Source organism: Theropithecus gelada, chromosome 11 (assembly GCF_003255815.1).
Source record: "Theropithecus gelada isolate Dixy chromosome 11, Tgel_1.0, whole genome shotgun sequence".
In the NCBI taxonomy this organism is placed as follows: Eukaryota; Metazoa; Chordata; class Mammalia; order Primates; family Cercopithecidae; genus Theropithecus; species Theropithecus gelada.
The window spans coordinates 105,208,532-105,280,620 of NC_037679.1; the positions used below are offsets into that span (position 1 = coordinate 105,208,532).

At 39.5% G+C, this 72,089-nt stretch overlaps 1 protein-coding gene and 1 pseudogene across 2 annotated transcripts; both read right to left on the bottom strand.

Annotated features, from left to right (window-relative positions):
• Positions 1-13,331: 13,331 nt before the first annotated feature.
• On the bottom strand, positions 13,332-16,684 carry LOC112635115 (basic salivary proline-rich protein 3-like). 2 transcript variants are annotated; one of them, XM_025403019.1, is made up of 5 exons: positions 16,589-16,683; positions 15,603-15,638; positions 14,880-15,113; positions 14,588-14,804; positions 13,332-13,446 (listed from the first exon to the last, which is right to left on the bottom strand). In XM_025403019.1, exons 1-4 carry the CDS (start codon positions 16,650-16,652, stop codon positions 14,605-14,607), a joined length of 534 nt encoding a protein of 177 aa, XP_025258804.1. In that variant the 5' UTR covers positions 16,653-16,683; the 3' UTR covers positions 13,332-13,446; positions 14,588-14,604. The 2 variants fall into 2 exon arrangements, with proteins under 2 accessions (XP_025258804.1, XP_025258805.1); XM_025403020.1 differs by having other exon boundaries at positions 13,342-13,446; positions 14,588-14,834; positions 14,958-15,113; positions 16,589-16,684.
• Positions 16,685-55,580: 38,896 nt separating this feature from the next.
• LOC112635020 lies at positions 55,581-57,543 on the bottom strand (annotated as a pseudogene).
• Positions 57,544-72,089: the final 14,546 nt, after the last annotated feature.

Genomic DNA, 72,089 nt, shown 5'->3' on the forward strand with positions numbered 1-72,089 from the left:
ATTTTCTTAATCCAGTCTGTCACTGATGGACATTTGGGTTGATTCCAAGTCTTTGCTATTGTGAATAGTGCCGCAATAAACATACGTGTGCATATGTCTTTATAGCAGCATGACTTATAATCCTTTGGGTATATACCCAGTAACGGGATGGCTGGGTCAAACGGTATTTCTAGTTCTAGATCCTTGAGGAATCGTCACACTGTTTTCCACAATGGTTGAACTAGTTTACAGTCCCACCAACAGTGTAAAAGTGTTCCTATTTCTCCACATCCTCTCCAGCACTTGTATTTTCCTGATTTTTTAATGATTGCCATTCTAACTGGTGTGAGATGGTACCTCATTGTGGTTTTGATTTGCCTTTCTCTGATGGCGAGTGACGATGAGCATTTTTTCATGTGTCTGTTGGCTGTATGAATGTCTTCTTTTGAGAGTGTCTGTTCATATCCTTTGCCCACTTTTTGATGGTTTTTTTTTTCTTGTAAATTTGTTTGAGTTCTTTATAGGTTCTGGATATTAGCCCTTTGTCAGATGAGTAGATTGCAAAAATTTTCTCCCATTCTGTAGGTTGCCTGTTCACTCTGATGGTAGTTTATTTTGCTGTGCAGAAGCTCTTTAGTTTAATTAGATCCCATTTGTCAATTTTGGCTTTTGTTGCTGTTGCTTTTGGTGTTTTTGACATGAAGTCCTTGCCCATGCCTATGTCCTGAATGGTATTACCTAGGTTTTCTTCTAGGGTTTTTATGGTTTTTAGGTCTAACATTTAAGTCTCTAATCCATCTTGAATTAATTTTCGTGTAAGGAGTAAGAAAAGGATCCAGTTTCAGCTTTCTACTTATGGCTAGCCAATTTTTCCAGCACCATTTATTAAATAGGGAATCCTTTCTCCATTTCTTGTTTTTCTCAGGTTTGTCAAAGATCACATGGCTGTAGATGTGTGGTATTATTTCTGAGGGCTCTGTTCTGTTCCATTGGTTTATATCTCTGTTTTGGTACCAGTACCATGCTGTTTTGGTTAATGTAGCCTTGTAGTATAGTTTGAAGTCAGGTAGCAGGATGCTTCCAGCTTTGTTCTTTTGGCTTAGGATTGTCTTGGCAATGCGGGGTCTTTTTTGGTTCCATATGAACTTTAAAGCAGTTTTTTTCCAATTCTGTGAAGAAAGTCATTGGTAGCTTAATGGGGATGGTATTGAATCTATAAATTACTTTGGGCAGTGTGGCCATTTTCACAATGTTGATTCTTCCTATCCATGAGCATGGCACGTTCTTCCATTTATTTGTGTCCTCTTTTATTCCACTGAGCAGTGGTTTGTAGTTCTCCTTGAAGAGGTCCTTTACATCCCTTGTAAGTTGGATTCCTAGGTATTTTATTCTCTTTGAAGCTATTGTGAATGGGAGTTCATTCATGATTTGGCTCTCTGTTTGTCTGTTACTGGTATATAAGAATGCTTGTGATTTTTGCACATTGATTTTGTATGATCAGACTTAGCTGATGTTGCTTATCAGCTTAAGGAGATTTTGGGCTGAGACAATGGGGTTTTCTAAATATACAATCATGTCATCTGCAAACAGGGACAATTTGACTTCTTCTTTACCTAACTGAATACCCTTTACTTTCAAATTCAAGCAGTGCAGATACTGCTCAAGGCTCAGGTGAATCAACACCTGAATTTTATGTCTTCCCAATGACCTGTAACAACTTTGGGGGATCTTTAATCCTTTCTTGTTATCTGTGGAAGAGAGTCAAAATTAAAGTCTCATTTGGGAAGTGTGTTTTAATTCTAACACCTGATACTCAGGTTTCAACCATTTCCCAATCCTAATCATTAATGAGCAATGTAAGGAGAGAATATTGAGACTATTTATTGACCAATTGTCGTACATTTTAGTCAGCATGGCAGCTATTGATATGTCTTTTTTACATTATTAACTGAAGAATAATAGATGCCCTTTGCAGACATTATGACATTATGAAACCAAAAGAAACCCAAAGGAATCAAATTAGGATTGTAATGTGGATGCCTTATGATTTTCCATCAGAGCTCTCACGCAACAGTCCTGTTTGATGAGAGAAATGAGCAGGAGCACTGTTGTGGTGGAGGACTCTGCTGAAGCACCTCCAGGCATTTTTCTACTAAAGCTTTGGCTTTCTCACAATATTCTTAGAATAAGCAGATATTGTCATGCTTTTGCCCTCCAGAAAGTCAGCAAGCAAAATGCCTTGAGCCTGCCAATAAACTCTTGCCATGGCATTTGCATTTTCCTTATCTACTTTACTTGACTGGACTTTTCCACCTCTTGGTAGCTATTGCTTTGACTGTATTTGTTTTCAGGATTGTACTGATAAAGCCAGGTTGCATCTCCCATTACAATTCCTTGAAGAAATGCTTCAAGATCTTCATCCCCTTTATTTAAAAATTCATGGAAAGTTCTCCTCCTGTCTGTAACTTATCTTTTGCTACATTTTTGGCATCCATTGAGGACAAATTTCACTCAACATTAATTATTCAATTAGAATCAGGTGAGGGGAACCAGTGGAGAATTTTGTAGTGTTGGCTGTTGTTTGTATTGTTAACCATTGGTTGTCTTCTAATAGGGTATAAGCAAGATGAATTTTATCCATGCAATTTGATATGAATCCTCTGCCTCTATGGGCTGTAGGTTCAATGTCATCTCATCCCTTCTTGAAATGAGTTATTTACTTGTAAACTGCCAATTTTTTGGCACATTATCCCCATCAGTGTTTCAGAAAGCATCGTTGATTTCACCTTCTACCCAAGTTTTACCATGAATTTAATGTTTGTACTCTCTTTAATTTTAGAAGAATTCATGTATCTCTTATAGGGGATCTTTTGAACCTGCTCTCATTTTTCTTGATGCCTCAAGTAGCTCCTATTCAGACACGTTAGAGCATGTCAGTCTGAGTTTATTTTGGTGTAAAAGAAAATTGGAATCCATTCATGTTATTTTTTAATATAACATACATTTTCCTTGAACATTTTAAAGTCCCATTGCATTACAGGGACTCAGGATGGAGTCAAAGCAAGGAGCAAGACTGTAGCAGGAGATTAGGCACCTGTACATGCATCAAAGACCTCAGCCATCCACTTTCCATCTAAAATGGTTGTAAATTTATCATGCACCAAGTAGGCATCTTAATTCCAATCTTCCTAATCCAGTGAGGTTTGCTACAGTTAACTTTGACTTTTCCTACTGATTAGGCAAATTGTTTTCTTATTTCTCCTGGCATAAATAGAGATGTTTGTTGAAGGAGGAATGTAATACCAGTGATGAAATATTCTCCAGCTATGTGGTAAGTCAAATGGCTTTAACGAGGCTTCACATGCTTTAAGGGAGGCACAGGGTAACTCCTTGGGCCTAGCAGATGCCCTGATGTTATATGATTATCTCTGGTTTCACCAAACATTATTTCAAAAAAGAAACAACATGAAAAGTCCCTCCTATGTAGCTTATGGTAGCCCTTCAGGTAGTAAAGGGAGGTCAGAGAGAAGGAGCAGAGGGGAGTGCCAGGCAGATGTGTGTATGGCTGAGGAAGCTGTAGTCCTGGTTGGAAGCAGGATTCTGCTTGTCTGCAGAGTCCAGGAAGAGAACTGGTGATGCTTCCAAATATCACTTAGCTTATGCTCTATTCCTGACCTTCTCCAGTGTCAGCAATGAGTGAAAGAGATTAGTGTATCAGGAAGAATAAATATCAGGTATGAACCTGCCAGACACAACCAAAACAGAGGTGACCAAAGAGCTGAGAGAGAGACTGTCAGTGACTTAAGATGGAGTCAAAGCAAGGAGCAAGACTGTAGCAGGAGATTAGGCACCTGTACATGCATCAAATACCTCAGCCATCCATCTTCCATCTAAAATGGTTGTAAATTTATCATGTACCAAGTAGGCATCTTAATTCCAATCTCCTAAAACCTACTATCATATGAATTTCTTTGTTATAGCGGCCCAAACAAAATATCATGAACTGAGTGTCTTAAACAACAGAAATTATTTTTTTCACAGTTCTGGATGCACAAGTTCATGATGAACGTGTCAGCAGGTTCAGTTCTTCTGGGGCTTGTCTGCTTATCATCTAGATATCTGTCTTCTTGCTGTGTCCTTCCCTGGGGCTGAGTCTGTGCCTACATACTTCTTGTGTCTCTTTGTGTGCAAATTTCCAGTTCTAAGATATTTCCACTTCTTATAAGGGCACCAATCTTATTGGATTTAGTTCCACTGAAACTCCCTCATTTTAGCTTGATCACCTATTCTTAGGGCTGTGTTCTAAACACAATCATATTCTAAGGAACAAGAGGTTGGCTGTGGATTTTTGTATACCTATGCCTACCATATTTTGCTAAATGTTTGATTATATGGAGATTATTTCTTTGGAACTTTGAGCTGTGGGAAGACAACACAAACGTGGCCATTCACGGCTGACAGAAGGTTGGCCCTCAGCCTGGTCAGACCCACGCAGATTGTCTAATGTTCTTTGGATCTGGCTCTAGCCAGAAAAGTCTTGGTGTTGTAGGATACAGGTGTCTTAATGTGTTCTATTATTAATATTCATGGAGAGGTTAAAACAAAGTTGGCCACAAAAGCTACCAAGGGTTTCTAGAAATGAACAGAATGAATACACAGTTCTTAAATGAAATATCCTGTTTCATATCTTTAAAATTTTTTCCTTGCTCTACCCCTTTGTTAGAATGTTTATCAGATTCAGTTTGGGCTTTACATCTTTTAGGAAATTTTTTTTTATACAGACTCTGTCACCCAGGCTGGAGTGTGGTGTCGTGATCATGGCTTACAGCATCCTTGAATGCCTGTGCTCAGGGGAATCCCCCAGCTTCAGCCTCTGGAGTTGCTTGAATTACAGGTTCATGACACCATGCCCATTTATTTCTTTTTTATTTATTTTAAAATTTTCTTGAAGACATGGAGCCTCACTTTGTTGCTCAAGCTGGTCTTGAACTCCTGGCCTCAAGGGATCCTCCCGCCTCACTTTTCCAAAGTCCTGGGATAACAGGCATGAGTCGTCATGTTCAGTCATTCTTCTAGGAAAAATTTTTAATCACTCCCGCTTATAATGAGTGGCCATAATTGTACTCAAATAAGATAGTCTGGTATCCACATAAAAGCCTCAGGCATATTGCATTGATCAATTTCTTAGTGCCTGTGATATCTGTCTCCCAGATTGTTCTTTCACACAGAAATTTTTTTCATTTTTGCAAAATTCTGAAATGAAATTCTCCTCACTCTCTTTCCCACATGTATTTGTTGACATTTTGTGTTCTAAATCAATCTTCCCTGTGTTCATTTTTCCTTTTCTGGCTTCTTTTTAAATAAAATTTGAGACAATTTTTAAATCTAATCTTCTAAGTAAGTGTCTATAATTATTCTTACTCCTTTCTTTTTCTTTTTGTTTTTAAAATTTGCATCAATATACTGTGTTTTCAAGGTCTTTTTGCTGAGTTTGTGTTGGTAGCTTTCTTTTCATCTGCTGACTTTTCTGCTATATCAAGTAGCTTCTGCTCACCCTTTCACCCTTTTCATGGAAAGTGTAGGTGTGTCAGTATCAACAGCTGCCACTTATTTCTGGCCTTGAATAAGTCTTGTGCTGTCATTCAGTTTTTGTTCATGGATAGTGATAACTTCAGGATGACCTTGTTTGAGGTATTGTGTGTGGCGATGTGACTGGAAATCCTAAAGACAGGCCACTTGATCATTTGGATAAGAGGATCCTGTGTTGTACACATAAGAATCTATTCCTGGCTGGGCACGGTTGCTCACGCCTGTAATCCCAGCACTTTGGGAAACCGAGGCAGGCGGATCACGAGGTCAGGAGACCGAGACCATTCTGGTTAATGCGGTGAAACCCCGTCTCTACTAAAAAACACAAAAACAATTAGCCGGGCGTGGTGGTGGGCGCCTGTAGTCCCAGCTACTCGGGAGGCTGAGGCAGGAGAATGGCGTGAACCCGGAAGGCGGAGCTTGCAGTGAGCCGAGATCCGGCCGCTGCACTCCAGCCTGGGTGACAGAGAAAGAATCGTCTCAAAAAACAAAAATAAAAATAAAAATCTGTTCCTGCCCTTCCAGAAGGGTTTGAGAATACAAGGGGATTTCAAAAACTTTGTGGAAGAAAGTAACTACAATATGAAACTAGACATTATATAAACTTTGTTTCTTAACATAAGCTCCATCACGTTCAAGAAGTTTGGCAAGTAATGATACAAGTAATTTAGCCTATCTATAAAGAATTGAAGGTTCTGGGAATTTCACCATATAAATGCAGTCTTTTCACATTATTAACTGAAGAAAACAGAGTACACTTTAAAGATATTTTAATATTAGAAAAAAACAGAAGTCCAAAGATACTGCATCAGAACTGTAAGTTGGGTGCCTAGGGATTTTCTTTTTCTTTCTTTTTTTCTTTCTTTCTTTTTTCTTTTCTTTTTTACTTCCATAGGTTGGGGAACAGGTGGTGTTTAGTTATGTGAATAAGTTCTTTAGTGGTGATTTGTAAGATTTTGGTGCACCCATCATCCGGGCAGTATACACTGCACCCAATTTGTAGTCTTTTACACCTCAACCCTTTCCCACTCTTTCCTCCTGTTTTTTCCTGACTTTTTAATGATCACCATTGCAACGGGTGTGAGATGGTATCTCACTGTGGTTTTGATTTGCATTTCTCTGATGGCCAGTGATGATGAGCATTTTTTCATGTGTCTGTTGGCTGTATGAATGTCTTCTTTTGAGAAGTGTCTGTTCATATCATTTGCCCACTTTTTGATGGGATTGTTTTTTTCTTGTAAATTTGTTTGAGTCCTTTGTAGGTTCTGGATATTAGCCCTTTGTCAGATGAGTAGATTACAAAAATTCTCTCCCATTCTGTAGGTTGCCTGTTCACTCTGATGGTAGTTTATTTTGCTGTGCAGAAGCTCTTTAGTTTAATTAGATCCCATTTGTCAATTTTGGCTTTTGTTGCCATTGCTTTTGGTGTTTTTGACATGAAGTCCTTGCCCATGCCTATGTCCTGAATGGTATTACCTAGGTTTTCTTCTAGGGTTTTTATGGTTTTAGGTCTAACATTTAAGTCTCTAATCCATCTTGAATTAATTTTCATATATGGAGTAAGGGAAGGATCCAGTTTCAGCTTTCTACTTATGGCTAACCAATTTTCCCAGAATCATTTATTAAAAAGGAATCCTTTCCCCATTTCTTGGTTTTCTCAGGTTTGTCAAAGATCAGATGGCTGTAGATGTGTGGTATTACTTCTGAGGGCTCTGTTCTGTTTCATTGGTCTATATCTCTGTTTTGGTACCAGTACCATGCTGTTTTGGTTACTGTAGCCTTGTAGTATAGTGTGAAGTCAGGTAGTGTGATGCCTCCAGCTTTGTTCTTTTGGGTTAGGATTGTCTTGGCAATGTGGGGTTTTTTTTTTTTTTGGTTCCGTATGAACTTTAAAGCAGTTTTTTCCAATTCTGTGAAGAAAGTCATTGGTAGCTTGATGGGGATGGCATTTAATCTATAAATTAACTTGGGCAGTATGGCCATTTTCACGATATTGATTTCTTCCTATCCATGAGTATGGTATGTTCTTCCATTTGTTTGTGTCCTCTTTTATTTCACTGAGCAGTGGTTTGTAGTTCTCCTTGAAGAGGTCCTTCACATCCCTTGTAAGTTGGATTTCTAGGTATTTTATTCTCTTTGAAGCAATTGTGAATGGAAGTTCATTCATGATTTGGCTCTCTATTTGTCTGTTATTGGTGTATAAGAATGCTTGTGATTTTTGCACATTGATTTTGTATCCTGAGACTTTGCTGAAGTTGCTTATCAGCTTAAGGAGATTTTGGGCTGAGACGATGGGGTTTTCTAAATATACAATCATGTCATCTGCAAACAGGGACAATTTGACTTCTACTTTTCCTAACTGAATATCCTTTATTTCCTTCTCTTTCCTGATTGCCCTAGCCAGAACTTCCAACACTATGTTGAATAGAAGTGGTGAGAGAGGGCATCCCTCCCTGTCTTGTGCCGATTTTCAAAGGGAATGCTTCCAGTTTTTGTCCATTCAGTATGATATTGGCTGTGGGTTTGTCATAAATAGCTCTTACTATTTTGAGATACGTTCCATCAATACCGAATTTATTGAGAGTTTTTAGCATGAAGGGCTGTTGAATTTTGTCAAAGGCCTTTTCTGCATCTATTGAGATAATCATGTGGTTTTATCTTTGGTTCTGTTTATATGTTGGATTACGTTTATTGATTTGCATATGTTGACCCAGCCTTGCATCCCAGGGCTGAAGCCCACTTGATCATGGTGGATAAGCTTTTTGTTGTGCTGCTGGATTCAGTTTGCCAGTATTTTATTGAGAATTTTTGCATCTATGTTCATCAGGGATATTGATCTAAAATTCTCTTTTTTTGTTGTATCTCTGCCAGGCTTTGGTATCAGGATGATGTTGGCCTCATAAAATGAGTTAGGGAGGATTCCCTCTTTTTCTATTGATGGGAATCGTTTCAGAAGGAATAGTACCAGCTCCTCCTTGTACCTCTGGTAGAATTTGGCTGTGAATCTATTGGGTCCTGGACTTTTTTTTTCATTGGTAGGCTATTAATTATTGCCTCAATTTCAGAGCCTGCTATTGGTCTATTCAGAGATTCACCTTCTTCCTGGTTTAGTCTTGGGAGAGTGTATGTGCCCAGGAATTTGTCCATTTCTTCTAGGTTTTCTAGTTTATTTGCCTAGAGGAGTTTATAGTATTCTCTGATGGTAGTTTGTATTTCTGTGGGGTCAGTGGTGATATCCCCTTTATCATTTTTTATTGCATCTATTTGATTCTTCTCTCTCTTCTTCTTTATTAGTCTTGCTAATGGTCTATCAATTTTGTTGATCTTTTCAAAAAAACAGCTCGTGGATTCATTGATTTTTTTAAGGGTTTTTTTGTGTCTCTATCTCCTTCAGTTCTTCTCTGATCTTAGTTATTTCTTGCCTTCTGCTAGCTTTTGAATGTGTTTGCTCTTGCTTCTCTAGCTCTTTTAATTGTGATGTTACAGTGTCAATTTTAGATCTTTCCTGCTTTCTCTTGTGGGCATTTAGTGCTATAAATTTCCCTCTACACACTGCTTTAAATGTGTCCCTGAGATTCTGGTATGTTGTATCTTTGTTTTCATTGGTTTCAAAGAACATCTTTATTTCTGCCTTTATTGTGTTATGTACCCAGTAGTCATTCAGAAGCACGTTGATCAGTTTCCCTGTAGTTGAGCGATTTTGATTGTGTTTCTCAGTCCTGAGTTCTAGTTTGATTGCACTGTGGTCTGAGAGACAGTTTGTTATAATTTCTGTTCTTTTACATTTGCTGAGGAGTGCTTTACTTCCAACTATGTAGTCGATTTTGGAATAAGTGCGATGTGGTGCTGAGAAGAATGTATATTCTGTTGATCCGGGGAGGAGAGTTCTGTAGATGTTTATTAGGTGCACTTGGTGCAGAGTTGCGTTCAATCCCTGGATATCCTTGTTAACTTTCTGTCTCGTTGATCTGTCTAATGTTGACAGTGTGGTGTTCAAGTCTCCCATTATTGTTGTGTGGGAGTCTAAGTCTCTTTGTAAGTCTCTAAGGACTTGCTTTATATATCTGGGTGCTCCTGTATTGGATGCATATATATTTAGGATAGTTAGCTCTTCTCGTTGAATTGATCCCTTTACCATAATGTAATGGCCGTCTTTGTCTCTTTTGATCTTTGTTGGTATAAAATCTGTTTTATCAGAGACTAGGATTGCAACCCCTGTCTTTTTCTGTTTTCCATTTCCTTGGTAGATCTTCCTCCATTCCTTTATTTTGAGCCTATATGTGTCTCTGCACGTGAGATGGGTCTCCTAAATACAGCATACTGATGGGTCTTGACTCTTTATCCAATTTGCCAGTCTATGTCTTTTAATTGGACCATTTAGCCCATTTACATTTAAGGTTAATATAGTTATGTGTGCACTTGATGCTGTCATTATGATGTTAGCTGGTTATTTTGCCCATTAGTTGATGCAGTTTCTTCCTAGCATTGATAGTCTTTACATTTTGGCATGTTTTTGCAGTGGCTGGTACCAGTTGTTCCTTTCCATGTTTAGTGCTTCCTTCAGGAGTCTTGTAGGGCAGGCCTGGTGGTGTCAAAATCTCTCAATATTTACTTGTCTGTAAAGGATTTTATTTCTCCTTCACTTATGAAACTTAGTTTGGCTGGATATGAAATTCTGGGTTTAAAATTCTTTCCTTTAAGAATGTTGAATATTGGCCCCCACTCTCTTCTGGCTTGTAGAGTTTCTGCTGAGAGATCTGCTGTTAGTCTGATGGGCTTCCCTTTGTGGGTAACCCCACCTTTCTCTCTGGCTACCCTTAACATTTTCTTTCCTTCATTTCAACTTTGATGAATCTGACAATTATGTGTCTTGGAGTTGCTCTTCTCAAGGAGTATCTTTGTGGCGTTCTCTGTATTTCCTGAATTTGAATGTTGGCCTGCTAGGTTAGGGAAGTTCTCCTGGATAATAGCCTGCAGAGTGTTTTCCAACTTGGTTCCATTCTCCCCGTCACTTTCAGGTACACCAATCAGACGTAGATTTGATCTTTTCCCATAATCCCATATTTCTTGGAGATTTTGTTCATTTCTTTTTAGTCTTTTTTCTCTAAACTTCTCTTCTTGCTTCATTTCATTCATTTGATCTTCAGTCACTGATACTCTTTCTTCCAGTTGATCGAGTCAGTTACTGAAGCTTGTGGATTGTCACATAGTTCTCGTGTCATGGTTTTTATCTCTATCAGGTCATTTATGAACTTCTCTGCATTGGTTATTCTAGTTATCCATTCGTCAAATCTTTTTTCGAGGTTTTTAGTTTCTTTGCACTGGGTTCGTAGTTCCTCCTTTAGCTCTGCAAAGTTTGATTGACTGATGGCTTCTTCTCTCGACTTGTCAAAGTCATTCTCCATCCAGCTTTGTTCCGTTGCTGGTGAGGAGCTGCGTTCCTTTGGAGGAGGAGACGCGCTCTGATTTTTTGAATTTTCAGTTTTTCTGCACGCTTTTTCCCCATCTTTGTGGTTTTATCTACCTTTTTGGTCTTTGATGATGGTGACGTACAGATGGGATTTTGATGTGGATGTCCTTTCAGTTTGTTAGTTTTCCTTCTAACACTCAGAACCCTCAGCTGCAGGTCTGTTGGAGTTTGCTTGAGGTCCACTCCAGACCCTTTTTGCCTGGGTATCAACAGTGGAGGCTCAATTAAAAATGCAGAAATCACCCGTCTTCTGTGTCGCTCACACTGGGAGCTGGAGGCTGGAGCTGTTCCTGTTCAGCCCTCTTGGTGCCCAATCTCAAGTAAAATAATTTTTAAACGACCAAGGTGGATAACTGACTGTTCGGAAATAAATAGAACTATTTGGTGTAAACTGCAGATGAGGCTTGCTTAGATGGGCTGACAGAGATGAAAATGATGAAACTCGTTGCAGCAGGAAATTATTTTGAAGCTTGAACATCACAATGATAACATAGCTTATTTGACTAGATATTATGTGATGTAAGGGGAAAACAGAAGAGTCAAGAATAAATCCTTGTTTTATTAATTAGATGAATAATTTACCAAGACCAAATAGAGTTGGAAGAGGAGTAAATTTGTAGTTCTAGGGGGGAAGAGGCAGAGGTAGGAGAAACCCGAGGAGAGAGCTAGAGGTTCCTGGAAAGACTGATAGAGTGTTCCCAAAAGAACAGTAAACTGCCAAGGGGTCGCGGGAGATGCAGGACTGAGAATTGATTCCTGAAATGAGTGGAATGGAGGCAGTAGACCACCCTGACAGACTTGGAGTGGAAAGAACAAAAGCATTTTTAATGTGTGTTTTAAAAAATGGAAGTGAGAGGATTGGGAAAGAATCACATACATACGTTTCAAGAACTTTTGCAATAAAAATGGCAGACAAATAATATGGTAGGAAAGAAACACTAAGAGTCATAGGAGACCTCTGTAGAAATGGGTGATGTTTCAGCAGGCTTTTGCTGATTGAAGTAATCCCATAGAGCATAGATGTAAGAATCAGGAGACAAGGGGTCACATGCAGAAGCAAAATCCTTGATTGGGTAATGTGGTTCAGAATCAAGAGGGAAGGTAAGAGATAGAGGTAGGGAGGCTTCATCTAAGATAATAGGAGAGAAGCCAGAGAACTGTGATTAAACTGAATGTGGGTGCTCAACTTGGTGGTGCACACAGCAAGATCCTTCTATTCTGATTTTTCTGAACTTCTTAGTGAATTATCTGAGGCTATCAGAGGGCACAGGAGCAGTTTTCTAATATTGAACCTTCCTTGCTTGAGAAGCAGACATGCCAATCTCTGCAAGGTTTTTGGTATGTATGTTACCTCATTAATCTCCATATTCTAAGGTAGCTGTTATGATTCTTCTCATTTTAGATGAGGAAATTCAAGCTCTGAGAGACCAAGTAGCTTTTTAAGAGTCCAGAGCTAGCAAGAAAAAGATTTATGTCTTAACTAAAACCTGAGAGCTTCCCAATTCTTCGCTCCTTAAAGTCATGCTGCCTCCTTAGTGAAATCCATTCAGGTTTCATTAAAGAAAGGTGAGGAACATAGGGAGGGAGGAAAGTAATCACTGTTAAAATAGGGTAAATGGGATAGAGAGGATTCTGTGGATAAGAAGCATAGAGCCATATTCATTCCCTTGAAACCAAACTCAGTTTCTTAGAAATGATAAGGATTTCTTTTCGCTTCTGTGACTTATTTTCCATTTGTTGTATTTTTGTCCTTAAGATTACTGGAATATCAGTAAACAATCTGATAATAATTTTAAAATTTCAATTGGTACTATAGAAGTCAGGGAAGGGCCAGGTGTGATGGCTCACGCCTGTAATCCCAAGATATTGGGAGGCTGAGGCAAGCAGATCACCTGAAGTCAGAAGTTCTAGCCTAGCCTGGCCAACAGGGTGAAACCCCATCTCAACTAAAATTACATAAATTACCCAGGCATGATGGTGGGAACCTGTAATCCCAGCTACTGTGAAGGGTGAGGCAGGAGAATAGCTTCAACCCAGGATATGCAGGTTGTGGTAAGCCAAGATCACGCCACTGCACTCCAACCTAGGTGATAGAGCAAGACTCCATCTCAGAAAAAGAAAAAAAAATAGAAGCCAGGGAAGGAGATAAACAGTAAAACATTGTTCATGGCAGCTGGCTAAATTAGAATTAAAGAGGAGGGAAGCTCCCTGGAAGCAACAGAGAGAAGGGGTCCTAGATGTTCTTGGTCCTCACATTCCACATTCACAAACACTGAGAAAGAGACGCCACAATCAGAAATTGCAAGCTGATTATTTTATTGGTATATTGAATTTAGAGCTATGACCACCTTCTTCCAATGTCGTGGCATTTGAATCATTTGAATCACTGTCATCTTCTTATTCAGTTTCTGAAACAAACAAACAAGGAAGTTCATAAACCAGACTTGACATGGCAGGAAATGTCTAATTCCTTACTGGTGTTACTGCAGTAGAGTACATGAGAGCCCATCCTCTCCCCTCCAACCCTTCTACCCCTGTGATTCCTTCCTAATTTTTTCTGTGTTCACTCTTTTGATGCCCTTGGACACAATGTGCTCCAAATTGTTGCTTAGAAGATGAAGAGAAAAGATCATCCTTAGGTTGTTATGACTCATTGCTGTTGAATTTGTTCAAGGATATATTTACACAGATGTTAACTGGCACGTGTTCTATAATAGTGAGAAGCTGAAACCACCCTCAGTGTCCAGTGACAGGGATTGGTTAAGGAAATCATGGCAAAGCCACACAATGGAGTAGCAAAAGCTTGTAAAAGCAAACAGAAAACCACTGAAGAGATGTATTTAGCCCATAAACTGATGAGGAAATTTTCAAAAAGTGTATTTTTAAATGACTCACATATATACCTGCATATAAGTTACATTATTAGTGGTAGGGGAAAAGAATGCTATATGTCTGTGCACACATAAATATTTCAAAGAGAAGATGCCATAAAGTCAACAGTGGTAGCTTTTTGAAGGAAGGAAGGTGGGTGGGATGAGTTATGCCTTTAAAATTAGCTTCATATTTTTCCATTCCATTAGATACCTTTTGTTAGCTTAATCATGTACTTATTGAAAAGGAAGTATCTAAAAAATGAGACACCTTTTAGCTGCTGAATGTTCAGGGACCACTTGGCAGGAATACTGGACTAGAGAGGCTGGTGTGAGGCAGGACTGAGCAAACAATGCTCAGGTGAAAACTTTAAATGGGAGGTCTCTGAGTTTGTGGGCAGAAAACAGTACCAAGAATGAACATGGTACTATTTCCTCATTGCCAGCACAATTTGAGACAGATTATATGGTATGTTGTTTCTCAACATCAGAATTCCTTAAAGAGTTTGTTAGAAATACAGGGTCTTGTTACCCTATTCCAGAGTATCTGGATACAAATCTTTAGAAATGGGTTCCAGGACAATACAATGTCAATGGGCTTTTAGTTGATTCATTGGCACAATAAAGTCGGAGAACTGTAGCACTTAGAGCACTTGGTGAACATAAACAGGAATCATACCTGTCATTGAACCTCAATTACTGGGGAGGCTGTCCCTGGGGAGGCCTGGGTGGTCTGCCACCTTGAGGAGGTGGAGGTGGTCCCTGGGGCTTTCCAGCAGGAGGTGGCGGAGGCTGCTGAGGATTGCCTCCTGGTGGAGGTGGTCCTTGTGGCTTTCCTGGAGGTGGGGGACCTTGAGGTTTGTTGCCTCCTGGTGGGGGTGGTCCTTGTGGCTTTCCTGGAGGTGGGGGACCTTGAGGTTTGTTGCCTCCTTGTGGGGGTGGTCCTTGTGGCTTTCCTGGAGGTGGGGGACCTTGAGACTGGTTGCCTCCTTGATGGGGTGGTCTTTGTGGCTTTCCTGGACGAGGTGGGGGACCTTGGGACTGGTTGCCTCCTTGTGGGGGTGGTCCTTCTGGCCTTCCTGGACGAGGTGGGGGACCTTGGGACTGGTTGCCTCCTTGTGGGGGTGGTCCTTCTGGCCTTCCTGGATGAGGTGGGGGACCTTGGGACTGGTTGCCTCCTTGTGGGGGTGGTCCTTCTGGCTTTCCTGGAGGAGGTGGAAGACACACAGCATTCACTGAATAGCTGCAGCAAATTTTTACTGTAATGCAGCTAAATGGGGAAATGCACAAAAATGAGACCCAGACACTTATTTCTTTGCATTTTCAGTGAAGTAATAAAACTCTGGAGTTGAACGCTGGGAAAGAACGAAGCAGTTGAGGGGATCTCAGTATAAGGAGGAGTCAGAATAAGGACACTGCCCAGTTCTCTGTCATCTCCCAAGCAGGCACTCCTGGCCAGGGGGAAGTCAACCCACTCCTGTTGTCATCTAAGACAAGCATCTCTGCTATTCAATTTGGTGGCCCTGCTTATGGTCCCCAAAATCAAGGTTGCATGAAGATTGCCTATGTTATTAGGGGGACTAACATTAATCAATTCCTGAAAGGAAAATGTTGATGAGAAAACACTGGAGAACTGATCAGTTCATGAGCAGAAGAAGATAGTCAAAAGAGATTGAGAATGAATTGGGTTTTACCTGATTTTAGGGAGGGAGATTCTTCCTGGATCACATCTAGAAGAGAAGCACAGGGTGATGGGAAAAGTTACGTCTCGAATCTGTCAAGACTCACAGGTGTTCTACGGGGAAAAGGGTCTTCTCACCACTCCCCATGCCTCCCCTTGGTTAACTCGTCAGCCACCATCTGTGAAGCTGCTGAAAGGGGAGGAAGGTGTAAGGGGAGGCACGGTTGTTATGACACAGAGCAACAACCACGAACTCAACATAGAAGAGCCCCATTTTTTCCTCCCTAGAATCCCTCAAGACTTAATGCTAATTTAGTTTACACATGCCAGGTACTTCAATGTAATATTTTGGTATTCTTATTATGGATTATGCCCTCCATCTCCTATAAATACATTGCTTATGTAAACAAAATTTCTCAATTTGGGTAACCAGAAGTAATCATTTCAATACAATCTTACCCATACCACTCCCAGCACATTGAAATACTGCATGTAGGGGAGACAAAAATTACAATAATTGGCTCAGATATTTCTATATCTGTAGTTAGGCACAGGCAAGTGTTTTATCCAGTTGTGCCTCCTCTGCAGTATCTCTGATGTGTGTTTATCTCCATTGTTGATGCTGATCCACCAGGTATAGCAAGGCCACCATCATGCCTGTGTACTTACTGAGATCAGTATAGGATGCTCACAGCTGGACTTGCCTGAATCTTCCTTGCATTCTCCACTGCATCCTTCAGAGCACAGTCATATCTCTCTGTAAATGCAAATCTTACCTTCCCATTCCCCTGGTACAAATTCTTTACTGGATTTTTATTGTGCATGAAATAAATTAGAAGCCCTTGGTGTGGAATGAGGGCACAACAGGTCTCCTGATCCTGGGCATGAAAACTCCGCAGCCCCATCTGTGTTTTCATTCTCCTCTCTTCCCCATAATTACCATTATTACCTCCTAAGCCCCAAGCAGAGTCACCGCATCATCTACCCCTTCTGTTTTACCTTCACTGAAGCTCCGAGCTGGACTCAAGGACAGCAGGGCCACTGACAGCAAAATCAGCAGCATCTTGCAGGAGGCTCTGGAGTTGCTCCCAACTCTGTGCTGGGAGAAACGTGGCAACTCCCTTTATAAAGAGAAGCAGAACAATGACACCTTTGAGCTCCACACTGAATGGGCCTTGCCACCTCAGAGATTGGGTTCTGCTTTGCTCACTGCAGGTCAAGTGCATCCCTTATTTCTCTCTGGGACTCTAGCCTAGAGGGATGGGTTGGGTTGGAATTTGTTGGTGACTTATTTCTAGAAGGTACAACTATGACTTGAACGAAGGTTTTAAATGAACTAGGTCCAAGCAATCAGCACTGTGTCATAATTGAACTTCAGACATCAGTAGAGTTTCAATCTTTTTGATAAGACTATTGTCCACTTTCCACTCTGTTATTTATTTCTGGATATGTGTGTGTGGGCAGCAAAGCTACACCCAGCAGTGACAATAATCAATATCTCTGGCTCTTTTTATAGCCTATTTCCATCTCTTGTGATGTATGTACAGATAGTATCACATTTAGCTAAAGTCTTGATGTGATAGAGATGGTTTCTGCCATCTGTGAGATGTGTGAAGACAGCACACTCCTGGGCACACATAGATGATGGAAAGCTGCCCTGCAGCCTTCTCATGCTACAGGTATTGTTCAAGCTTCTCTGGATCTCACTCAGCTCAGGCAAGGCTTGTTCTTGTGCAACACAGGAAGGCCAAAATTGTGTATTTTAAAGTATCTTTAGGAGTTATTAATGCAAAATGGACACGGAAACCACAGGAAATATCTAGACCTGAGAAAACGGAATATATAGTTTCTAGCAGGAGCCATGCGATATCATGTCGTCAAAACTTACTTCATGCTCTTAACTTTCTCTAGAATATTCTATAAAATTCACCCTCTGCTTCATTTGTTTTAAGAATTGTATTGAATTTGGCCGGGCGCGGTGGCTCACGCCTGTAATCCCAGCACTTTGGGAGGCCGAGGCGGGTGGATCACAAGGTCAGGAGATCGAGACCACAGTGAAACCCCGTCTCTACTAAAAATATAAAAAATTAGCCGGGCGCGGTGGCGGGCGCCTGTAGTCCCAGCTACTCAGGAGGCTGAGGCAGGAGAATGGCCTGAACCCAGGAGGCGGAGCTTGCAGTGAGCCGAGATCGCGCCACTGCGCTCCAGCCTGGGCGACAGAGTGAGACTCCGTCTCAAAAAAAAAAAAAAAAAAAAAAGAATTGTATTGAATTCCTACCTTGATAATTAAGTGGCTACAATTCTACATTCAAATAAGGTAATCAGATACGCCCATCAAAGCTTCAGTTGCATTGTGTTGGTTTTCTTGGTTTAGTCAGTATTTGTGTTATCTGTTTTCTCAGATTGTTCTCCCACAAGGAGTGGGTTTTTTTTGTTTGTTTTTTGTTTTTTTTTGTTTGTTTGTTTGTTTTTTTACAATATTCTGATATGCATTCCTCCTTACATTCTGGTACTTCTTTGTTCATATTTTATTTTCTGAGTCAAGCTTATTATGTGTAATTTTCTTTATGTATCTGACTTTTCCCACCATTAATGTGGTGAGATTTCCTTTATTTAATCTTCTAAGTAATAAGCTATAATACTCACCACCTTTGTTTCGTTCTTTTTTGTGTAATTTCACAATAAATGTTGTGTTTCCAAAAAGCCCTATCAGAGATCTGCGTTGTTAGCACTTCTTTCAGCTGCTGATTCTTCTGTTATTTCTAGTAAATCCCTGCTCATCAGTTCATGGAATATACAGGTTAGTCACTATCAACAGCAGTCATTTACCACTTAGATTTTCTGAGTGTCTCATGTTCACATTTTGTGCATGACTGGTGTTAATTTAAGGACAGCTTGGTTGGAGATATGATGGCGGTAGGGAGGGTATGTGACAGTAAATCCTAAAGACAGACCTCTTCAGCACTGGGGAGGAGTGGATTCTGGGCTGTGCAGATGAGGGTCGGGTCTGGCCCTTCTGAGGAGTTGTGGGTAGTAGTAAAGGGAGACTTCCTAATACCAGACACTTTGCTACAGATAACTTGGCCCTTTCAAGGGAACCAGGAAGTTTGGTATTTTCCCTGGAAAAAATATAGACATACTTGAAAGAGAAAGATATTATTAATTGGCAATTTCTTCTGGCTCTACAGAAAGTGGACTGGTTCTAACTAGTCTTCATGAGTTTTATCTCAGGCAGAGAATAGTTGCTTGTGCCCGCAGGTCCCAGAGATTTGTGTCTCTGGTCTCACCAGACACTATTTTCCATAGGAACTGGAGATGAATAATCCTGCCTACATATCTTAAGTTAGACCATCAGGTAGCAAAGGAATGTCAGAGACAAGGAGCAGCAAAGAGGCCAGGCTGACATTGCCTGATTAAGTCACCAACTGAGGTTGCTGCAGGCCTGAGGCAAGACAGACTTGTCTTTGGCAGGAGAGTACAAGAAGAGAATAGAAATGCCCCTAAAAGTCACTCATCTCTGGCCCTTTCCCTGACCTTCTCCAATGTCAGCAGTGAGTAAAGTTTATCAGGAAAGTATAAATATCAGCTATGCACTCACCAGACAAAACAATAACAGAAGTGATTGAATGGTGGAAATTGACACTGTCTGTGAGTGAGGGTGGGTGAAAGGGAGAAGCCAGACTGCTGCAGGAGCTTGGGCATCTAGACATGAGTGGCAACCCTCAGCACTGCACTTGCCTCCATGTTCATATTCTGAGGTCCTGAAGGAACAGTCTGCAGCATATGAAATTTTAGGAAACACAATTCAGCTCTCATAACAGCTCCCATCCTGTTCTAAGTCAAGTGTTCCGTGGTTCAAAAATCCTCACTCCCTTCAGGCACTGCCCTTTAGCAAACCAAGTTGCCTCCACTTTCAACACTCATCCCAAATAGAACCACTTGCATAATCTTTACTAGAAGGTGATAGTTCAGGCCATGATGCTCTCTCCTGAAGGACTTTAATATCCTCAGCTGCTCTTGATAACATTCCTACCAGCACATCCCGTATCTCTTCCCCTCACATCAGTCAGGGTGATCATTGAAAAGTAGGAATTAGATCATAACACTTTTGTGCTTCAAATGCTCTTAGGATTTTCTTCTGCACTTGTAATAAGATCCAAATTTCATGCCTCAGCTCTCTCACACCTACACATCTCCCTCTTTTTGAAGACTGGGAAGTTCTGTGAATAGAACTGAAAGCAGACTCTTCTGTGTTCATTGCATGAAGCAACCATTCTGATAATACAATTGTGTGTGCGAATTCAGCTTTGCTTTGAATTGTCTAAAACCTCTGGTTACACTGATGTAATGGTCATTTTATATTATATGTTATATGATAATATATATATTATATGATGATCACCTTTATATTTTTATTCCATGATGATGCTCTCTAAACATATATTTCACAATTATTTGAGCATATTTATATTCTTTCCATTTATCCTAGCAAAGGCTGATTAAAATAGAAAACATTTCCTCGGCATTTACTATATGATATTCAATCTTCAGAACCATCATATTAAGGAGTTGTGATTATTATTATTATCTTAATTTTGTAGATGAGGTGACTTAGGTGCGTGCCTAGGTTCATATAAATGTAGTAAGTGGAATGGAAGGCAGAGTTCTTGCCTACTCTGCTCCACTGGTTACTTGCTCTTCATGCATTCATTCCTTTACAAGAAAGTGAAAGGAAATGAGATTCAGGGAATGAAAACAAGTTTCCCTTAGAATATTTTCAAGGTTAATTTTCCTGAGACTTTAATAGCTGAGGTGAGAAAAAATATATTTTCCTGAGTAAACATGTTTGTTTGAAATCATAATCATATTTAAAACATCTTCTAGTATTCTGCTTTACTCTTTGGATTTGTATAAAGACACTCAGAGGAATTAATTCATTTTTTTTCTAATTACAAAACCCTGTCAATGTAGATCCTGTATGTACTTCTTTAATCCATGCTACATGCATTTTTCTTGGGTGGCACATTAGCACTGTCAAAATTTGTGTATGCCCTTTTAAACTGACTAAATTTGATCCTTCTAATCACAATGGATCTAACATTCTAGAAATCCAAGAGGGAGTCTGATCAGAGAGATGTCTAAGAAAGGATAAATTGTACACCACTTACACAGCTTTCATCTTCTGCATGAAGATGTCGCCTGTGTCCTGGCCCCAGAGCTGGTGTCCCACCCTCAGTGATTGGGGCCGTAGAAGACATTGGTCTTCAGCCTAAGGTCAAGTGTCTGTAGCCTCAGCTCACCACTGTTATCACAATGTCAGTGTATTCTTCACCTTTCAGTTATACTTCCTATCAGTTCACAGAGAAGTACAATCACAATTTATCTCATAAGTAATACAAAGCAGCCTGTAATCCCAGCACTTTGGGAAGCCGAGACGGGCGGATCATGAGGTCAGGAGATCGAGACCATCCTGGCTAACACGGTGAAACCCCGTCTCTGCTAAAAAATACAAAAAACTAGCCGGGCGAGGTGGCGGGCGCCTGTAGTCCCAGCTACTCGGGAGGCTGAGGCAGGAGAATGGCGTGAACCCGGGAGGCGGAGCTTGCAGTGAGCTGAGATCCGGCCACTGCACTCCAGCCTGGGCGATAGAGTGAGACTCCGTCTCACAAAAAAAAAAAAAAAAAAAAAAAAAAAGAAATACAAAGCAATGTGTATCACCCTCATATTTTTCTGATGATGTACCAACTCGGTAAACTGATACATTTAAAAGAGGAATTTAGTTAAAGTGGTTAATCAATGACTCATTTATTAAACAGATACACCTGTACCTATATCTTATAAAAGATATTGTGTCTTCTTCTTGAGAATCACAGATTATTATTATATTTTATTGATATTGAAATCCACGTTTGTATATTTATCATCTTGAAAATTGGGATGTGTGGTACATTGTGTTTTTATTTTTATTTATTTATTAATTTTTTTTTTGAGACAGAGTCTTGCTCTGTCACCCAGGCTGGAGTGCAGTGGTGTGATCTCAGCTCACTGCAAGTTCCACCTCCCAGGTTCACGCCATTCTTCTGTCTCAGCCTCCCAAGTAGCTGGGACTACAGACACCCGCCACCATGCCTGGCTAATTTTTTATAGTTTTAGTAGAGCCTGGGTTTAACCATGTTAGCCAGGATGGTCTCGATCTCCTGACTTCATGATCTGCCCAACTCATCCTCCCAAAGTGCTAGGAGCATTGTGTTTTTAAAGTTGATCACGACAGAATCTTTCATCTAATGTTTTCTTCTTACAGTGGTACCTTGACATCCTCTCTTGAAGGGGTGAGGTCTGTTTTTAACCCCTTGAGCTTGGGTAGAACTTACTACCATGACCAATAGATTATATCAGAAGTGATACTGTGTGACTTTTGAGTCTAGATCATAGAAATGCCTTGCAAGTCCAAATTGTTCTTTATGGAACCTGCCTGCCACATGCCATGAGGAAGTCCATGCTGTGAGACAGAGATAGAACATTCATTTTAAAAATGATTGGATACAAAATTGTCTCTAAAAAATATTCAGTAACGAAGTTTTTTTCAGTGACCCAACTGCTATCTATATCATATATTATATTTCCACACATGTGTGACTACATAGCTAAAGATTTATGGATTATTCCTTTCTACCTTGCATAGTGATGTTTCAGATGCCTTAGCTCTTCTAGTACTTACAACAGCATTTAGAGGACTTTTTGCATTTCTGTTCACTTTTCAAAGGTAGAAATAAAATCTTAATGTGAGTGAGTGACTTTCCCTAAGACATACACTTCATAGGGAACAGCATAAGGCAATGCAAGGAAAGAGAGAGAGAGAGAGAGAGAGAGAGAGAGAGAGAGAGAATGACCTTATTCATGAGAACAATATAAAACACCTAGCACCAAATAGCAAGAAATGCACGGGGTCAGGTGAAGAAAAATGACCAAACTTTGATGCAGAATATGCACTAAAATGTATATACATGTATATTTCTACACAGGAAAACATATTATTCAAATAGGACTAATTTTCCAGGTGTTCTCATGAAAATTGCACCACGGTCCCCTGTTCATGTCTGATTTCACTTTTGCTGATTCACAAACTCTGTAATTTTTCTATTTGTCAGTCCAATTCCACAGTTTTGGTTATATTTATTGTTTATTGTCATCTCTTTTTTCATTCTCTTCATCCTTGGGTATTACTTTCCTCTGTGCTTCTTTATTGTAATTTTATTGGGACATTGGGAAAGAGCAGAAATCAGTCCATGTGTTCAATGCACTGGGCCTTCCAATACTGTTAATATAGAGACAAATTCCTTATCACGGTTTATAGCAGGTTCTACAGATGATCTTTTTGTTTACGTCTCTTTCTATTTACGTGTATTCAAGTGACTTTACAAGACAGACTGCTATTACCTGTGTTCCTAATTTTATCAGAAGAATCTGCAGCTGTCTCTTCTTCCCCAGCTGCATTAAATGTAACAGGACCATGAGTTGGTAATCACACGCATATTTTTTACAACATTATTGAGTAAACATCTAGCAACAATTTTAAATGATGAATACATTTTTATACTCTAATAGTCTACCAAATATAATTTTAATAACAAATGTATGTTGTTTCAAGTCTATTACTTACCCATCTTTAGAACTGCCGAAGCAAATCTCTCCATATTATAAAAAAATCTTTTATGCCTTTTAGTAAACAGACATAGAAACAGAAGTTTATGACATGATACATAAAGAGTTTCAATTTATCTTACATTTTTACTAACCTTATTTTTTAGCTAAACTTTTGTCTGTATTTGCATTTTCTTGATTGAAACTTGCCTTTGTAATTTTTATTGAGCAATTAAACACTTATTTAATAGGCATCCTAAAAACATTGACATATGGCTTTTGTCAGATTGGAATGGTCTACAAAGCTTCTGAAGCTTGAACTTTGGGGTCCTTCATGTGCACAGGCCCTTTCCAAGACCCTGTTTAGAGTGAACAGAATAAAAAGAGATGTAAAAGCTTCATGAACTAGCAGTGGTCTTCTTTATGCCAACTCCTTTACTCAAGCCTTTATGTGTTTTTCTGTATTCCACTTACCCATGGGGATCATAAAATTTCAAGACCATCTCCTCCCTAAAACAAATTCCAATCATTTGAAGCTTATCTGAATTTTTTTTCTGAAAAGAAGACTTGGGAATACCTATAGAAGCAAGTTTCTAAATAATCTGATTCTTATGTCTACAAATAATGGCTACCTTCCAGCACTGTTATAAATGTACTGTGGGATTGCAGATTGTGTATGGAGGAATCTAAAGAATGTACTTTAGTGGTGACTGAGGGCCTATTTAAATGATGTATGGCTTTAGATTCTTGCTCTTCCACTAGTTTTTCCTCTGTAGAACATAATCCCTGCAGAATGGCACCTTCCCCTAGTATTTGTAGTGTTTCTACCTCTAAGCATGGAAGGAATGGTCAGTGTTAGCAATGTGTTCTTTCCTTTACAACTCAAGGCAGGGTAAGGAAAATTCTCATGCTTGACAGTAAAAGCAAGGGCAGCTTCATGGCCCTAATCCATTTGGGCATTTCTGCTCGTGTCCTGGACCCATCTGTCTTCACACTTGTGTATCCAGAGATGGTTCTGACTGTGGCAATGACCAACACATGGAGGTTCTTTGATTTTTAGTAGAAAACCCCAGAGGTTTTCTCTTTAAATGAAGACATTCCTTCCCGGATTTCTAGGACATATCACTGTTGTTTATTCTGAAGAGTCCATGACTGGAATGCCATGTAAGGCCATAGATTTTTGTATTCTTTCTTTATTCCAGCTCTTTGGGTTTCCTTGGGAGGGATTCTACGACAGACTTACTAAGTGAGACTCTGGAACTCTGTCCCCATTTTGTACCCTTCTCACCCAGGCACCATGTTTGCTCAGTTGAGTCCACTCTTGGGGAGAAGAGAGAATATGGTGGTAGCTCATGAGGAGAGGTCCAGTTTGCAGCCACAGTCTAAGACTCAACTGAATAAACACCTGAATTTTAAGTCTCCCCAAAGTTGTGCAACAGCTTTAGGGGATGTATAACCATTTTCCTCCTGTTACCTTTTGAATGCAGCAGAAACAAAAAGTGTTACATGGGAAGTTTGTTTCAGTTGTACCACCTGGTACTCAGTTTACAATCATTTCCCAATCCTACTTGTTAATGAGCTATATAAAAGGAGAAGATTTATTGACCACTTGTCATACATTTTGGTCAACATGCCGGCTATTGATATGTATTTTTTACATTATTAACTGAAGAAAAATGGATGCCTTTTACAAATGTTATAAGACTACAAAACAAAAATAAATCCAAAGGAACCAAATTAGGCTTGTAATCTGGAAGCCTAATGCTTTCCCATCAGAACTGTCATATAATTACCCTGTTTGATAAGAGAAATGAGCAGGAGCAAGGTTGTGGTGAAGGACTCTGCTGAAGCTTTCACAGGGATTCATCTACTAAAGCTTTGGCTTTCTCAAAATATTCTCGGAATAAGCAGATATTGTCATTCTCCAGAAAGTCAACCGGCAAAATGACTTGAGCTTTCCAATAAACTCTTGCCGTGACTTTTGTGCTCTCCTCATCCAGTTTTGTTTTGAATGGGCTTTTCAACTTGTTGGTAGCCATTGCTTTGATTGTATTTGTTTTCTGGGATTTACTGGTAAAGTCACGTGTTATCTTCTGTTATAATTCATTGAAGAAATGCTTACGGTCTTCTTTGCTCATATTGAAATTTTTAGGGAAAGTCCTCGTCCACTTTTGTTTTGACTGGACTTTTCCACCTCTTGGTAGCCATTGTTTTGACTGTATTTGTTGTCTGGATTTTGCTGGTGAAATCCCGTGTTATCTCCTGTTATAACTCATTGAAGAAATGTTTACAGTCCTCATTGCTCATATTTAAATTTTTAGGGAAAGTTCTGCTCTTGTCTGTACTTGATCTTAGTGACACAGATTGGGCATCCATTAAGTGAAAAATTTGCTAAACTTTAATCATTCAGTTAGAATCACGTAAACTGAACCAACTGAGAAGTCTGCAGTGTTGGCTATTGTGTGTGCTGCTAATCGTCACACATCTTCTCTTAGGGTATCAAGAAGGTGAATGTATACCTTGCAATATGATGTGGATCATCTGTCACTGTAGGCTTTAGGTTCAACATTGCCTCATTCCTTCTTGAAATGAGGAACTCTTCATTGAATTTGTGAACTTCTGACTTCTTCAACCAGTGTCAACTTACCATGTGCCAAGTAGGACAACTTTTTTGGACACCATCAATGATTTCACCTTCTTCCACCCAAGCGTCACCATAAATTTGATGTTTCTGCTCTAATTTAGGAGAATCCATGTTGCTCTTCTAGGGGCTCTTTTGAAACAGCTATCTTATTTTTCTTGATGCCTCAAACTAGCTCCTGTTCAGACATGTTATAGAAGATATTCTAATTTCATTTTGGTGCCAAAAAATTTGAAATGCATTCATGGTATTTCTTTTTCTTTTCTTTTTTTTTTTTTTTTTTTTGGAGATGGAATCTCCATCTGTCACCCAGGCTGGAGTGCAATGGTGTAGTCTTGGCTCACTCTGCCTCCCAGGTTCACGCCATTCTCCTGCGTCAGCCGCTGGAGTAGCTGGGACTACAGGTGCCTGCCTCTACCCCCGGCTAATTTTTGGTATTTTTAGTACAGACAGAGTTTCAAGGGTGGTCTTGACCTCCTGACCTCATGATCCACCGGCCTCGGCCTCCCAAAGTGCCGGAATTACAGGCGTGAGCCATCGTGCCTGGCCCATTCATTGTATTTCTTAATAGAATATACATTTTCCATCAACATTTTAAGAACCTGCTGCATATAGGAAGGCATCCTAACACAATAAGGTCTACTTGAGGTAACTTCGACTTTTCCAGCTGACTAGGCAGATTGGTTTTTTGTTTTTCTTTTAGCATAAATAGGAATGTTTTCTGAAGATGGGATATAATACCAGTGGCCAAATATTCTCCAGCTACATGGAAAGTGTAACATTTGTAACTGAGATTCACATGCTTCAAGAGACAGAGTGCTTGGGCCTAGTGGGTGTTCTGATGTTATTGAATGATTTTCTCTGGTTTCACCAAACATTATTTGGAAAGAGAAGCTGGCAATGAGCTGTCTGGCCTAGGCACCTTATGGTGGCCTGTCAGCTGGGGGAGAAACCCAAGAGAGTAGAAGCAGAGGGGAGTGCCACGCAGATGTGCCTCCTTGTGGGAGTCACTGGGGAGGCTGCAATCCTGGTTAGAGACACGCTACTCCTCGTCTGCTGAGTACAGGAAGACAAGAGGTGATGCTTCCAAATATCACTCAGCTCATGCCCTATCCCTGACCTTCTCCAATGTCAGAAATGCGTGAAAGAGATTAGCATATCAGGAAGGAGTAAATATCAGGTATCAAGCTACCAGAGACAACCAAAACAGAGGTTACCAAAGAACTGAAGGAGACAGTGTCACTTAGGGTGAGGTCAAAGCAAGCAGCAGGACTGCAACAAGAGCTTAGGCACTTGTCCATGAGTCAAGGACCACAGAAATCCACTTGCCATTTAAAATAATGTAAACTTATCATGTTCCACGTAGGACTCTTGATTTCTACTTCCTAAAACCTGCCGTCTCCTGAATTTCTTCATTATAACTGTCAAAACAAAATATCACAGACTAGGTATTCTTCAACAACAGAAATTTCTTTTTGACACTTCTGGATGCTCAAGTTCCATGAGGAAGGTGTCAGCAGGTTCAGTTCTTCTGAGTTCTGCCTGTTTGCCATCTACATATCTGCTTTCTTGCTCTGTTTCCCATGGGGATGCTTCTATACATACATAATTCTTGTGTCTCTCCGTGTGAAAATTTCTAGTTCTTATAAGGAATTTCCACTTCTTATGAGGACAGCCATCTTATTGGATTTAGTTCCACTGAAACTCCCTCATTTTAGCTTGATCACCTCTTCTCAGGGCTGTTTTCTAATCACAGTCTTATTCTAAGGAACAAGAGGTTGGCTGTGGATTTTTGTATACCCATGCCTATCATATTTTGCTGAATATTTGATTATATAGAGATTATTTCTTTGGAACTTTGAGCTGTGTGAAGACAACACAAACCTGGCCATTCATGGTTGACAGAAGGTTGGCCCTCAGCCTGGTCAGACTCACATGGATTGTCTAATATTCTTTGGATCTGTCTCTAGTCAGAAAAGTCTTGGTGTTGTAGGGTACAGGTGTCTGCATGCATTCTGTTGTTAATATTCATGGAGTGGTTAAAACAAAGTTGGCCATGAAAACTACCGTGGGCTTCTAGAAATGAACAGAACAAATACACAGTTCTTGAATGAGACATCCTATTTCGTGTCTTCAAAAATTTTCCTTGCTCTACCCCTTTGTTAGAATGTTTGATCAGATTCAGTTTGGGCTTTACACCTTTTAGGACTTTTTTTTTTATACAGACTCTCGCTCTGTCACCCAGGCTGGAGTATAGTGTTGTGATCATGGCTTACAGCATCTTTGAACTCCTGTGCTCAGGGGAATCCCCCAGCTTCAGCCTCTTGAGTTGCTTGAATTACAGGTTCATGACACCCACCATGCCAATTTTTTTTTTTTTTTTTTTACTTTAATTTTTTTTGAGGAGATGGAGTCTCACATCGTTGCTTAGGCTGATCTTGAACTCCTGGCCTCAAGGTATCCTCCCACCTTACTCTTCCAATTCCTGGGATAACAGGCATGAGTCGCCACATTCAGTCTTTCTTCTAGGAAAATTTTTTAATCACTCCCACTTATAATGAGTGGCCACAGTTTTATACTCCAATTTATTCTTTGAAATATGATGTGAATCATCTGTTGCCGTAGACTTTAGGTTCAACATTGCCTCATTCCTTCTTGAAATGAGTAACTCCTCATTGAATTTATGAACCACTGACTTCTTCCACCAATGTCAACCTACCATGTCGCAAGTAGGACAACTTTTGGACACCATCAATGATTTTATCTTCTTCCACCCAAGCGTCACCATAAATTTGATGTTTGTACTCACTTCAATTTTAGAAGAATTCATGTTGCTCTTCTAGGGGCTCTTTTGAAACTGCTCTCTTATGTTTCTTGATGTCTCAGGCTAGCTCCTGTTCAGACATGTTATAGCAAAACATTGGGATTTCATTTTGGTGCCAAAAAAATTGGAATCCATTCATGATATTTCTGAATATAATATACATTTTTCATTAATGTTTTAACAGTCCACTGCATATAGGAAAGTGTCCTAATACAATAAGCTCTACTACAGGTAAATTAGATTTTCCAGCTGACTAGGCAGATTGGTTTCTTGTTTTTCTCCTAGCATACATAGGAATGTTTTCTGAAGATCTAATATAATACCAGTGGCCAAATATTCTCCAGCTACATGGAAAGTTTAACATTTGTAACTGAGATTCACATGCCTTAAGAGAGACACAGAGTGCTTGGGCCAACCAGGTGTCCTTATATTATTGAATGATTTTCTCTGGTTTCACCAAACATGATTTGGAAAGAGAAGCTGGCGATGAGCAGTCTGGTGTAGGTAGCTTATGGTGGCCAATCAGGTAGGGAAGAAATGCAAGAGAGAAGAAGCAGAGGGGAGGGGAGTGCCAGGCAGATGTGACTCTTTGTGTTTGTCACTGGGGAAGCTGCAGTCCTGGTTGGAGGCAGGATTCTCCTCGTCTGCTGAGTACAGCCAGACAAGAGGTGATGCTTCCAAGTATCACTCAGGTCATGCCCTGACCTTCTCCTGTGTCAGAAATGAGTGAAGAGATTAGCATATCAGGAAGGAGTACATATCAGGCATCAAGCTACCAGAGATAACCAAAACAGAAGTTATCAAAGAACTGAAGGAGACAGTGTCACTGATTTAGGATGGGGTCAAAGCAAGGAGCAAGATGGCAATAAGAGACAAGGCACTTGTCCATGAGTCAAGGACCTCAGCAATCAACTTGCCATTTAAAATAAATGTAAACTTACCATGTGCCAAGCAGGACTCTTGATTTCTCCTAAAACCTGCTCCTCCTGAATTTCTTCATTATAGCTGTCAAAACGAAATATCACAGACTAATATTCTTAAGCAACAGAAATTACTTTTGAACACTTCTTGATGCTGAAGTTCCACAAGGAAGGTGTCAGCAGGTTCAGTTCTTCTGGGCCCTATCTGTTCAGCACCTAGATATCTGCCTTCTTGCTGGATCCTCCCATGGGGCTGCATCTGTGCCTATGTACTTCTTGTGTCTATGTGCAAATTTCCAGTTCTTAGAAGGAATTTCCACTTATTCTAAGGACACGTATCTTATTGGATTTAGTTCCACTGCAATTCCCTCAGTTTAGCTTGATCACTTTTCTTAGGGCTGTTTTCTAAACACAATCATATCCTAAGGAACAAGAGGTTGGCTGTGGATTTTTGTGTAACTATGCCTATCATATTTTGCTAAATATTTGATTATATAGAGATTATTTCTTTGGAACTTTGAGCTGTGTAAAGACAACACAAACCTGGCCATTCATGGCTGACAGAAAGTTGGCCCTCAGCCTGGTCAGATCCACACCGATTATCTGATAGTCTTTGGATCTGGCTCCAACCAGCAAAGTCTTGGTGTAGGATACAGGTGTCTAACGTATTCTATTATTAATATTCATGGAGTGATTAAAGCAAAGTTGGCCACAAAAACTACCAGAGGTTTCTAGAAATGAACAGAATGAATATAAGTTCTTGAATGAGCCATGCTATTTTATGTCTTAAAGAATTTTTCCTTGCTCTTCCCCTTTATTAGAATATTTGCTCAGATTCAGCTTGGGCTTTGCATCTTACAGGAATATATAATTACAGGCTCTCGCTCTGTCACCAAGGCTGGAGTGTGGTGTCGTGATCATGGCTTACAACATCCTTGAACTCCTTTGCTCAGGGGATTCCCCTCACTTCAGCCTCTTGAGTTGCTTGAATTACAGGTTCATGACAGCCATCATGCCCGTTTATTTTTTAAAAATTTATTTTAAAATACTTTTGAAGAGATGGAGCCACAATTTGTTGCTCAGGGTGGTCTTGAACTCCTGGCCTCAAGGGATCCACTCACCTCACCCTCCCAAAGTCCTGGGATAACAGGCATGAGCCACCACATTCAGTTGTTCTTCTAGGAAAAAATTTTAATCACTCCCACTTACAGTGAGTGGCGACAATTATATATTCCAATAAGATAGTCTGGAACCCCATAAAAGCCTCAAAGGTATTACATTGATCTATTTCTCAGTGCCTGTGATATCTGTCTCCCAGAGTATTCTTCCACACAGAAATTTTTTTCATTTTTGCTATATTCCAAAACTAATTTCTCCCCACTCTCTTTCTAAAATGTTTTTGTTGACATTTTGTGTTCTAAATAATCTTCCCTGTGTTTATTTTTCATCTTACATCTGGCTTCTTTTAAAATAAATTTTGGGAAATTTTTGAAATCTAATCTTCTAAGTAAGCATCTATAATTCTTCTTACTCCTTTCATTTTATTTTTGTTTTTAAAATTTGTGTCAAGATACTGTCTTTCCTAAGTCTTTTTACTGAGTTTGTGTTGATAGCTCTCTTTTCATCTGCTGACTTTTCTGTTATATCAAGTAGTTCCTGCCCATAGTTTCATCTTTTTCAAGGAAAGTATAGGTTAGTCGGTATTGACAGCTGCCACTTACCATTTCAGGCCTTGAATAAGTCTTGTGACATCATTTAGTTTTTGCTCAGGGATAGTGATAACTTCAGGATACCTTGTTAGAGGTATTGTGTGTAGGGCTGCGACTGGAAATCCTAAAGACAGGCCACTTGATCATTTCGATGAGAGGATCCTGTGTTGTACACATTAGAATCTGCTCCTGCTCTTCCAGATGGGTTTGAAATACAAGGGATTTCAAAACGTTTGTGGAAGAATGTAATTACAATATGAAAGTAGACAATATAAACTTTATTCTTAATGTAAGCTCCACCACATTCAAGAAGGTTTGCAAGTAATGATACAAGTAATGTAGCCTGTCTATAAAGAATTGAGGGTCCTGGGAATTTCACCATATAAATGCAGTCTTTCCACTATATTAACTGAAGAAAACAGCATACACATTAAAGATACTTTAATCTTAGAAAAAAAAAAAGATGTCCAAAGATACTGCATCAGTACTGTAATTTGGATGCCTAGTGATTTTCTTTTTTTTTCTTTTTTCTTCATTTTCTTTTCTTTTTTACTTCCATAGGTTGGAGAACAGGTGGTGTTTGGTTGAGTGAATAAGTTCTTTAGTGGTGATTTGTGAGATTTTGGTGCACCCACCACCCAGGGGTGTTTGTAGTCTTTTATTCATCACTCCCTTTTCGTCATTTCCCTCTGAGTTCCCAAAGTCCATTCTATCATTCGTATGCCTTTACATCCTCATAGATTAGCTCCCATTTATAACTGAGAACATATGATGTTTGTTTTCCATTCATAAGTTACATCACTTAGAATAATAACATCAACTTCTGAGACACTTCGGAGACAGCCAAAACTTTAGCAGATAAATGCCTAGAAAAGCTTCAGCAGAGGGTCCTTGTCCATCGCAACAATGCTCCTGCTTATTAATCTCATGAAACAAGGGCAATTTTACCAGACTTTTGATGGAAAGTCACTAGGCATCCAATCTCATCCATTTTTCTGCCAAAGATTTGGCTAATTCTCTCCAAAGTCTAAACTCTCTCATAAGTGGTTGTTACCATTCTTTGACCCTCCAGAAAGTTAACAACCAAAATACCTTGAGCATCCAAAAATACTGTTGGCATGATATTTGCTTTTGTCGCATTTACTTAGACTAGACCACTGCCACCTCTTGGTAGCCATTGCTTTGATTGTGTTTGTCCCTTCGAATGCCACTGGAAAAGTCATGTTTGATTTCCTATTACAACTCTTCAAAGAAATGCTTTAGGATCTTTTCTTTTCTTTTCCTTCATACTTGTTTAATTTGTCACTGAACATTCTGTTCTTTTCTGTAGCTGATTTAGCTACAGCAGTTTTGGCCCTCATCAAGTGGATAGTTTGCTCAACTTTAGTTTTTCTACCAGAAAAAAACATGTAATCTGAACCAACTGATCTTCTTCTTGTGCTAGCTCTTTTTTCTCCTGTTAATTGTCAGACCTTTTCAATTAAGCCAAAAGAAGATAAAATTTTTGCCCATAAGTTTATGTGAATGGTCTGCTGCTGCAAGGTTCACTTTCACCATCATCTCATCACTTCTTTTTTGTTTTGTTTTTTTTTTTAATATCACGATCTTTTTTATTATTATTATACTTTAATTTCTAGGGTACATGTGCACAAAGCGCATGTTTGTTACGTATGTATACATGTGCCGTGCTGGTGCATTGCACCTGTTAACTTGTCATTTACATTAGGTATTTCTGCTAATGCTATCCCACCCCCGTCCCCCCACCACATGACAGGCCTAAGTGTGTGATGTTCTCCACCCCGTGTCCAAGTGTTCTCATTGGTCAGTTCCCACCTATGAGTGAGAACATGCGGTGTTTAGTTTTCTGTCCTTGCAATAGTTTGCTGAGAATGATGGTTTCCAGCTTCATCCATGTCCCTAAAAAGGACGTGAACTCATCCTTTTTATGGCTGCATAGTATTCCATGGTGTAGATGTGCCACATTTTCTTAATCCAGTCTATCATTGATGGACATTTGGGTTGTTTCCAAGTCTTTGCTATTGTGAATAGTGCTGCAATAAACATACTTGTGCATATGTTTTTATTGCAGCATGACTTCTAATCCTTTGGGATGGCTGGGTCAAATGGTATTTCTAGTTCTAGATCCTTGAAGAATCACCACACTGTCTTCTACAATGATTGAACTAGTTTACAGTCCCACCAACAGTGTAACAGTGTTCCTATTTCTCCACATCCTCTCCAGCATCTCTTGTTTCCTGACTTTTTAATGATCACCATTGCAACTGGTGTGAGATGGTATCTCACTGTGGTTTTGATTTGCATTTCTCTGATGGCCAGTGATGATGAGCAATTTTTCATGTGTCTGTTGGCTGCATAAATGTCTTCTTTTGAGAAGCATCTGTTCATATCCTTCTCCCACGTTTTGATAGCGTTGTCTGATTTTTTCTTGTAAATTTGTTTAAGTTCTTTGTAGATTCTGGATATTAGCCCTTTGTCAGATGGGTACATTGCAAAAATTTTCTCCCATTCTGTAGGCTGCCTGTTCACTCTGATGGTAGTTTCTTTTGCTGTGCAGTTTAATTAGATCCCATTTGTCTATTTTGACTTTTGTTGCCATTGTTTTTGGTGTTTTAGTCATGAAGTCCTTGTCCATGCCTATGTCCTGAATGGTACTGCCTATGTTTTCTTCTAGGGTTTTTATGGTTTTAGGTGTAACGTTTAATTCTTTAAGCCACATTGAATTAATTTTTGTACAAGGTGTAAGGAAGGGATCAAATTTCAGTTTTCTGCATATGGCTAGTCAGTTTTCCCAGCACCATTTATTAAATAGGGAATCCTTTCCTCATTTCTTATTTTTGTCAGGTTTGTCAAGTAACAGATCGTTGTAGATGTGTGGTATTATTTCTGAGGGCTCTGTTCTGTTCCATTGGTCTATATCTCTGTTTTGGCACCAGTACCATGCTCTTTTGTTTACTGTATCCTTGTAGTATAATTTGAAATCAGGTAGCATGATGTCTCCAGCTTTGTTCTTTTGGCTTAGGATTGTCTTGGCAATGCGGTGTCTTTTTTGGTTCCATGTGAACTTTAAAGTAGTTTTTTCCAGTTCTGTGAAGAAAGTCACTGGTAGCTTGATGGGGATGGCATGGAATCTATAAATTAACTTGGGCAGTATGGCCATTTTCATGATGTTAATTCTTCCTATCCGTGAGCATGTAATGTTCTTCCATTTGTTTGTGTCCTCTTTTATTTGGTTGAGCAGTGGTTTGTAGTTCTCCTTGAAGAAGTCCTTCACATCCCTTGTAAGTTGCATTCCTAGGTATTTTATTCTCTTTGAAGCAATTGTGAATGGGAGTTCACTCATTATTTGGCTCTCTGTTTGTCTGTTATTTGTGTGTAGGAATGCTTGTGACTTTTGCACATCGATTTGATATCGTGAGAGTTTGCTGAAGTTGCTTATCAATTTAAGGAGATTTTTGGCTGAGTCTATGGAGTTTCTAAATATACAATCATGTCATCTGCAAACAGGGATAATTTGACTTCCTCTTTCCCTAATCAAATACGATTTATTTCTTTCTCCTGCCTGATTGCCCTGGCCAGAACTTCCAACAGCTTGTTGAATAGGAGTGGTGAGAGAGGGCATCCCTGTCTTGTGCCAGTTTTCAAAGGGAATTCTTCCAGTTTTTGCCCATTCAGTATGATATTTGCTGTGGGCTTGTCATAAATAGCTCTTATTATTTTGAGATACATCCCATCAATACCTAGTTTATTGAGAATTTTTAGCATGAAGGGCTGTTGAATTTTGTCAAAGGTTTTTTCCACATCTCTTGAGATAATTGTGCTTTTTGTCTTTAGTTCTGTTTATATGATGGATTACGTTTATTGATTTGTGTATATTGAACCAGCCTTGCATCCCAGGGATGAAGCCTACTTGATCATGGTGGATAAGCTTTTTGATGTGCTGCTGGATTTGGTTTGCCAGTATTTTATTGAGGATTTTTGCATCAAAATTCATCAGGGATATTGGTCTAAAATTCTCTTTTTTTGTTGTGTTTCTGCCAGGCTTTGGTTATCAGGGTGATGCTGGCCTCATAAAATGAGTTAGGGAGGATTCTCTCTCTTTCTATTGATTGGAATAGTTTCAGAAGGAATGGTACCAGCTCCGCTTTTACCTCTAGTAGAATTCGGCTGTGAATCCATCTAGTCCTGCAGTTTTTTTGGTTGAGAGGCTGTTAATTATTGCCTCAATTTCAGAGCCTGTTATTGGTCTATTCAGGGATTCAACTTCTTCCTGGTTTAGTCTTGGGAGTATGTATCTGTCCGGGAATTTATCCATTTCTTCTAGATTTTCTACTTTATTTGCATAGAGGTGTTTATAGTATTCTCTGATGGTAGTTATTATTTCTGTGGGAACGGTGGTGATACCCCTTTTATCATTTTTATTGCATCTATTTGACTCTTCTCTCTTTTCTTCTTTATTAGTCATGCTAGCACTCTATCAATTTTGTTGATCTTTGCAAAAAATCAGCTACTGGGTTCATTGAATTTTTAAAGGGTTTTTCCTGTCTCTATCTCCTTCAGTTCTGCTCTGATCTTAGTTATTTCTTGCCTTCCTGCATTCATTGATTTTTTAAAAGGGTTTTTCATCTCTCTATCTCCTTCAGTTCTGCTCTGATCTTATTTATTTCTTGCCTTCTGCTAGCTTTTGAATGTTTTTACTCTTGCTTCTCTAGTTCATTTAATTGTGTGTTAGGGTGTTGATTTTAGATCTTTCCTGCTTTCTCTGCTGGGCATTTAGTGCTATAAATTTCCCTTTACACACTGCTTTAAATGTGTCCCTGAGATTCTGGTACATTGTGTCTTGTTCTCATTGGTTTCAAAGAACATCTTTATTTCTGCCTTCATTTCGTTGTTTACCTAGTAGTCATTCAGGAGCAGGTTGTTCAGTTTCCATGTAGTTGTGCGGTTTTTAGTGAGTTTCTTAATCCTGAATTCTAATTTGATTGCACTGTGGTCTGAGAGACACTTTGTTATGATTTCTGTTCTTTTACATTTGCTGAGGAGTGCTTTACTTCCAACTATATGGTCAATTTTGGAATTAGTGTGATGTGGTGCTGAGAAGAATGTATATTCTGTTGATTTGGGGTGGAGCATTCTGTAACTGTCTATTAGGTTCGCTTGGTACAGCGCTGAGTTCAAGTCCTGGATATCCTTGTTAACTTTCTGTCTCGTTGATCTGTCTCATGTTGACAGTGGGGTGTTAAAGTCTCCCATTACTATTGTGTGGGGATCTAAGTCTCTTTGTAGGTGTCAAAGGACTTGCCTTATGAACATGGGTGCTCTTGTATTGGGTACATATATACTTAGGATAGTTATCTCTTCTTGTTGAATTAATCTCTTTACCATTATGTAATGGCCTTCTTTATCTCTTTTGATCTTTGTTAGTTTAAAGTCTGTTTTATCAGAGACTAGGATTGTAACCCCTGCATTTTTTTGTTTTCAGTTTGCCTAAAAGATCTTCCTCCATCCTTTTATTTTGAGCCTATGTATGTCTCTGCACATGAGATGGGTTTCCTGAATACAGCACACTGATAGGTCTTGACTCAATTTGCCAGCCTGTGTCTTTTGATTGGGGCATTTAGCCTATATACCTTTAAGGCTAATATTGTTATGTGTGAACTTGATGCTGTCATTATGATGTTAGCTGGTTATTTTGCTCATTAGTTGATGCAGTTTCTTCCTAGCATCGATGGTCTTTACAATTTGGTATCTTTTTGCAGTTGCTGGTACCAGTTGTTCCTTTCCATGATTAGTACTTCCTTCAGGAGCTCTTGTAAGGCAGGCCTGCTGGTGACAAAATCTCTCAGCATTTGCTTGTCTGTAAAGGATTTTATTTCTCCTTCACTTATGAAGCTTAGTTTGGCTGGATATGAAATTCTGGGTTGAAAAATCTTGTCTTTAAGAATGTTGAATATTGGCCTCCAATCTCTTCTGGCTTGTAGAGTTTCTGCTGAGAGATCCCCTGTTAGTCTGATGGGCTTCCCTTTATGGGTAACCTGACATTTCTGGCTGCCCTTAACATTTTTTCCTTCATTTCAACCTTGGTGAATCTGACAATTTTGTGTCTTGGGGTTGCTATTCTCAAGGAGTATCTTTGGGGCAGTCTCTGTATTTCCTGAATTTGAATGTTGGCTTGCCTTGCTAGGTTGGGGAAATTCTCCTGGGTAATATCCTGAAGAGTGTTTCCAACTTGGTTCCATTCTCCCTGTCACTTTCAGGTACACCAATCAAGTGTAGATTTGGTCTTTTCACTTAGTCTCATATTTCTTGGAGGCTTTATTCGCTTCTTTTTACTCTTTTTTCTCTAAACTTCTCTTCTCGCTTCATTTCATTCATTTGATCTTCAATCACTGATACCCTTTCTTCCACTTGATCAAATCGGCTACTGAATCTTGTACATGCATCACATAGCTCTCGTGCCATGGTTTTCAGCTCCATCAGGTCATTTAAGATCTTCTCTATGCTATTTATTCTAGTTATCCATTCTTCTAATCTTTTTTCAAGGTTTTTAGCTTCCTTGCGATGGGTTTGAACATCCTCCTTTAGCTCAGAGAAGTTTGTTATTACTGATCTTCTGAAGCCTACTTCTGTCAACTCATCAAAATCATTCTCCATCCAGCTTTGTTCCATTGCTGGTGAGGAGCTCTGATCCTTTGGAGGAGAAGAGGTGCTCTGGTTTCCAGAATTTTCAGCTTTTCTGCTCTGGTTTCTGCCCATCTTTGTGGTTTTATTTATATTTGGACTTTGATGATGGTGACCTACAGATGGAGTTTTTGTGTGGATGTCCTTTTGGTTGATGTTGATGCTATTCCTTTCTGTTTGTTAGTTTTCCTTCTAACAGTCAGGACCCTCAGCTGCACGTCTGTTGGAGTTTTCTGGAGGTCCACTCCAGACCCTGTTTTCCTGGGTATCACCAGCAGAGGCTGCAGAACAGCAAATATTTCATAATGGCCAGTGTTGCTGCCTGATCCTGGAAGCTTCATCTCAGATGGGCACCTCGCTGTATTAGTTTTCAATCGGCCCCGACTGGGAGGTGTCTTCCAGTTAGGCTACTCAGGGATCAGGGATCCACTTGAGGAGGCAGTCTGTCCATTCTCAGATCTCAAACTCCATGCTGGGAGAACCACTTCTCTCTTCAAAATTGTCAGACGGGGACATTTAAGACTGCAGAAGTTTCTGCTGCCATTTGTTCAGCTATGCCCTGCCCCCAGAGGTGGAGTCTACAGAGGTAAGCAGACCTCCTTGAACTGGGGTGGGCTCCACCCAGTTCGAGCTTCCTGGCCTCTTTGTTTACCTAGTAAAGCCTCAGCAATGGTGGACGCCCCTCCCCAAGCCTCCCTGCTGCCTCACAGTTGGATCTAGGACAGCTGTGCTAGCAGTGAGCAAGACACTGTGGGCGTGGTACCCGCTGAGCCAGGCGTGAGATATAATCTCCTGGTATGCCCTTTGCTAAGACCATTGAAAAACCACAGTATTAGGGTGGGAGTGTCCTGATTTTCCAGGTACTGGAAAATCTTCCCTTGGCTAGGAAAGGGAATTCCCCAACCCCTTGTGCTTCCTGGGTGAGGTGGTGTCCTGCCCTGCTTTGGCTTACACTCCATGGGCTGCACCTGCTGTCCAATGAGTCCCTATGAGATGAACCCAGTACCTCTGTTGGAAATACAGAAATCAACTGTCTTTTGCGTCGCTCATGCTGGAAGCTGTACACTGGAGCTGTTCTGATTCAGCCATCTTGGAACGATCTCCTCACATTGCTTCTTAAGGTAAGTTATCCATTTGTGAAGGTCTGATTTACTTGGTCACAAATATTTCCAAATGCATCAGTGATGTCACCATCCCTCCACACAAGCTTCACCATAACCTTGATATTTGTTCTCCTACAATCTTAGTGGAAGTTTTGTTGCTCTGATAGAGGCTGTTTTCAAACTGCTTCCTCAACCATGTTAGTGACTGACCTACATCCTGTTCAGACATGTTGTAGCAAGTTAGTATAAATATGTTTTGGTGCAAAAAATGTTTGTATCCACGCATAATTTTAAAAAATAATATATATTTTCCACAAATAGTTTGAAGACCCCTTATATTATTGGAAGCCCTCCTCATACAATGGGGTTTGTTGCAGGTTACTCTGCCATTGGCTGGTAATGAGCCAGATTGTTATTTTCCTCCCTCACCCCCTCTGGAATATTAGGGATGTTTGCTAAAGAGGAAATATATTACCAGTTGGCAATTCTTCTTTGGCCGTGCAATAATAAAACAGTTGTAGCTTGACTTTATGTGCTTTATAGGGGGCAGAGAGTAGTTGCTTAGCCTATCAGGTATGCTATTACTACTGGGATGATGGTCATTGGTTTCTACACACACCATTTGGACAGAGAAACTGGAGATGAATGGTCCTGCCTAGTGACTTATGGTGGACCTTCTGGTAGGAAAGGAAGATCAGAGGGAAGGAGCAGAGGGGAGTGCTTTGCAGACTTGCCTCATTGCATAGGTTGCTGTAGAAGTGGTGTCCTGGTGAAAGACTCCCCCTTGGCTTGGTGAGTACAGGAAGATAGCAGGCATTGCCTTCAAATATCACTCAGATCAGGGCCTTTCTCTGACATTTTCCAATGTCAGCAATGAGTGAAAGAGATTGATGTATTAGGGAAGAATAAATATTAGCTATGAACTTTCCACACACAAATAAAACAGAGGTGAAAGAAGAGCTTAAAGAGACCCCATTAGTGAATGCGGATGGGGTCAAAGTGAGGAGCAGATATGCAGCAGGAGCTCATGCACCTTTCAGTCAGTTGAAGCTCTCAGCAATCCATTTGCTTTCTAATATGGATGCAAACATAACATGTCCCAAACAAGAGTCTTGATTCCACATCCTAAAACTGCTCTCCCCTGACATAGTTTCTTATGTCTCTCTTAAAAAAATACCACACCTGTGTAATTTAAACAATAGAAATTGACTTCCTCTCAGTTCTGGAGGCTCACAGTCCATAATCAAAATGTTAACAGGTTCAGTTATTCTAAGATGTTTCTTATTCACTTTGACTTGGCTATTTATTTTGTTTTGTCTTGGCTATTTTTTTGTTTTGTCTTCACACATGGGTTTCCTGTACACATGCACCCCTGCTGCCCCTCTGTGTGGCCAAAACTTCCTTTCTTATAAGAACACCAGTCTGATTAGATTGGGACCATCTGAATAGCCTGATTTTCATTTAATTACCTCTGTAAAAAAGACATTGTTTCCAAACACATTCATATTCTGAGGTACAAGGATAAGACCTCAACATAAAAATTTGGGTAAAAAGAATGCAGCCCATGATACCTCCTAATCTTTACTAAGACAATAATATTTTTACAGAGTTTTCAAGAACATAGGAGTCACTTTTTACTTTTCAATCTCCACCAAGCACTGCATATAAGCAAATACAGTGGACTCCACCTCAAAATACATCCCAAGATGACCCCTTGCGTAATCTCTAATACAAGACTCTGATTGTGGCATGACCCTCTCTCCTGGAGGACTAGAATAGCCGCTAGCTGGCCTTAGTAACTTTCCTGCTCCCACCGCATTCCATATCACTTCTCCTCACAATAGCCAGTGTGAGCTTTTAATAATAGAAATTAGACATTACCTTATTCCTTAATATCCTCTAAGTTTTCCTAATTTTCCTTTTAGTAAGATCTTGTAAAGTTCACAACTAAGTTTTTTCACACCCGCATGTGTCATTCTCAAAGACTGAGGAGTTCTATGCATGGGACTGAAAGAAGAATTTTCTTCAACTTTACAATGCACTGGTTTGTCTAGAACAGCTAAAGAGTGGTTTGCCCAGAAGATGAACATGGACAGAGTGGATAAACTTGTGCTGACAGTGAGTGAATTGCATTGAGTTCCTGTGGTCTAAGAGGAGTGCCTCTGCTTGGAACAATTGTGCCCATTTAATCATCTAAACATTATGATGATATAATTAACAATTCAACACAATTGTCTCTACGAAGTATACTTTGCTTAGATTTTTCTAAAAATTCTGACTACACTATTATGATATTGGATCTCATATTTTGACTTACAGTTGAGTCTTCATAAACATAACTTTCACAATTATATTAGTGCGTTCATATTCCACAAGCCTGTTGTAGCATGACAGATTATAATAGGCAATATTTATCAAGCATTGACTATGTGCCATATAATCTTCAGAACCATCTTATTAGGTAGTAATAATTTTTGTTACTATCTCCCTTTTTGTAGATGAGATGACAGAAGCACATGCCAAGACTGTGATAAAGGAGTAAGTGGTGCAGATGGCAGTCAGTCTCCAGAGCCTCAATTCTTGCATCCTTTTCTCCACTGCTTTTAGCATTTATTAACATATCTGCTTATTTTCAAGAAAGTGAGAAGAAATTAGATCCAGAGAACAAACTTAGGTACCAGTTTTAGTACCTGGGTAAAGAAAAGTTTTTCTTAATACATGGCCAGATAAAGTGAAAAAACACAAACAAAACTATTTCTCTAAATGTGTTTCTAAATCATAAGCACAGTGACATAGATTTCTACATTCCCCTGCTATTCATCTTTGTATATAATTAGTCATGCAGATGATTAATTTCTTCTTCTTCTTTTTTTTTTTTTTTTTTTTTAGATGAAGTCTCCCTCTGTCACTCAAGCTGGAGTGCAGTGGTGCAATCTCTAGTCACTGCATCCTCTACCACCTGGGTTCAAACGATTCTCTTGCCTCAGCCCCTAGTAGCTTGGATTACAGGAGACTGTCACTGTACCAGGCTCATTTTTGTAGTTTTAGCACAGACGGGGTTTCACCATCTTGGCCCAGCTGGTCTTGAACTCCTGACCTCGTGATACACCCACCTTGACCTCCCAAAGTGCTGGGATTACAGGTATGAGCCCCTGCGCCCAGCCAATTTCATTTATAAACAAATGAAAAAATCGCTGGCTGTGAGGATCATGAAGTGCTTTTTCATGCATGCTTACACACACTTTTCTCAGGAAACATTGGCTAAATTGTGGATACCATTTTAAGTGACCAACATTTTTATTCATAGCTCACAAGAAATCTAAACAAAAAGAACTCCTCACCCCGTATATGCCAGGAGAAAAACAAAATATCAATCTACCCAGTCACCTGGAAAAATCAAAGTTACCGGTAGCAAACCTTATTGTGTTAGGAAGCCTTCCTGCAATGCATTGGGTCTGTAAAATGTTCATGGAAAAAGTATATTATGTTAAAAAAAGAATAGATTCCAGTTTTTTTTTTTTTGCACCAAGGTAAACTCATATTGCCATGCTATAACATGTCTCAGCAGGAGCTACTTGAGACATCAAGAAAAATAAGAGCAGGTTCAAAAGATGCCCTATGAGAGCAATATGAATTCTTCTAAAATTAAAGAGAGTATAAATGTGAACTTCATGGTGAAACTTGGGTAGAAGAAGGTAAAATCAGTGATGCTTTCTGAAACACTGATGGGGATAATGGCCCAGAAAATTGGCAGTTCACAAGTAGGTAACTCATTTCAAGAAGGGATAAGACAAGGTTGGACCTAAAGCCCTTAGAGACAGAGGATTCATATCAAATTACATGAATAAAATTCATATTGTTTATACCCTATTAGAAGACAACCAATAATTAACGGAACAAACAAAAGCCAACACTACAAAATTCTCGATTGGTTCTCCTTACCTGATTCTAATTGAGTAATTAATGTTGAGGAAATTTTTCACTCAATGAATGCTGAAACTATGACAAAAAGATAAGCTGCAGAGAGTAGTAGAACTTTCCATGAAATTTTAAATAAGGGGAACGAGATCTTGAAGCATTTTTTTTTGAAGGAATTGTAACAGGAAAAGCAACCTGTCTTTACCAGTACAATCAAGAAAACAAATATAGTCAAAGAAATAGCTACCAAGAGGTGGAAAATCCAGTCAAAGCAAAAGTTTATAAGGTAAGTGCAAAGCTCATGGCAAGAGTTTATTGGGAAGCATTAGGCATTTTTCTGGTTGACTTTGTGGAGGGCAAAAGAATGGCAATATCTGCTTAAACTGAGAATAGGGTGAGAAAGCCCAAGCTTTAGTAGAGAAATGCCTGGGGGAGCTTCAGCAGAGTCCTTCACCGCAACAGTGCTCCTGCTCAATTCTCTCATCAAACAGGGCCATTGTGTGAGAGTTCCGATGGAAATCATTAGGCATCCACATTACAATCCTCGTTTGGTTCCTTTGGGTTTCCTTTTGTTTCATAAAGTCATCATGTCTGTAAAGGGCATCCATTATTCTTCAGTTAATAATGTAAAAAAGACATACTGATATCTGACATGCTGACAAAAATGTATGACGATTGGTCAATAAATATTCTCAATATTCCCCCTTTATGTTGCTCACTAATGATTAGGATTGGAAAATAGTTGAAACCCAAGTATTAGCTGTTAGAATTAAAACACACTTTGCAAATGAGACTTTAATTTTGACTCTCTTCCACAGATAACAGGAGATAGAAGGATTAAAGATATCCCAAAGCTGTTACAGGTCATTAGGAAAATTTATAATTCGGGTGTTTATTCAGCTGAGACTTGAGCAGTGTCTGCACTGCTTGAATTTCAAAGTAAATGTGTCTCGCTTACTTGCATGAAGACACTTAGTCCATATCTCATTTATTACTTCATTTCCTCTACTCAGATCTCAGTTCTGTTAAGGATTCGGGCTGGGCCTGAGATATCGTTGACCCAAGGAGGACTGAAGGTCCTATACACTCCTCCCAACATATTGCAAGATATCTATTAGGCTAGGGACTCAAATTGCTTATAACTGCTCAAATCATCATTGTACTTGGTTCTGTGAGAGTGGGGAAGGTGTACTGAGAGACACAGGATGGAGTCACAGTGGCATGTGAGAGGAAGGAAAGGAAGAGAAACCAAGTCTGTGGCCTCTCTCTTTTATTGTGCTTACCTAAGCAATTACCACAGAGTAGTGTCTTAAACAACAGAAATTCATTTATTCACATTTGCATTGTGATCATGGTGTCAACAGGTTCAGTGTTTCTGAGGCCTCTTTCCTTAGCCTCTAGACATCTGTCTTCTTGCTATGTCCTCAAAAAGGGGCAGCCTTGGTGCATGTGGATATTTAGTGTCTCTCTGTGCATGCAGATGTCCTCTTCTTATAAGGACATCTATCAGATGGGACTATTTGCCCCCATAACAGCCTCATTTTAAGTGAATCCACACATTTCAGTTCTTACCTCCAAATATGCACATATTCTGAGAAACTGGGAGTGAAGACTTTCATCATATAAATAAGGGAAAACAGAATTCAGCCCATAGCACTACCCAATGTCTTCTCAGTCCACGACAGCAGTTTCATTTTGTTGTTCAGATATATTGGAATCATGTCTGCCTTTCTCTCATCGAAGTGCAGTCCATGAGCAAATCTAGTGGACTCACCTCCAAATACACGGCAATATAAACACTTGCATATTCTCTACTACAGGGCTGTGGCTCATGCCATGATTCTCTCTGCAGGAGGATGTTAATAGACTTCAGCAGGTCTTGGTAACATTCTTGTTACATCGCATATCAGCTCTCCCCACAATAGCCAGAGTGACCTTTTACAGATGAAAATTACACCATATCACATTTGTGCGTCACATCCACCACAGTTTTTTATTACACTAGTAATCACATTTGAATTTCATATGTCAGCTTCTTCATACTCACATGACTTTCTCTTTATTGAAATGGGGGGATTCTTTGAATTGGACAGAAAGCAGAATCTTCCTCAACTTCATCTTGAATTAGCTTGACTGTAACACAAGAGGGTTGTGTCCCAGGAGAGATGAACATTAACAGAGTAGACAGACTTGTGATGTGATCTAGTAAATTCATGAAGTCCCTGTGGTCTGGGAGGGGTTCATGTGAATCCATGGAATCCTGGTTACATAGTTATGACACTGGTTCATATATTTTGATATTATGTTTTCTCTTATAAACACATATTTCATAATTATTTTAGGGTATTCATACTCTATGAACATATTGTAGCTATGGCTGATTATAGTAAAAATATTTCTTAAGTGTTTACTATATGCCATTTAATCTTCAGAACCAGCTTATTAGGTAAGAATACTTTTTACTACCATCTCAGGTTTATAGATGAGCTGAGTGAGGCACACGCCAAAGTTATTAAAATAATAATAAGTGGTATAGATGGCAGCAGGTCTTCAGAGCCTCTGTTCCTGCTTACTGTACTTGCCCACTTTGTTGCTGTTTACTTATATATTTATTTACCTCCAAGAAAGTCAGAAGAAACTAGGTCCAAAAAAAGAAACTCAGGTACAAGTGATAGGAAATTGGTAAGGTAAAACTTGCCCTGAAACCTTAAAGATGAGGTAATAAAAACTCTTTTCCTGAATAAATACGTTTCTTCCTAAATCCTATAAATATGTACACAGAATTCTCCAGTCATGTCTTTCCTTTAATCGTTACACAAAATATACTCCTTAGAATGTGAACATCTTTGGGACACCCATGTTTTCCTCCCACAGACAGGATACGTAACCTTACTCTTCTCAACTATTTGTTTCAGTAGTGTGTGTGAAGATAGTCATCCAGGATTTGATAAAGTACCACTTACTCTAATTCAGTTGATTCTCTTTACAGAGAAGCATCCCATTTTTCCTCTGGTGCCATGGAGTAGAAACAGTGAATTTATTGTTTTTTCAAATTCTTCCCCTGCGCAAGCAGTCCTGGAAGAGCAGTTAGCTCGGCCTGTGCCTGCTCCTATAATTTCTATGTTTTATTTGTGGCTGAACTTTTAAAATACTAACTAATGAGGATAAAAGGAATGAACAATGCCTTTGATTTTGGTATTTGTGTGGGGCCCACTCTCAACTGCAGGGCCCAACATAGGAGACCTTCTTGAAATACAGAGTGCCCAACACAATAGATGAAAAATGCCTACGTCAACTTATATCTAATTAAATCTTACGGATAAGAAAGATCTTGAAGATGCCACTTTGGAAAAGCAGTCATAGGGAAGATATGGAGAATCAGAAACTAAATGGATAAACAGAGGTCAGAAGACAGTCCAACCCTGTTGTTTTGCTGTTGTTTCATTTTGTTTTGGTTTTTAGATGTATGTTTACTAATTAGAACTCAGATGGGGTTGTGTGTTAGTCCATTTCTAGTACTCTAACAAGACTGTAGACTGGGTCATGATTAAAGAACAGAAATTTCTTTCCCAACATTCTGTACACCAAGAAGTCCAAGATTAAGGCATCAACAGATTGAGTGTTTGGTGAGGGCTTCTCTTTGCTTCCAAGATGGTTCTTTGCTGCTGTGGTGGAAGAGGGGTTTAAAAAGTCCACGTAAAAATAACAATCAAACTAGAATCCTATATCCACTCAGGTAATCATTTAAGTGTGAAGGTCACATTACACATCTGGTAGCATGAAAAAATCTTCATATAGTTTACTTCTCATATGCTGAAGCTATGCTAGCATGTGTTTCACAGAAGAAGAAAACCAAAAAACAGGTAGACAGTAACTCAGGATAAGCATTATCCTATGTAAAGGGAGAAATGGGAATTTCTCTGGTCTCCTTATTGAAATCAACTCTAGAATAGTGGCTTGTTTTAGAGGTCAGGTGGGGACTGAAGAATTGGAGGTGGGAGACTTTTCCACCTTCTCTGTAGGTGTCTACTCTTCTGTTGCCCCCAAGGGGAGAGATGTTTATAGATTCCCTCCATAGAGCTGCTTCACATGTCAGCTGGATGTTCCCAGTGCAAGTGATGTCTGAGAGAAGGAGACAGAGGAAGAGAGAGAGACACAGAGAAAGAGCAAATTGAAAAATAAAAGATGGAGCCACAGTTTCTACTAAAACTTAATCTCAGTGGTAATATACCACCATTTCTGCCATATTTTCTTGGTCATAGAAACCAATCCTGATATAATGTGGTGGGGACTGCTTAAGAGTGCTCATATTAGATAGTAGGGATATTGCATAAGAGCATCTCAGAGTGACAGTGATTTGATAAATAATTAAAGCAGGTTTAGGAGAATAAGGGGTTCTGTGTATTCAAAGAAGGCTTTAAGGTGGTAAGATGTGAGCATACTTGAATAAAATGCAAACAACACATGCCTGATAAAGTTAGGAACAAACTTGGCATGTTGAAAGAATGTTAAGAACGCCAACTGTAGTGTCCAAATAAATCAACAGATTCAATCTTTATCAAAATATCAATGTCATTTTTCAAAGAACTGGTAAAAATAAAAAATCCAAAATTACTCATGGAGGCAAAAAATAAGAGTCAAAAGACTCAAAGCAATCCTAGGCAAAATAAACAAATTTGGAAGTGTCACATTGCCTGAATTCAAATTATATAACAACTTTGTTCTTTTGACTTAGGATTGTCTTGGTAATGCGGGCTCTTTTTTGGTTCCATATGAACTTTAAAGCAGTTTTTTCCAGTTCTGTGAAGAAACTCATTGGTAACGTGATGGGGATGGCATTGAATCTATAAATTACCTTGGGCAGTATGGCCATTTTCACGATATTGATTCTTCCTATCCATGAGCATGGTATATTCTTCCATCTGTTTGTGTCCTCTTTTATTTCACTGAGCAGTGGTTTGTAGTTCTCCTTGAAGAGGTCCTTTACATCCCTTGTAAGTTGGATTCCTAGGTATTTTATTCTCTTTGGAGCAATTGCGAATGGAAGTTCATTCATGATTTGGCTCTCTGTCTGTTACTGGTGTGTAAGAATGCTTGTGATTTTTGCACATTAATTTTGTATCCTGAGACTTTGCTGAAGTTGCTTATCAGCTTAAGGAGATTTTGGGCTGAGACAGTGGGGGTTTTTTAAATATACAATCATGTCATCTGCAAAGAGGGACAATTTGACTTCTTCTTTTCCTAACTGAATACCCTTTATTTCTTTCTCTGGCTGATTTCCCTAGCCAGAACTTCCAACACTGTGTTGAATAGGAGTGGTGAAAGAGGGCATCCCTGTCTTGTACCAGTTTTCAAAAGGTATGCTTCCAGTTTTTGCACATTCAGTATGATATTGGCTGTGGGTTTGTCATAAATAGCTCTTATTATTTTGAGATACGTTCCATCAATACCAAATTTATTGAGCGTTTTTAGCATGAAGGGCTGTTGAATTTTGTCAAAGGCCTTTTCTGCATCTATTGAGATAATCATGTGGTTTTTGTCTTTGGTTCTGTTTATATGCTGGATTACGTCTATTGATTTGTGTATGTTGAACCAGCCTTGCATCCCAGGGATGAAGCCAACTTGATCATGGTGGATAAGCTTTTTGATGTGCTGCTGGATCCGGTTTGCCAGTATTTTATTGAGGATTTTTCCATCCATGTTCATCAGGGATATTGGTCTAAAATTCTCTTTTTTTGTTGTGTCTCTACCAGGCTTTGGTATCAGGATGATGATGGCCTCATAAAATGAGTTAGGGAGGATTCCCTCTTTTTCTATTGATTGGAATAGTTTCAGAAGGAATGGTACCAGCTCCTCCTTGTACCTCTGGTAGAATTCAGCTGTGAATCCACCTGGTCCTGGACTTTTTTTGGTTGGTAGGCTATTAATTATTGCCTCAATTTTAGAGCCTGCTATTGGTCTATTCAAGGATTCAGCTTCTTCCTGGTTTAGTCTTGGGAGAGTGTAAGTGTCCAGGAAATTATCCATTTCTTCTAGATTTTCTAGTTTATTTGCATACAGGTGTTTATAGTATTCTCTGATGGTAGTTTGTATTTCTGTGGGGTCGGTGGTGATATCCCCTTTATCATTTTTAATTGCATCGATTTGATTCTTCTCTCTTTTCTTCTTTATTAGTCTTGCTAGTGGTCTATCAATTTTGTTGATCTTTTCAAAAAACCAACTCCTGGATTCATCGAGTTTTTGGAGGGTTTTTTATGTCTCTATCTCCTTCAGTTCTTCTCTGATCTTAGTTATTTCTTGCCTTCTGCTAGCTTTTGAATGTGTTTGCTCTTGCTTCTCTAGTTATTTTAATTGTGATGTTAGAGTGTCAATTTTAGATCTTTCCAGCTTTCTCTTGTGGGCATTTAGTGCTATAAATTTCCCTCTACACACTGCTTTAAATGTGTCCCAGAGATTCTGGTATGTTGTATCTTTGTTCTCATTGGTTTCAAAGAGCATCTTTATTTCTGCCTTCATTTTGTTATGTACCCAGTAGTCATTCAGGAGCAGGTTATTCAGTTTCCATGTAGTTGAGCGGTTTTGATTGAGTTTTTTAGTCCTGAGTTCTACTTTGATTGCACCGTGGTCTGAGAGACAGTTTGTTATAATTTCTGTTCTTGTACATTTGCTGAGGAGTGCTGGAGGCATCACGCTGCCTGACTTCAAACTATACTACAAGGCTACAGTAACCAAAACAGCATGGTACTGGTACCAAAACAGAGATATAGACCAATGGAACAGAACAGAGTCCTCAGAAATAATACCACACATCTACAGCCATCTGATCTTTGACAAACCTGAGAAAACCAAGAAATGGGGAAAGGATTCCCTATTTAATAAATGATGCTGGGAAAATTGGCTAACCATAAGTAGAAAGCTGAAACTGGATCCTTTCCTTACTCCTTATACGAAAATTAATTCAAGATGGATTACAGACTTAAATGTTAGACCTAATACCATAAAAACCCTAGAAGAAAACCTAGGTAATACCATTCAGGACATAGGCATGGGCAAGGACTTCATGTCTAAAACACCAAAAGCAACGGCAACAAAAGCCAAAATTGACAAATGGGATCTAATTAAACTAAAGAACTTCTGCACAGCAAAAGAAACTACCATCGGAGTGAACAGGCAACCTACAGAACTGGAGAAAATTTTTGCAATCTACTCATCTGACAAAGGGCTAATATCCAGAACCTACAAAGAATTCAAACAAATTTACAAGAAAAAAACAAACAACCCCATCATAAAGTGGGCAAAGGATATGAACAGACATTTCTCAAAAGAAGACATCCATACAGCCAACAGACACATGAAAAAATGCTCATCATCACTGGCCATCAGAGAAATGCAAATCAAAACCACAGTGAGATACCATCTCACACCAGTTAGAATGGCAATCATCAAAAAGTCAGGAAACAACAGGTGCTGGAGAGGATGTGGAGAAATAGGAACACTTTTACACTGTTGGTGGGATTGTAAACTAGTTCAACCATTATGGAAAATAGTATGGCGATTCCTCAAGGATCTAGAACTAGATGTACCATATGACCCAGCCATCCCATTACTGGGTATATACCCAAAGGATTATAAATCATGCTGCTATAAAGACACATGCACATGTATGTTCATTGCAGCACTATTCACAATAGCAAAGACTTGGAATCAACCCAAATGTCCATCAGTGACAGACTGGATTAAGAAAATGTGGCACATCTACACCATGGAATACTATGCAGCCATAAAAAAGGATGAGTTCGTGTCCTTTGTAGGGACATGGATGTAACTGGAAACCATCATACTCAGCAAACTATCACAAGAACAGAAAACCAAACACCACATGTTCTCACTCATAGGTACGAACTGAACATTGAGATCACTTGGACTTGGGAAGGGGAACATCACACACCGGGGCCTAACATGGGGAGGGAGGGGGGGGAAGGATTGCATTGGGTGTTATACCTGTTGTAAATGACGAGTTGATGGATGCTGACGAGTTGATGGGTGCAGCACACCAACATGGCACAAGTATACATATGTAATAAACCTGCACGTTATGCACATGTACCCTAGAACTTAAAGTATAATAATAATAATTTTAAAAATAATAAAATGAAAATAACAAAATCATATTGAAACAATACCTTTTTCACAAAAATACCAGTGATGCATTATAAGACAGGACTAAGAAACTGATCAGACTATGTGAATATGTACCAATAATAATTGCTCCTGTTATTTGAAAATTTTTAGTAATCAGTATAAATAACATTTTGCTTTAATATGCACAGATGGATGTTATCTTTGCTTTTTAAATAAAGCATTTTACTTTTGACAATGAAAAAAATAAAAAAAATTTAAAAATTAAAAAAAAAAACAAATTATATAACAAGGCTAAAGTAATGAAAACAAGATAGGACTGGTCTAAAAACAGGCATATAGATCAGTGGAACAGAATAAAAGATCCAGAAATGAAGTGACATATTTGCAGGCAATTGATCTTTAACAATGCAGACAAGAACTCACACTTGGGAAACACCACACATTTCAGTAAATGATGCTGAGAAAATTGGATGGCCATATGCAGAAGAATGAACCTGGAACCCTATCTCTCACATCTCTCATATAGAAAAATAACTCAGGATGGATTAAAGACTTAAATGTAGAACATGGGCATATATTAATACAAGAAGAAAACTGCTGGACATTGGCTGAGGAAAGAACTTACGACTAAGACGTGAAAACCACAGGCAGCAAATACCAAATTGGACAAATAGCACTTAATTTATCTAAAATATTCTACAAACAAAATAAATCAACAGTGTCAACAGACAACCTGCTGAGGGAAAATGTTTCTAAACTATGCATGCTACAGGGAACTAATATGCAGAGTATACAAGGAACTCAAACTACTCAACAACAACAACAAAAACCAGTTAAAAATAGAGAAAGAACATGAATAGATGTGTTTCAAAAGAAGACAGACAAATGGACAACAGTAAATGAAAACATGTTCAACATCAGTAACCATCAGAGTAATGTGAATGAAAACCACAATGAGATATCATCTTACCTCAGTCAGAATGACTGAGAATAAAAGGGTGAAAAATAACAGCTGTTGGCAAGGATGTGGAGAAAGGAGAACTCTTATACATCCTTGGTGGGAATGTAAATCAATACACCTTCTATGGAAAACAGTATGATTTCTCAAAGAACTAAAGCTAGAACTACATTTCCGTTGAGCAATCCTGCTACTGGGTATCTCCTCAAAGGAAAAGTAGTCAATGTATCAAATATATACCTTTATCTGTATGTTTACTGTAGCAACATTCACAGTAAAAAAGATACTGAATCAACAATGTATCCATCAATGAATGATTGGATTAAAACTGCAATTATATATATACAATACCATACTACTCAGTCAGAAAGAGAGAATGAAATCACACATATTGTGACAATATGCATGGAAATGGGAGTCATTCTCTTAAGCAAAACAGGCTAGATATAAAAAATAAAATATAACGTGTTCTCACTGGTGAGTGGTTGCTAAAGAATGTGTTTGCATGGATGTAGAGAGTGAAATGATAGACAATGAATACGTGGGAGTATGGGAGGCAGAGGGATTGTATAGTGAGGTATTAATAAATGCAGTGTTTGTTATTTGAGCGATGAGTGCCGTAATGCCGTGACGTAAGCACTACATAATCTGAGTAACAAAATCAAACTTTTATTTCTGCAATATATTTATTTTAATTAACAGAAAATCTAAGCATAATGCTTCTGTATCCTGCCATAAAAAGAAGACAATGACCAGTGTGGCCATAGCAGAATGAATTAGGTGTAGAACATCCCCCAATTTCACAGAGAGTTAGGGGGCAATACATAGCACTTTAGCATAGGTAAAAATTAGCAGCTGGGCACAGTGGCTCGCATCTGTAATCCCAGCACTTTGGGAGTACGAGGGAGGCGGTTCACAAGGTCAGGAGTTTGAGACAAACCTGGCCAACTTCTTGAAACCCCAATTCCACTAAAAATGCAAAAAAATTAGCTGGCTGTGGTAGCATGCACCTGTAATCCCAGTTACACGGGAGGCTGAGGCAGTAGAATCGCTTGAACCTAGGAGGCAGAGGTTGCAGTGAGCTGAGAACTTGCCACTGCACTCCAGCCTGGGAAACAGAGCAAGACTCTGTCTCAAGAAAAAAAATAATAATAACATCTGATTCATACAGAGTAAAAGTGCTAGCAATCAACTGGAAAACATAGAAAAGTAATATAATTTTATATGGCCAAGGTGGGTAATTGACTGTTGGGAAATAAATAGAACTCTTTGGTGTAAACTGCAAATGAGGCTTGCTTAGATGGGCTGATAAATATGAAAGTAATGAAACAGGCGGCAGTAGGAAATTACTTTGAAGCTTGAACTTCACAATGATAACATAGCTTATTTGACAAGATGTAATGTGATGAAAGAGGAAAAGAGAAGAGTCAAAAAAATCCTAGTTTGCTAATTAATTAGATGAATTCTTTATCAAGACAAAAAAAGAGTTGGAAGAGGGAGAACTTTGTAGCTGTAGGAGGGAAGAGGCAGAGGTAGGAGAAACCTTAGGAGAGAGGGGGAGGTTCCTGGAAAGATTGACAGAGTGTTCCCAAAAGAAGGGTAGGATCAATGGTGTTAAACTGCCAAGAGGTCAAGGAGATGCCGGACTGAGAATTGACCCCTAAATGAGTGGAATGGAGGCAACACATGACCTTCACAGACTGGAAGTGAAAAGAATAAAGGCATCTATAATGTGTGCATAAGAAAACATTGGAAGTGGGAGGATGAGGAAAAAAAAATACAAAATACTAAAATTTTAAAATACTAAATACAAAAATACAAAATACTAGAAATACAAAATTTAGCCATGCATGATGGTGGGCACCTATAACCTCAGATACTTGGAAGGCTGAGGCAGTAGAATCGCTTGAAGCCAGGAGATGCAAGGGGCACTGGGCCAAAATTGTGCCACTGCACTCCAGCCTGGGTGAAAAAAACTGCATCTTGGGTTGGGGGGGAGGGAAATAATAGAAAACAGGGAAGTAGAGAAACAGTAAAACCTTTTTTCATGGCAGCTGGCTAAATTAGGATTAAGCAGGAGGGAAGCTTCCTGGGGCATCAAGGAGAAGGGTTCCTAGATGTTCTTAGAATGTCTTCTTGGTCCTCATATCCCACATTCACAAACATTGAGAAACAGACACCACAATCAGAAATTGCAAGCTGATTATTTTATTGGTATATTGAAGTTAGAGCTACGACCACCTTCGTCCAATGTCATGGCATTTGAATCATTTGAATCACTGTCATCTTCTTTTTCACTTCCTGAAACAAACAGACAAGGACGTTCCTAGACCAGATTTGACATGGCAGGAAATGTTTAATTCCTCCCTGGAGTTACTGCATTAGAGTACATGAGAGCCCATCCCCTCTCTCCCCATCCCTTCTACCTCCTGTGTTTCCTTCCTACGTTTTTGTGTGCTCCCTCTTTTGATGTCCTTCCCTTGCACAAAATGTGCTCCAAATTTTTCCTTTTGTGATGAAGAGATAAGACCAATCATAGCTTGTTATTACTTGCTGCTGAGTTTGTTCAGGGATATATTTACACGGATGGTAACTGGAACACATTCTATAATAGTGAGAAGCTGAAACCACCCTCACTGTCAAGTGACAGGGATTGGTTAAAGAAATCACAGTGTAGCCACGTAATGGAGTAGCATAAAATTGTAAAAACAAACAGACAACCACTGAAGAGATCTACTTAGCTTCATAAACTCATATGGAAATGTTGAAAGAAATATATTTTTTAAATGACTAACATATGTACCTGCATATAAATTATGGCATTACTTCTGGGGGGAAAATATTCTAATTGTCCATGTACACATAAATATTTCAAAGAGAAGATTCCCTAAAGTTAACAGTGGTAGTTTTCTGAAGAAAGGAAGCCACGTAGGATGAGTTGTGTCTTTAAATTTAGCTTCATATGTTTCCATTCCATTAGATATTTGTTGTAAGCTTAATCACGTACTTAACTGGAAAGTAAGAATTTAAAAAATGAGACACCATTTAGCTGCTGAAACTTCAGGGACCACTTGGCAGGAATACTGGACTAGAGAGGCTGGAGTGAGGCAGTAGTGAGCAAACAGTGCTCAGGTGAAAATTCTAAGTGGGAGGTCTCTGAGTGTGTGCACAGAAAACAGAGAGCCAGAGTGAACATGGTACTACTTCCTCATTGCCAATACCATTTAAAACAGATTATTAGGAATAGTGCTTCTCAACATGAGAATTCCTTAAAGAGCTTGTTACAAATACACGGCCTTGTTACCCATTTCCAGAATATCTGAACACAAATCTTTAGAAATGGGTTCTATGACAAAACGATATCAATGGGCTTTTAGTTGTATCTCTGGCACAGTAAAGCTGGAGACCTGTAGCAATTAGAGCATTTGGTGAAGAATCAACTGGAATAATACCTGTCATTGAATGCTAGATTACTGGGGAGACTGTCCCTGGGGAGGTCCGGCGGGTCTGCCCCCTTGAGGAGGGGATGGTGGTCCCTGGGGCTTTCCAGCAGGAGGTGGCTGAGCCTGCTGGGCATTGCCTCCTTGTTGGGGTGGTCCTTGTGGCTTTCCTGGAGGTGGGGGACCTTGAGGTTTGTTGCCTTCTTGTTTGGGTGGTCCTTGTGGCTTTCCTGGAGGTGGGGGACCTTGAGGTTTCTTGTCTCCTTGTTTGGGGGGTCCTTGTGGCTTTCCTGGAGGTGGGGGACCTTGAGGTTCTTGCCTCCTTGTTGGGGTGGTCCTTGTGCATTCCCTGGAGGAGACTGGGGACCTTGGGGCTTCTTGCCTCCTTGTTGGGGTTGTCCTTGTTGATGTTCTGGAGGAGAAAGAGAGAAGAGAAAGACAGAGTAAAAGCCCACACAAGATTCACTGAATAGTTGCAGTAAATTTTGATCAGCTAGGGTAAAAAGCTGAGGGGGAAACGCACAAAAATGGGACCAAGACACTAATTTCTTTGCATTTTCAGTGAAGACATAGAACTCTGGAATAGAACGCTAGGGAAGAACAAAGCAGTTGGGAGTCTCTCCGTATAAAGAGGAGTCAGAATGAGGATGTTGTGCATTTGTCTGTCATCTCCCAGCAGCCACTCCTGGTCGGGGAATGAGACAACCCACTCCTGCTGACATCTAACCAAAGCATCTCTGCCATTCAATTTTGTGGCCTGCTCACGGACCCCAGAATCAGGGTTGCAGGAAGATTGCCTGTATTATTAGGGCACTAATATTCATCAATTCCTGAAAGGTTAATGTTGATAAGAAGACACTGGAGAACTGATCCATTCATCAGCAGAAAAAGACAGTCAAAACATATTGAGAATGAATTGGGATTTACCTGATATTAGGGAGGGAGATGCTTCCTGGCCGACATCTAGAAGAGAAGCACAGGATGATGGGAAAAGTTACATCTGGAATCTTTCAAGACTCACAAGTGTTCTACAGGGAAAAGGGTCTTGTCACCACACCCCATGCATCTCCTAAGTTAACTCATCAGCCACTGTCTGTGAAGCTGCTGAAAGGGAGGAAGGTGTAAGGGGAGGCAGTGTTCTTATGACAGAGCAGCAGCCATGAACTCAACATAGAAGAGCCCCTTTTTTCCCTCCCTGTCATCCTCAAGACTTAATGCAGATTTAGTTTACACATGCCAGGGACTTCAATGTGATAGTTTGGTATTCTTATGCCCTCTACCACCTATAAATACATTGCTTCTGTACGCATGCTTTCTCAATTGGCGTAAACAGAAGTAATCATTTCAATACAATCTTACCCATCCCACTCCCAGCACATTGAAATACCTCATGTAGGGGAGAGAAAAATGACAATGATTGGCTCTGATATTTCTGTATCTCTAGTGAGACAAAGACAAGTGTTCCATCCAATTCTCTGTCTCTTCAGTGTCTCTGATGTGTATTTATCTCCATCATCGATGCTGATTCACTGCACAGCAAGGACACCATCATACCTCTGTACTTACTGAGATCAGTATTGGTTGTTCACACCTGGACTTGCCTGAATCTACCTTGCATTTTCCACTGCATACTTCACAGCACAATCATATCTCTCTATAAATGTAAATCTTACCTTCTCATTCCCCTGGAACAAATTCTTTATTGGATTTCATTGTACATTAAATAAATTAGAAACCCTTAGTGTGGAATGAGGGTGCAATCGGTCTCCTGATCCCAGGCCTGAAAACTCTGCAGCCCCATCTGGGTTTTAATTCTCTTCTCTTCCCCCTAATTACCATTATCCCCTCCTAAGCCCCACGCAGAGTCACTACATCCTCTTCCCCTTCTGTTTTACCTTCATGTAAGTTCTGAGCTGAGCTCAGGGCCAGCAGGGCCACTGACAGCAGAATCAACAGCATCTTGCAGGAGACTCTGGAGTTGCTCCCAACACTGTGCTGGGAGGAATGGGACAGCTCCCTTTATGAAGAGAAGGAAAACAATGACACCTTTCAGCTCCACACTGCAGGGGCCTCACCACCTCAGAGACTGGGCTGTGCTTTGCTCACTGCAGGTCAGGTGTATCCCTTATTTTTCTTTGATACTCTAACCCAGAGGGATGGGTTGGGTTGGATATGTTGTTAGTGTCTTATTTCTAAAAGGTACAACTGTGACTTGAACAATGGTTTTGAAGGAACTGTGTCCAAGCCATCAGCACTGTGTCATAATTGAACTTTAGATATCATTAGAGTTTCAATCTTTAGGTAAGACTATCATCGCTTTCCACTGTGCTATTTATTTCTGTTTATGTGTGTGTAAGCAGTGACGCTACAGCCAGCAGTGAGGATGGTCAATATCTCTGGATCTATTTATGCCCTATTTCCATCTCTTGTGATGTGTGTGTACAGATATTTTCATATTTAGCTAAATTTTTGGTACGATAGAGATGGTTTCTGCTCTCTGTGAGATGTGAGAAAACAGCACACTCCTGGGCACACATAGATGACAGAAAGCTGCCCCACAGCCTCCTCAGGCTACAGATATTGTTCAAACTTCTGTGGATCTCACTCACCTCAGGGGCAGCTTAGCGCTGTACAACACAGGAAGGCTAAAATTTTGTATTTTAAACTATTATTAGAGGTTGTTAAGGCAAATGGACACAGAAACCACCAGGAAATTTCTGGACCTGAGAAAACTGAATACATAGTTCTGTGAGGGAGTCATGCGATCTCATGTAACTAAAACATCCTTCATATTCTTCCCTTTCTCTGGAATATTCTCTAAAATGCACTCTGTGCTTCATTTCTTTTGGGTTTTGTATCAAGTTCCTACCACTGATAATTAAGTGGCCACAAATATACATTCAAATAAGATAATCAGATACCACCCTCAAAGCCTCAATTGCATTGTATTCGTTTTCTCAGATTGTTCTTCCACAAAGAGTATTTTTTCTACAATATTCTGATATGCATTCCTCTGCAAGTTCTTTCTAGTACTTCTTTATTCCTAATTTGTTTTCTGAGTCAAGACCATTATGTGTATTTTTATTATATATCTGACTTTTTCCCATGAATTTGGTGAGATTTCCTTTATTTAATCTTCTATGTAATAGGATATAGTACTCCTCACCGCCTTTTTTCATTCTTCTCTGTGTAATTTCACAATAAATGTTGTTTTTCCAAAAAGCCCTATCAGAGTCCTACATTGCTAACCTTCTTTTAGCTGCTGATTCTTCCATCTGGTAAATCCCTGCTCATCAGTTCATGGAATAGACAGGTTAGTCAGTATCAACAGCTGCCATTTTCCACTTAAACCTTCTGTGTGTCTTCTTGTGTAATTGTTCACATTTTTTGCACGGCTGGTGTTAATTTGAGGACAGCTTTGTTGGAGGTATGATGGGGATAGACAGTGTGAGCAATAGTAAATCCTAAAGACAGGCCTCTTGACCATTCTGGATGAGTTTATCCTGGGCTTTCTATATGAGAATTTGGTTGGCCCTTCTCAACAGTTGTGGGTCATAGCACAGGGAGACTTCCTCATACACAAGGCTTTCCTACAGATAACGTTGCCCTCGCAAGGGGACCAGGCAGATTGGTATTTTCCCTGGCATAAATATAGACGTAGATGTACTGGAAGGGCAAATACATTACTAATTGGCAATTGTTTCTGGCTCTATGGAAAATGGATTGATTCTAGCTGAGCCTCATGAGTTTTCTCTTAGGCAGAGGGTAGTTGCTTGGTCCCAGGAAATCCCACTGTATTATGGAGATTTGTGTCTCTGATCTCACCAGACACTGTTTTCCATAGGAACTGGAGATGAGCAATGCTGTCTAGGTGGCTTAAATTAGACTATCAGGCAGCAAAGGAATGTCAGAGACAAGGAGCAGCAAAGAGGCCAGGCTGACATTGCCTGATTAAGTCACCAACTGAGGTTGCTGCAGGGCTGAGGCAAGATCGACTGGTCCTTGGCAGGAGAGTACAGGAAGAGAACAGAAATGCCCCTAAAGGTGACTCATTTCAGGCCCTTTCCCTGACCTTCTCCAAAGTCAGCAATGAGTAAAGTTTATCAGGAAACCATAAATACCAGCTATGCACTCAACTGACAAAACAAAAGGGAAGTGATGAAAATGCAGAAAGGGACACTGTCTGTGAGTGAGGGTGGGTGAAAGACAAAAGCAGGACTGCTGCAGGAGCTTGGGCACCTAGAGGTGAGTGGCAGCCCTCAGCACTCCACTTACCTTCTAATATCCATGTTTATATTCTGAGATCCTGAAGGAACAGTCATCAACATATGAAATTTTAGGAAACACAATTCAGCTCTCATAACAGCTCCCATCCTGTTCTAAGTCAAGTGTTCAGTGGTTCAAAAATCCTCACTCCTTTCAGGCACTGCCCTATAGCAAATCGAGTGGACTCCACTTTCAACACTCATCCCAAATAGAACCACTTGCACAATCTTTACTACAGGTCATAGTTCAGGCCATGGTGCTCTTGCCTGAAGGACTTTAATATCCTCAGCTGCTCTAATTAGCATTCCTACACCAGGACATCCCATATCTCTTCCCCTCACATCAGTCAGGGTGATCATTGAAAAGTAGGAATTAGATCATAACACTTTTGTGCATCAAATGCTCTTAGGATTTTCTTCTGTACTTGTAATAAGATCCAAATTTCATGCCTCAGCTCTCTCACACCACACATCTCCCTCTTATTGAAGCTCTCTGATGGAACAGAAAGCAGAATCTTCCTCAAATTTCTCTGTTCATTGTGTAAAGCAACCATCCTGATAATACAGTTGTGTGTGATAATTCAGCATTCCTTTGACTTTTCTAAAAACTTTAGTTACACTAGTAGGATGGTCATCTTTATATTTTTATTTCATGTTGACCCTCTCTAATACATATATTTCACAATTATTTGAGCGTATTTGTATTCTTTCCATTTATCCTAGCATAGGCTGATTATAATAGAAAACATTTCTTCAGCATTTACTATATGATATTCAATCTTCAGTACTATCATATTAGGGAGGTGTGATTATTGTTATTATCTTTATTTGTAGATGAGGTGACTTAGGTGCGTGCCTAGGTTCATATAAAGGTAGTAAGTGCAATGGAAGGCAGTCAGTTCTCAGAACTGAGTTCTTGCCTACTGTGCTCCACTGGTTACTTGCTCTTCATTCATTCATTTCTTCACAAGAAAGTGAAATGAAATGAGATTCAGAGAACAAAAACAAGTTTCTCTTAGAATGTTTTCAAGGTTAAATTTTCCTGAGACTTTAACAGCTGAGGTGAGAAAAAATATATTTTCCTGGGTAAACATGTTTGTTTGATATCATAATCACATACAAACATATTCTAATATTCTGCTTTACCCCTTGGATTTATATAAAGATGCTCAGGAATTAATTCCTTTTTTTTCTAATTACAAAACCCTGTCAATGTAGATCCTGTATGTACTTCCTTAATCCATGCTACATGAATTTTTCTTGGGTGACATATTAGCATTGACAAATTTTGTGTATGCCCTTTTCAATTGACTAAATTTGATCCCTCTAATCACAGTGGATCTAAAATTCTAGAAATCCAAGAGGGAGACTAGTCAGATAATTGTCTAAGAAAGGATAAATTGTACACCACTTTCACAGCTTTCAGTCTTCTGCATGAAGATGTCGCCTTTGTTCCTGCCCCCAGAGCTGGTGTTCCACCTTCAGTGACTGCGGCCGTAGAAGGCATTGGTCATCAGCCTAAGGTCAAGTGTCTGTAGCCTCAGCTCACAATTTCAGAGTGTATTCTTCACCTTTCAGTTACCCTTCCCATCAGTTCATAGAGAAGTACAATCACAACTTATCTCATAAGAAATACAAAGCAATGTATGTCACCCTCATATTTTTCTGATCATGTACCAAGACGGTAAGCTGATACATTAAAAGAGGAATTTCATTAAAGTAATTAATCAATGACTCAGTGACCTATCTCTTACAAAAGATGTTGTCTCTTCTGCTTAAGAACCAAAAATTACTCTTATATTTCATTGATTTTGAAGTTCACATGTATGCATATTTATCATCTTCGAAATCGTTTTAAAATATGATCATGACAGGTGGTGTTTCATTACGTGTGTAAGTTCTTTAGTGGTGATTTGTGAGGTTTTGGTGCACCCATCATCAGGGCAATATACACTGCACCCAATTTGTAGTCTTTTGCCCCTCACCTCTTTCCGACCATTTCCCCCTGAGTTCCCAGAATCCACTGTGTTGTTCTTTTCTTTTGCATCCTCATAGTTTAGCTCCTATTCATGAGTCACAACTACGGTGTTTGGTTTACCAATCCTAAGTTACTTCACTTGGAATGAAAACATCGACTTATGAGACGTTGGAGAAAGTTAGGCAAAACTTTAGCAGATGAATGCCCAGAAAGGCTTTAGCAGACTCCTTGTCCATCACAATAATGCTCCTACTCATTCCTCTCATGAAACAGGGGCAATTTGCCAGACTTTTGATGGAAATCACTAGGCATTCAATCTCATCCGTTTATCTGCTAAAGATTTGGCTAACTTTCTACAAATTCCAAACTCTTTCATAAGTCGATTTTATCATTCTGGGGCCCTCCCAAAAGTTAACAACCAAAATACCTTGAGCATCCATAAACACTGTTGGCATATTTGCTTTTGTCACATTTACTTAGACTATACCACATCCACCTCTTGGTAGCCATTGCTTTGATTGTGTTTTTCCCTTCGAGGGGTACTGGTAAAGCTACGTTTGATCTCCTGTTACAACTCTTCATAGACATGCTTAGGATCTTTTTTTCTCTTCTCCTTCCTACTTGTTTACTTTTTCATTCAACGTTCTGTTCTTGTCTCTGGCTGACTTAAGTACAGCAGTTTTGGCCCTCATCAAGTGGATAGTTTGCTCAAGTTTAATTTTTCAATCAGAAAAAATTATGTAATCTGAACCAATTGAGTTTCTTCTCGTGCTGGCTCTTGTTTCTGTTGTCAATGGTCAGGCCTCTTCAATTAGGCCAAAAGCACATAATATTTATGCCCATAAATTGATGTGTATGGTCTGCTGCTGTAAGGTTTACCTTCACCAACATTTCATCAATTCTTAAAGTGAGTTATCCGTTATTGAATGGCTGATTTACTTGCACACAATTATCTCCTAATGCATCCATTAGATGATGTCCCCATCCCTCCACCCAAGCTTCACCCTAAACTTGATATTTGTTCTTCCTACAATATTAGTAGAATTTTTGCTGCTCTGATAGAGACTGTTTTCAAACTGCTTTCTCAACCCTGTTAGTGACTGAACTAGATCCTGTTCAGACATGTAACAGGTTAGTACAAATGTATTTTTTTAAAGTTTATATTCATGCATAATTTTAAAAATATGTATTTTCCACAAACAATTTGAAGATGCCTTATATTATTGGAAGCCTTCCTCATACAATGAGGTTTGCAGATTACTCTGCCATTGGCTGGTGATCAGGGAGATTGCTGCTTCCCTCCCTCACCCCTTCTGCAATACTAGGGATGTTTGCTAAAGAGGAAATATATTACCAGTTAGCAATTCTTTGGCTATGCAATATTGAAACAGTTGTAGTGTGGCTTTATGTGCTTCATGGGGGCCATAAGTTATTGCTTGGCCTAGCAGGTACCCTCATGATATTGGGATGACTGTCATTGGTTTCTACACACACTCATTGGACAGGGAAACTGGAGATGAATGGTTCTGCCTAGTGACTTATGGTAGACCTTCAAGTAGGAAAGGAAGATCAGAGGGGAGGAGCAAATGGGAGTGCCTCGCAGACTTGCCTCATTGCATAGGTTGCTGCAGAAGTGGTAGTCCTGGTGAAAGAAAGACTCTCCATTGGCTTGGTGAGTACAGGAAGACAGCAGACATTGCCTTCAAATATCACTCAGCTCAGGCCCTTCCTCTGATGTTGTCCAATGTCAGCAGTCAGTGAAAGAGATTCGTGTATTAGGGAAGAATAAATATTAGCTATGAACTCTCCACACACAAATAAAACAGAGGTGACAGAAGAGTGGAAAGAGGCCCTGTCAGTGAGTGGGGGTGGGTCAAAGCGCAGAGCAGGTCTGCAGCAGGAGCTCAGGCATCTTTTAGTCAGTTAAAGCTCTCAACAGTCTACTTGCCTTCTAATATGAATGCAGACATGACATGTGCCAAACAAGATTCTTGATTTCTGCGTCCTAAACTGCTCTCCCCTGATGTAGTTTGTTATTGCTAGGTCTGCCCTAGAAAAAATACCATACACTGTGTAAGTTGTGCAAGAGAAATTGATTTTCTCACAGATTTGGAGGCTCACAGTCCATGATTTAGGTGTTAACAGGTTCAGTTATTATAAGATGTCTCTTCTTGGATTTGCCTTGGCTAATTTAGTTTTCTTGTCTTCACATACCGCAATCATTTACTTTCTGAAAAATTTTCACAGTCTGTAAGGTATTTTTCAAATTTCAGACATTATATATGTCAGTTCTGAAATTTCTATTTGATTATTTTCTATAGTTCCTTTTTCTGCTGAGAAGTCTTTTCCCATTTATTTTGAGAGTGTTCACACTTACCTCACAAAGGATGGCTATAAGAGCTGCTTTAAAGTCTCATAATTTCCCTAACTAAGTTGTTTCAAGGTTTTCATGTCTTGATTATACCCTTCGTTAAGAGTTGGTCAACTGTTCGTGGTTTTTTAAAGTATATTGAGTAATTTTCTATTTTATGCCTCACATAGGCGGTTTCTCTGTTTACAATACACAAAAAGTTCAATAAGGCAAGCTTTGGACATTGAAGATCAGAGGCACTCAGGCTACATCATGATCCACCCACTGGCACCACTGGCAGAAGGATTAGTCCCACTGACATTATTCTACTTGGAGCTTCTGTGTGGATGATTCTCTTTGGCTCTTATGAGATAAAAGTATAACTATTTCACATAATACACACTTATAAAATTAAAAACAACAGAAAAGTGCACTGAATATGTCCCAAGGGCCTTATCCACAACGTCTTCCTAACTTTTCATCTTTTGTATCCCATTTGCTCAAAGCTCAATTGAACTCAAGCACTTCTTTTTTCTTTTCCTCTACAGGAACTGCAAAGTTTCACATTTGCTTCTTAGAGGCTATCCTAGTAGCCAGGCAGCCTTGCTGTCTTCTGACTGGGGATTTACAGAATGCAGGAAAATGAGGCTGAGGTAGAAAGAGTGACTATACACCCAGCATGCTGGCTCAGGACTGTAATCCCACTACTTTTAGAGGCTGAGGTTGGAGGATTGTTGACATCAGGAATTCAAGATCACCCTGAACAGTATAGTGAGACCTCCCCATGTATACAACAAAATTTACAAAACCAACCTTGCATAGTGATTGGCACCTGTAGTCCCATCTAATTCAGCGGGTGCTCCGGAAGAACTGCTTGACCCAGGAGTTCAAGACTTCAGTGAGCCATGATTGCACCAATGCACTCTAGCTTAAGTGAGAGAATAAGTCCCTGTCTCTAAAAAGAAATAATAATACTAATAATAACAACAATAATAATAAATGACTACTGCAACTGAAATGCTTTTTTCCCCCCACCTTGGCTTCTAGCCCCAGGGTCTACCTCCTTTCAAACGTGTCTCCATCATCTATGAATTCAACAGACTTGCAGTCTCTTCCTTACTTTCCCCAAAGATCAGCTTTGGGAGATCTTTAACCATTTACCTCCTCTTATCTATGGAACCTCCTGTTATCTATCTATCTATCTCCTCCTCCCAGTGGGATCATGGTCTTGCTGACTTCAGGAATGAAGCTGCAGACCCTCTCGGTGAGGTTACATATCATAAAAGTAATGTGGATACAAACACTGAGCAGCAGCAAGATTTATCGTGAGGAGCCAAAGAACAAAACTTCCATCGCATAGAAGGGGACCCAAGTGGATTGCCCGCTGCTTGGTGGCCAGCTTTTATTCCCTTATTTGGCCCCACCCACATCCCTCTAATTGGTCCATTTTACAGAGCGCTGATTGGTACGTTTGCAATCCTGTAGCTAGACACAGAGTGCTGATTGCTGTGTTTTTACAGAGCGCTGACTGGTCCATGTACAATCCTTTATCTAGACACAGAGCACTAATTGGTGCATTTACAATCCTCTATCTAGACAGAAAAGCTATCCAAGTCTCCACTCAACCCAGGAAGTCCAGCTGGCTTCACCTCTCAGTAATGTGGAAGCCTAATGATTTTCCATCAGAACTCTCATATAATTGCCCTGTTTAATAAGAGAAATAAGCCAGAGCAAGGTCGTGGGGAAGGATCCTGCTGAATCTTTCCCTGTGATTCATCTACTAAAACTTTGGCTTTCTCAAAATATTCTCACGATAAGCAGATATTGTCATCCTCCAGAAAGTCAACCAGCAAAATGACTTCAGCTTTCCAATAAAATCTGGCCATGACCTTTGTGCTCTCCTCATCCACTTTGGTTTTGCCTGGACTTTTCCACGTCTTCTTGGCCATTGCTTTCATTGTGTTTGTTTTCTGGGTTTTACTGGCAAAGTCACGTGATAGCTCCAGTTATAACTCGTTGAAGGAAGGGTTACGATCTTCATTGCTCGTATTTACATTTTTAGGGAAAGTTCTGCTCTTGTCTGTACTTGATCTTGGTGACACAGTTTGGGCATCCATTCAGTGAAAAGTTTACTAACATTTAATCATTCAGTTAGAATCATGCAAACTGAAACAACTGAGAAGTCTGCAGTGTTGGCTATTGTGTGTGCTGCTAATCATCACACTTCTTCTCCTGGGTATAAAGAAGATGAATGCATACCTTTCAATATGATGGGAATCATCTGTCACTGTAGGCTTTAGGTTCAACATTGCCTCATTCCTACTTGAAATGAGGAACTCCTCATTGAATTTGTGAACTGCTGACTTCTTCAACCAGTGTCAACTTAACACATCCCAAGAAGGACAACTTTTTGGACACCATCAATGAGTTTACCTTCTTCCACACAAGCTTCACCGTAAACTTGATGTTTGTACTCACTTTAATATTATAAGAATTCATGTTGCTCATCTAGGGGCTCTTTTGAAACTGCTCTCTTATTTCTCTTGATGCCTCAAACTAGCTCCTGTTCAGACATGTTATAGGAAAACATTCTGATTTCACTTTGCTGCCAAAAAGTTTGGAATCTATTCATGGTATTTCTTAATAGAATATACATTTTCCATCAACATTTTAACAACCCACACTGCATATAGGAAGGCATTCTAATACAATAAGCTCTACCACAGTCAACTTAGACTTTTCCAACTGACTAGGCAGATTGATTTCTTGTTTCTCTCCTAGCATACATAGGAATGTTTTCTGTAGATGGGATATAATACCAGTGGCCAAATATTCTCCAGCTATATGGAAAGTGTAACATTTGTAACTGACATTCACATGCTTCAAGAGAGACACAGAGTGCTTGGGCCAACCTGGGTGTCCTGATGTTACTGAATGATTTTCTCTGGTTTCACCAAACATTATTTGGAAAGACTATGGTGATGAGCAGTCTGGCCTAGGTAGCTTATGGTGGCCCATCAGGTAGGGAAGAAACCCAAGAGAGTAGATGCAGAGGGGAGTGGCAGGTAGATGTGACTCCTTGTGTGAGTCACTGGGGAAGCCGCAGTCCTGCTTGGAGACAGGCTTCTCCTCATCTGCTTAGTACAGCAAGTCAAGAGATGATGCTTCCAAATATCACTCAGGTCACTACTTGACCTTCTCCAATGTCAGAAATGCATGAAAGACATTAGCATATCAGGAAGGAGTAAATATCAGGTATCAAGCTACCAGAGACAAGCAAAACAGAGGTTAACAAAGAACTGAAGGAGACAGTGTCCCTTAGGGTGAGGTCAAAGCAAGGAGCAGGACTGCAGCAAGAGCTTAGGCACTTGTCCATGAGTCAAGGACCTCAGCAATCCACTTGCCATTTAAAATAATGTAAACTTACCATGTGCCAAGCAGGACTCTTGATTTCTACCTCCTAAAACCTGCTCCCCTTGAATTTCTTCATTATATCTCTCCAAACAAAATATCACATACTAATATTCTTCACCAACAGATATTACTTTTCAACACTTCTGGATGCTCAAGTTCCACAAGGAAGGTGTGAGCACGTTCAGTTCTTCTGGGCCCTGTCTGTTCGGGATCTAGATATCTGCCCTCTTGCTGGGTCCTCTCATGTGACTGCGTCTGTGCCTATGTACTTCCTGTGTCTCTCTGTGTGCAAATTTCCAGTTTTTATAAGGAATTTCCACATCTTCTAAGGGTTCTCATCTTATTGGATTTACTTCCACTGAAACTCCCTCATTTTGGCTTAATCGCCTCTTCTTAGAGCTGTTTTCCAAACACATTCATATTCTAAGGAACGAGAGGTTGGCTGTAGATTTTTTTATAACCATGCCTATCATATTTTGCTAAATATTTTATTTTATACAGATTATTACTTTGGAACTTTGAGTTGTGTGAAGACAACACAAACCTGGCAATTCATGGCTGACTGAAAGTTGGCCTTCATCCTGGTCAGATCCACACAGATTGTCCAATATTCTTTGGATCTGGCTCTAGTCAGAAAAGTCTTGGTGTTGTAGGATACAGGTGTCTTAATGTATTCTATTAATAATAATCATGGAGAAGTTAAAACAAAGTTGGCCACAAAAACTACCGGAGGTTTCTAGAAATGAGCAGAATGAACACAAGTTCTTGAATGATCCATCCTATTTCATGTCTTTAAGAATTTTTCCTTGCTCTGCCCCTTTATTAGAATGTTTGATCAGATTCAGTTTCGGATTTACATATTACAGGATATATATATATATATATAATATATATTATATAATATGTATACACACACATGAATATATATAAAATAAATACACACACACACACACACACACACACACACACACACACAGAGGCCACCTGATCATTTGGATGAGAGGATCCTGTGTTGTACACATTAGGATCTTCTCCTGCTCTTCCAGATGGGTTTGAAATAGAAGGGATTTCAAACAGTTTGTGAAAGAATGTAATTACAATATGAAAGAATATAAAGAATTGAGGGTCCTGGGAATTTCACCATACAAATGCAGTCTTTTTACATTATTAACTGAAAAAAAAGAGCATACACATTAAAGATATTTTAATCTTAGAAAAAAAAAGAAGTCCAAAGATACTGCGTCAGTACTGTAAATTGGATGCCCAGTGATATTCTTTTATTTTCTTGTCGTTTTACTTTTTTTCTTGTCTTTTTTGCTTCCATAGGTTGAGGAACAGGTGGTGTTTGGTAACATGAATAAGTTTTTTAGTGGTGATTTGTGAGATTTTGGTGCACCCACCACCCGGTGGGTGTATATCTCTCCAATTTGTAGTCTTTTTTTCATCACCCCCTTCTCAGCATTTCCCTCTGAGTTCCCAAAGTCCATTGTGTCATTCTTATGCCTTCGCATCCTCATAGATTAGCTTCCATTTATGACTGAGAGCATATGATGTTTAGCTTTCCATTCCTAAATTACATCACTTAGAATGATAACATCAACTTCTGAGACACTTCGGAGACTGCCAAAACTTTAGCAGATAAATGCCCAGAAAAACTTCAGCAGAGGGTCTTTGTCCATCACAACAATGCTCCTGCTCATTCCTCTCATGAAACAAGGGAAATTTTACCAGACATTTGATGGAAAGTCACTAGGCATCCAATCTCATCCATTTTTCTACTAAAGATTTGACTAACTCTCTCCAAACTTCAAACTCTCTCATACATGGTTGTTACCATTCATTCACCCTCCAGAAAGTTAACAACCAAAATACCTTGACCATCCAAAAACACTGTTGGCATGATATTTGCTTTTGTCGCATTTACTTAGACTAGACCACTGCCACCTCTTGGTGGCCATTGCTTTGATTGTGTTTGTCCCTTTGAATGCCACTGGTAAGGCCATGTTTGATTTCCTGTTACAACTCTTCAAAGAAATGATTTAGTATCTTTTCTTTTCTTTTCCTTCCTACTTGTTTAATTTCTCACTGAATGTTCTGTTCTTCTCTGTAGCTGTCTTAGCTACAGCAGTTTTGGCCCTCATCAAGTAAATAGTTTGCTCAACTTTAGTTTTTCAGCCAGAAAATTGTATGTAATCTGAACCAATTGATCTTCTTGTGCTAACTCTTGTTTCTGCTGTTAATGTTCAGGCCTCTTCAATTAGGCCAAAAGAAGATAAAATTTTTGCCCATAAGTTTAAGTAAATGGTCTGCTGCTGCAACGTTCACCTTCACCATCATCTCGTCGCACCTTGTTTGTTAATTTCAAAATGTTTATCTTTTTTACTATACTTCAATTTCTAGGGTACATGTGCACAACGTGCAGGTTTGTTGCAAGTGTATACATGTGCCATGTTGGTTGCTGCACCCATTAACCTATCATTTACATTAGGTTTTTCTCCTAATGCTATGCCTCCCCCTTTATCCCACCCCATGATAGGCCCCGGTGTGTGATGTTCCCCACCCTGTGTTATATATAACTGTTATTATTTTGAGATATGTCCCATCAATCCCTAGTTTATTGAGAATTCTTAGCATGAAGGGCTGTTGAATTATGTCGAAGGTCTTTTCTACATGTGTTGAAACAATAACCTGCTTTTTGTCTTTGGTTCTATTTATATGATGGATTACATTTATTGATTTGTGTACATTGAACCTGCCTTGCATCCCAGGGATGAAGCCAACTTTATCGTGGTGGATAAGTTTTTTGATGTGCTGCTGAATTCTGTTTGCCAGTATTCCATTGAAGTTTTTTGCATCAATGTTCATCAGGGATATTCATCTAAAATTCTCTTTTTTTGTTGGGTCTTTGCCAGGCTTTGGTACCAGGATGATGCTGGTCTCATAAAATGAGTTAGGGAGGATTTCCTCTTTTCCCATTGATTGGAAGAGTTTCAGAAGGAATGAGACCAGCTCCTCTTTGTACCTCTGGTAGAATTCAGCTGGGAATCTGTCTGGTCCTGGACTTTTGTTGGTTGATAGGCTATTAATTATCGCCTCAATTTCAGAGCCTGTTATTGGTCTACTCAGGGATTCAACTTCTTCCTGGTTTCATCTTGGGAGAGTGTTTGTGTCCAGGAATTTATCCATTTCTTCTAAATTTTCTAGTTTATTTGCGTACAGGTGTTTATAGTATTCTCTGATGGTAGTGTGTATTTCTGTGGGATCAGTGGTGATATCACCTTTATCATTTTTTATTGTGTCTATTTGATTCTTCTCTCTTTTCTTCTTTATTAGTCTTGCTAGGGGTCTATCAATTTTGTTGATCTTTTCAAAAAACCAACTCCTGGGTTCACTGATTTTTTTGAAGGGTTTTTTGTGCCTCTTTGTCCTTCAGTTCTGCTCTGATCTCAGTTATTTCTTGCCTTCTGCTAATTTTTGAATGTGTTTGCTCTTGCTTCTCTAGTTCTTTTAATTGTGATGTTAGGGTGTCAATTTTAGATCTTTCCTGCTTTCTCTTGTGGGCATTTAGTGCTATAAATTTCCCTTTACACGGTGTTTTAAATGGGTCCTAGAGATCCTGATACTTTGTATATTTATTCTCATTGGTTTCAAGGAACACCTTTATTTCTGCCTTCATATCCTTATGTACCCAGTACTCATTCAGGAGTAGGTTGTTCAGTTTCCATGTAGTTGTGTGGTTTTGAGTGAGTTTCTTAACCCTGAATTCTAATTTCATTGCGTCTGTAGTCTGAGAGACAGTTTGTTATGATTTCTGTTCTTTTACATTTGCTGAGGAGTGCTTTACTTCCAACTATGTGGTGAAGTTTGCAATAAGTGCGATGTGGTGCTGAGAAGATGTATATTCTGTTGATTTGGGGTGGAGAGTTCTGTAGATGTCTATTACATCCACTTGGTGCTGAGCTGAGTTCAAGTCCTGGATATCATTGTTAACTTTCTGTCTCCTTGATCTGTCTAATGTTGGCAGTGGAGTGTTAAAGTCTCCCATTATTACTGTGAGGGACTCTAAGTCTCTTTGTAGGTCTCTAAGGACTTCCTTTATGAATCTGAGTGGTCCTGTATTGGGTGCATACATATTTAGGATAGTTAGCTATTCTTATTGAATTGATTCCTTTACCATTACGTAATGGCCTTCTTTGTCTCTTTTGATCTTTGTTGGTATAAGGTCTGTTTTATCAGAGACTAGAATTGCAACCCCTGCTTTTTTTTTGTTTTCCTTTGCTTTCCATTTGCTTGACAGTTTCTCCTCCATCCCTTTATTTTGAGACTATGTGTGTCTCTGCGCATGAGATGGATCTCCTGAATATAGCACACTAATGCGTTTTGACTCTTTACCCAATTTGCCAGTCTGTGTCTTTTAATTGGGGCATTTAGCCCATTTACATTTAAGGTTAATACTGTTATATGTGAATTTGATCCTATCATTATGACGTTAGCTGGT

Bases quoted from the DNA above. Each gene is read 5' to 3' on its own strand.
- LOC112635115 (XM_025403019.1), bottom strand. From the start codon at position 16,652: ATGCTGCTGATTTTGCTGTCAGTGGCCCTGCTGTCCTTGAGTCCAGCT. The intron at 15,639-16,588 runs GTAAAACAGAAG...CTTCTCTTCTAG, and splicing joins AGCTCGGAGCTTCAGTGAAG to ATGTGATCCAGGAAGAATCT. The intron at 15,114-15,602 runs GTAAAACCCAAT...CACCTCCTCCAG, and splicing joins ATCTCCCTCCCTAAAATCAG to GAAAGCCAGAAGGACCACCC.